The sequence below is a fragment of the Mytilus trossulus genome, chromosome 10 (genome assembly GCF_036588685.1).
Source record: "Mytilus trossulus isolate FHL-02 chromosome 10, PNRI_Mtr1.1.1.hap1, whole genome shotgun sequence".
Taxonomy (NCBI): Eukaryota; Metazoa; Mollusca; class Bivalvia; order Mytilida; family Mytilidae; genus Mytilus; species Mytilus trossulus.
Genome location: NC_086382.1, coordinates 57552128 through 57624216, shown reverse-complemented (window position 1 = coordinate 57624216; position 72089 = coordinate 57552128). Strand labels below are relative to the sequence as shown.

The window sequence follows — 72089 nt, the reverse complement described above, 5'->3', positions numbered from 1 at the left end:
TGGGAACAGTTTATCTAACAATATATATTTTCCTGGTAACAGTATATTTTTTTTCTTCTCAATTTTGATAGGTCAGTTAAAATAGCTGGAAGTTTCTTATATAAAAAAAAGATGTTGTATGATTGCCAATGAGACAACTATCCACAAGAGTCAAAAATGACCAAAACTTGGTAACGGTCAAGATCCCCACCCCTAAACCATATATATTTAAGTACAGACAATATAACAAATCATGAAATATAGGTGGAGTTCGTGGGGTCACTCTACCCCTATCTGTTTGAGAATTTATAATGGTCGAGATCCACAATCTTAAACAATATATATATATTCATGTATGGGACAATATTACAAATCAAATGAATTATAAGGGGGGTCCCTATGGCCACTGTACACCCTCCTGTTTGAGAACTTGGAAACATTCGAGATCATCACCCCTTAACCATATATACTCATGTATAAGACTTGATAACAAATCAAATGAAATATAGGGGAAGTCCCTGTTGTCACCCTACCCCTCATGTTGAAGAACTTTGAGAAAGTTGGGATCCCCACCTTAAAATTAAACCATATATATATTTATGTATGAGAACTAATCCAATGAAATATAGGGAGAGTCCTTAGGGTCACCCTACCCACTCCTGTCTGATTTGATAACTTAGAAACAGATGAGATCCCCACCCCTCAACCATATATATTCATGTATTGGACAGTATAACAAATCGAATGAAATACAGGGGAAGTGACTGGGGTCCCCAACCCCCTCCTGTTTGAAAACTTGATAACGGCCGAGATCCCCACCCATAAACCATATATATTCATATATGGGACAATATAAAAAATCAAATGAAAAATAGGGGTAGTCCATAGGGTCACCCCACACCCTCTTGTGTGTGTTTTGAGAACTTGTAAAAGATTGAGATACAAACGCCTAAACCATATTCATTCCTGTTTGTCATTTCAAAAAAGATTGAATGACATACAAGGTCAATGTCATATGCGACACATATGCATATCACTTTGCTAGACCCTAACACCCTCATTTTATTCCAAACTTTGACATCATGGACTTGGGGTGAAGGTGGGAGTCATTTACATTTACTATGGACAGGTCAGTCAGACCTCGCCCTTGATCCCTGTAGTAGTAAACATTTGTCTGATTTGTGTCTCATAACTTTTGTACTGTACAACACAAACTCAGTTTTCTTTCCAGGGAAGCAAGTCCATTTATACTTTTACAAGCTCGTACTAAAGTCATCTTGAACTACTAACAGTCAACTAATAGGAACAATTACGATCAACTAGAAGAACTGCAATCATTGCAAATTTGTACCACTGCTGACTCATGAAAGACTCATGACCATTCGTGGTCATGTGCGTTGCTATTGGAAACCTTGATAAAATATGAATTATTTGTCTTAATGATTAATTCATTAAATGAAATAAATGTACAATTATATATGAATGTTTAATGCTTGTTCTTTTAAATCTTAAAAAAAGTTGAAGCAGCTTTGCCACAGTTTTCATAATTATGTTTGCCTTGGTTTTTAATTAACTGCCTACAGTGCTTACAGCGCTTTGATTTTTTTTATCAAATCCTCAGATGAATATATCAAACAATTCATTGATCATATTATATAATTGCCAGGATTTATAATCAGTCAAATTTGAATTTTGTCTTTTTTCAGAATCGGGTAAACTATATTCCTTTGGTGCTAATTCAGAAGGCCAGCTTGGTATAGAAGATTGTTCTAGTAGTAATGAACCTAGAGAAATAACAGGAATATCTACACATAAATATAAACAATTGTCAGCAGGGGCAGATCACTCTGCTGCATTAACAGGTAAATTCATATGATGAAGAGGGGTTAACTGTTGTTCATATAGTTATAAGCAGATTTGAGTAAATATCAATTAATAGACAACTATTCAACAGCTCAAATTAGTTCTTTTTTGCAATATATTTATTTTATGTACAAGTTAGGCAATACTTTTTCTTTGGTAGAAGCTGAAGCTTTCACACAAAATAGAAACACCACATGTTTGTAAAATATTTTAGAAAATGTACTTCGAACACCTTTCATCATCAGGAAATTCATCTGGAAATTTTCCAAGTTTGTATACAAAGAAAAGTTTACATTTCTGTGTCTGTACAAGCTTTCTAGAAAGTGAAGGTTTTTGATATTCTTTCAGTAAAATTTTATTTATTTTCTATTAATTAAGCTCTTTATTGATATAAGCTGTAAACAATAGAATAGCTCAATGTTGTTTGTTTCTTTACAGAGGATGGTGAAGTGTATGTTTGGGGAGGTGGAAGTGAAGGACAGCTTGGTTTGGGGGATGAAACAGAATGTCCACAGCCACAACTGTTAGATATAGAAGGCAAAGTCACATGTCTGTCATGTGGTTATTACCATACAGCTTTCGTGACAGGTAAGAATAAAGTCACATGTTTGTCTGACTCTGTCATGTGGTTATTACCATACAGCTTTCGTGACAGGTAAGATTTAAGTCACATGTTTGTCATGTGGTTATTACCATACAGCTTTCGTGACAGGTAAGATTTAAGTCACATGTCTGTCATGTGGTTATTACCATACAGCTTTTGTGACAGGTAAGAATAAAGTCACATAAAATTGAGAAAGGAAATGGTGAATATGTCAAAGCGACAACCATCCGACCATAGAGCAAACAACAGCCGAAGGCAACCAATGGGTCTTCAATGTAGCGAGAATTCCCGCACCCGTAGGTGTCCTTCAGCTGGCCCCTAAAATATGCATAAAAGTACATTGATAATGGACGTCATACTAAACTCCGAATTATACACAAGAAACTAAAATTAAAATCATACAAGACTAACAAAGGCCAGAGGCTCCTGACTTGGGACAGGCGCAAAATTGCGGCGGGGTTAAACATGTTTATGAGATCTCAACCCTCCCCCTATACCTCTAGCCAATGTAGAAAAGTAAAAGAATAACAATACACATGTTTGTCTGACTCTGTCATGTGGTTATTATGGGGAAGAAGTCCCCACTAACAGTAGAAAATTCAATAAAATAAAAAATTCGGGAAAATTTACCCGGATTTTTCATTTTACTAATGAACTCAAAATCGTTCATTTTTTTTTATGTCATGTTTTGAAATCCTGGACCTGCGCAGAAATCTACAATGTACTTCCCTTTTCCGGTCTCTTTTGTATGAATCTTTGAGTAAAATATATATTTATCAGTCTAGTATAAACAGGAAGGAACGCAATACCAGTTTCATTTTTAATAATTCCTTGTGATATGAAAAAACGTTACCTGATGATAGCGTTTCTTTGTTTACATTGCTTATGACGTCATAACTAAAATCACTAACACCAGAAACAACATCGGAAACGTTACGGTATTTCCGTTTCTTTTCTTTTAAAAAAATATTTAAGTTACAAAAAAATAATTATACAGACTTCGTCCCCATTTACAGGTAATGCCTGCCTCATATTGCCATACAGTCGAAGTAATGGGTAATAATAAAGTCACATGTCTGTCATGTGGTTGTAACAGTTGTAGTGACTATATATGCATGCATTCCCTTTGAAGAACATTTTTTGTTACAAATGAAAGGTTGGTTTTAGTTTCTGTTATGAATTTTAAACTATTATTTTTCATTGTGAAAGCTATCCATAAGTGAGCGTTCTGTTATAAATAGTTTGTATTTGATCTATTAAGAATAAACTTTAGGCTAAAAATGAGCAACCACCATGCAAGCATGAATTGAAAAGATGCAAAAGTGTTTACTATTTGAACATTTGACTTGATTATTCATCTACAGCTATCTTTTTAAATTCCAGAATCTGGTGAATTATACACATTTGGTGAGAGTGATGGAGGCAAGTTAGGACTAGGAGATGCAGATATCAAAGCATTTGTACCTACAAAAGTGGAACTTCCAGAGAAGGCCAAACAAGTATCTTGTGGGAATACTCATACAGTTGTTTTATTAGGTAAAACTGTAGTGCTTGTTCTTGTTAAACAAATCATTTCAAATTTACACAAAAACCAAATTTTTAAGTTTTCCATTTCCACAGCGTGTACTTTTGTATATCCAAATTTGGGTTAACATGTTCCTATATGATATAGAATACAAATGTTAAGCAATTGCTCACTATTAAAAATCTGATGACATTGCAATTTAAGCTTTAATGTAGTTTCTTCTAGGTAGATAACAGATAAAAGAATTAGTTTCAGTCAAACAAATTAATGACAAATGTAAAATTACTACCAAAAACAAAATGTATGCCTTATTGTATGATGAACAAATCATCATTAAAGTGTGATGTAAAAGATATTCCTTTGACCTCTACAGTGTTAGTGATCTTTAAGACAGTTATAGTTAGGCCTAAAAAAAATGTATTGACCTATTGTGAACAAAGTAAACCAGACTTGCTGTTTTTGGCATGTTATGTGCTAAATTTATAGATTTTTTATGTCCCTACCAGGGTATTATATTATTCCGTCTGTGCATCCTTTCGTCTGTCCGTTCATCCCTCTTCAGGTTAAGGGTTTTGGTCAAGGTGGTTTTTGCTGAAATTGATGTACATTTCGTCCCTCTTTTTAAACTTAGTACACATGTTCCCTATGATATGATCTTTCTAATTTTATTGCCAAATAAGAGTTTTTACCCCAACTTCACACTACTGAACATAGAAAATGATAGTGCAAGTTGGGCATCCGTGTACTGACTACTGAGAACACATTCTTGTTTTTTACAAGATAAGTATATACAGAAAGTTACAAAGTATTATAAATATTTTCAGAATCTGGTAAAGCTTATTCCTTTGGTGATGGTAACAATGGTCAGTTAGGACATGGAAACAGAACTCTGGAAACTCCATCACCTAAACAAATATTCTGTAAAACAAAAATCAAACACGTCTCATGTGGAGATAGTCATACAGCACTTATATCAGGTAAAAATATATTTCTTATTATTTGGGGAATTTAATTTTCAAACGTTGCAAAATGATCACAAAATGTAAATAGAAAGATAAGTTTTACATTAGTATGTTTTTCAAAACGTATTAAGAATTTCAAATGTTTTAGTAAATGCTAGGAGATTTATATTTTACTATTTAATAGAAACAATGCTGAAATAGCCATTCCTGTTATTTCACTGATCTTTATGATAAAGGGGAGATGATTGAATCCTCCTGAAATAGAAGTATTATTTGTGGCTGTCCTTTGTCATTAGAATTGTCAATTTTGTGAACTTGTATTAAGTTGGTAATTCAAGTTTTCTTTTGTTTTAAATTCATATTTACAATAGTATAAACTGAAAAGAAAGCTGATGCTATGGCAATCCATATCCAACAAAAACTGGGACTAAAACAACAAACTAATTTGATTTTGAAGTAATGGAAATTGTTCTTTGATTGGTTTCACCTACCAAAAAAATCTTATCTTATTACAAGTTATTTTACAAATCCATTTGCATTTTGCATATCTTTTTCAGAAAAAGACCAGTTATACACATTTGGAGATGGAAGACATGGTAAACTAGGTCAAGGTCAAGAAAGCTACTGCAATATTTATGTTCCTACGCTAATCGAAAGATTTAAAAACTTTCATGTTACACAGGTACAAATATTGCTTATACATGTTTAATAGGAGATCAGACAATATCTACTTATCAGTACATTCACTTTAATATTTTGCTTAAATTTTGAATTTTATTAGTCCCATACCGACAAAGTCAAACAGGACTTAAAGTTTGCACTCCATCAGTCTGTCAAAGAAGTTTCCACACTTTTTTCTTTGTGCTTGAAGTGTTGATTTGATATTTGGTGTATTGTTTCATCATGACAAGTTACAAATCAAGTTCGAATTTTGTTCTGGTCTGACAATTTTGTGCAGAGTTATGTTCCTAGAATTTAGAAAATTCACTGTAACAATCAGTTTTCCTCACCATTTCCCATCATGCTTGAAGATATTGTCTTGATAAATTGTATATGGTTTAAGTTTTAATAGTGTCCCAGTCTGATGATTTTGTGCAGAGATATAGTCTTGGACTCACTCATATAATCAATTTTCCCTCAAAATTTGTTTCATCACACTTGAAGATATTGACTTGATATTTGTTAAATGGTTTATACCATGACAGTTTATAGATCAAGTAAGCACTTTTCTTCCAGTACAATGAATTTTTAAATGATAGGGGACTATGTATTGCCAGGCAATACACACAGAATGCTTGTTATACCTTTTTTTAACATCATTAGTTATCTGATATCATCAAATACACTGCATTTTGGTTTTATTGATATTGATGGTAGAAAATTGATGTTTTTTATATTTAATCTGTTATGAGTCTTTTAAGCTTATGGCTATGTTCATTTCTAAAATGCCTGTTCCTACAATCCTATATTGTTACTGTGGATTCATAAATATTCATTTGAAACTATTTTATGTGGATATCTCAGGTACAAAGGGAACCACAAATGTAAATGTTCAACAAATTACAATTAAAAAAAAAATGTTTGAAGATTTTGCATAAAACCATGAATTTAAATATCCACAAATATGCAAGTTTTGTTCTATCCACAAAAATTGGTACCCACGAAATAAATGAATCCACAGTATTTGAATTATAATGCTACAGAAACACAAAACAAATATTTGAAATTTACATATTTAATTACAGGTATCTTGTGGAGGTTGTCACATGTTGACAGTAGGACATAAGAGGTTACAAACCGAGATTGAGGAAAGTTCTGAAGAGGAGGCTGAGGAATCTCCCGAAATTGTCAACAAGAATCTACTAAACGCATCCCTGAAAGCTGACGGGTCGTTAGATCTCAATAACAGCTTTACAGCAAGAGAAAAACGTAGACAAAACACATTAAGTAAAGTAAGTAATGTTATGTAGGGTAGAAATCATACCTCTGCCCCTCTTTTAGTATGAAATCTTCACTTTGCTTTGCAATATATATACAGTTTTAAGAAATTTCACTCCTCTCAAAAATCCTGGATCCTCCCACATGTAAAAATTGTCCCACATGTAAAGATTATGGTTTTGGCTTGTTATTTATTGTTTGGCATGAAGAAATTTCTTGTACCACACTGCATGGAGTGTGATATGAGTGATACCAAAATCTGTGAATTTCATTGGTTATCCAGTATCATAAGACATTTATTATTATATTGAAATAAAATAACTCAATTTAATTCTCACTTGTTATGAAACCTATAATAATCATCATGACATTAATATCAATTATCATTTCAGAGTCCATCTATTATCAAGAGACAGTTACCAGAATTAAATAACAACAAGCCACCACCATTAAGTGCCACAATGCCACCTAATGAAACTCCTCTTGCTAAAGAAAGAATACATGGTGTACACAGTGAAAATAAAAGTAATTAATTGAGTTAAATAATATGATGATATCATGAAGTTATATACTGTACAGGCCTGGGGTAATGGTAATTTGTAATTGTAATGCATTGTAATATTACATTTTTTGGATGTAATGCAAAGTAATTTGTAATGCACATTTTCTGCATTACAATTACATGTAATGTAATGATTACTTTAGTTAAAAATTAATGTAATGCCTCCATTACAGTACATTACTTTTCATTACAAATTGGTAAAATAGATAAAATTGGAGAATATTGTATATAAAAATAAAATATTAACAAAAACTAAAGAAAGTATGGAATAAAATTTTTGTCACAGTTGATTACTGTATTAAATAAATTACATCAATTTTTAAAACACACATTAAGATAAGAAATATAAAATGGTAAAAAATATCAAGTCTTTGATCTTGGTTTCTGATATTTGTTTAATATGATATGGGAATATTTTGGTGTTTGGTGGTCTATGAAAAATCTTATAAAAAAATTATCAAACAAAACTATATAGATCAATGAAAAAAATATGAAGATGAAAATTTCATAATTCTATACACACCTTACATGTATTTCAATGAAATATTGAATATATCAAACAACATTTTTAATCAAACTGGTTTGGGTCCTGTCTGTGTTGTTATTTCACCTAATTTAATATCACAATGTTTTTATTGCAATCAAATCTTCTCAACTTGTGTTTGTCCTCACAGAACCCTTAGGCATTTCACAAGATAATCCTTTAATCACACATTTATTATATCCCTTTGAAATCCTTAATGATGTCTAATGATTAAGTGATTAATTTAAGAAACAAAATTATATGATAATTTATTTATTTTTTACCACCACCTAAGAAACTTGAAAGTGACTAGGTGTTTGAGAAAACTGAGCACTGAAAACGACTGCTTCTGCTTTCAGGAAATAGATCATGTTGCGGTTCCTTCCGTGCAATACATTATATGGTACTGAGAGTTTTAAAAATAAGGAATTTTGACGCTTGAACTTACCTTGTTACTTTTTCGTCACTTCAAAATTGCCACCCCATGTCAAACAAAGCAGACACCCCGCATGTGGCGTTCTACACGGTGGTACCTAACACTGTATACATATGTACATATACCTCTGTTTTTGAAATGCTTTTTGTTTTTATATATTGAAAAAGTAATGTGTAATGTAATGCATTACACAGGCAAAGTAATTGTAATGTAATGCATTACATGTGAGAAAAAATGTAATTGTAATTGTAATGGAAGAATCACAAAGTAATTGTAATGTAATGCATTACATTGCAATGTAATGGCCCCAGGCTGTAAGTGAAAACTCATTTCTCAATCAAAACACTGTTCTGTATTGTTCTGTTTTTAAAATTATTTATTGCAGTCATATCTTCTTGTGAATGAAATTGTATTTTACTAATAGTTGTACAACTAAACAGATATTTTGTTCACACCAATAAACATCAGCAACAATGAATATAAGTTATGAATTTAGGATTAAACTGTGCAAACACAATAAAATGTAGTAAAGTAGTTGTTTTTGGAGTGATTTGAGATTCCACTAATTGAACAACATTATCTTAGGTGAACCAAGCTGGTAATTTAAAAAAAATAAACAAAAAATAGTGCCAATTTTACTTGACAGCAACTATAGGTTATTGATTATATAGCAAGGACAAAAAAACACATATCTATATACTGTGGATTCATTTATTTTCGTGGGTACTATTTTTTGTATATAAAGGCAAACTTGTATGTTCATGAATATTTTATTTCGTGGTTTTGGGGAGGTATGCATACATGCCTTAAGAGAGTTTATCATTCATTGAACTTTTAATTATGTGGTTTACCTTACCCATGAAATCAACAAAAATTGGTATCCAACTAATAATAATGAATACAAAGTAACAACAAGCTTATAACTTTAAGGTGGTTATTGAAACTGATTCATTTTTTACAGTACTACACAACACAGTCGACCAAGGAGATAAATCTAAACATAAAAAAGAAGAGGACAGTGATGAGGAATCTGAAACAGAAGATGAGGAAGAGGAGGCTGATTCCAATGTCAATAAGCATATAGAGGTATGTATAACTATTGTTTTTAGAGGCTGATAGGACACTTTCTACTTTGTATTTTTCAGTGTGTAACAAAGGAAAAAAATATCTTTTCCAACAGTTTTATTGCAGTACAAAGTCTAAGAGTAAGAAAAGAACAAATTCAATCAATTAAAAATGAAAGAAAAATCTTTGAAGAAGTCTAGGCCATGATATTTTTTGGGTAAAACTTTGAGTGAATTTATAATTGCAGGCAGATAAATATCATTTCTTTCTTACATGATTAAGTATGCTGGTTCGGTTGTAGGTTGAAGAGCATAAACTTTTTTATAAATATTTATCAACAACATTTTGCATAAAGAGGATTAGAAGATGTATTTATATTGATATTTATGTTTGTTGTGTATTTGGAGATGGTTTTAGTCGTGCAACAATTCAAAACAAATGCTAATGAACTTTTTTACTGAAAATAATTGTACATTATGCCTATATAAACAGGAAGTAAAAACAAACAGGGTTCAGTCAGTACCACGCCCAATGCCCCGCCCCTCTACGCAGAAACCATTAGAAGATGTACAGGTATTTCTGCATGAATTAATGTTTATTACAATGCATGAATTGTTGGGTGTCTGATATTTACTCTAATATCACATTTGTGTGTTTGCATAGAAAAATTCTATTTTCATGGCATTATATACATTTCTAAATTATCTTTCATTTTTAACATTCTTTGCTGCAAAAAGGTCATAGTCATCAGCTCATGATGTTTCAATCAGTTTGTTCTAATTAAAACTGGCTGTTAAAAGTCAAAGTTTTTTACCTATATTTTTATATATATGATAATGTGGTTTGCAATTTTTATTATTATTGTAAAAACTATAGGAAACCTTGTTTCTTTTCAACTTTGGAAGGATATTAAATCAGATCTTGCAAAATTATCATATTTTGTGTTTAAGATTATACATGGAAATTCATTATTAATTTATGATTTAGAAAGAAACAATCCACTAAATTGTAGAATTTTGATACAAAGTATGACCAGATAACCCTATTAAAGTTACTGTCTCTATATTAAAGTTCATTGCTGGAATGTCTCATTGTATACAGAAATAAGTTTTAAATTGATTTTTTTTCTCGTTTGCATGTAAAGGAAATATTGTTAAGTCTACATCTTATTTGCTTCTGGTCAGATCATTTTGAGTTCTGACAAATCTGGTATATATGTGTTCCAGACCGTATGAGTATTTGGACCGTACGCGTACGGTCTGACTAATATTAAAAAGTTGGTCAAGTTTATTAGATACAAATGCATATATATATATAGCAGATCAACATAACTTAAATATCAAATTAATATAAAAAGTTCAATTGTAATTGAAATTTTTTTTTTATATTTTAACTATTTTTTAATCACGCTAATTAAATATGTTAATCTCTTGTATTGTGCATGGTAATCAGTAATACATTAATTGCATTGTGAATTGAAGATCTTGGAAGTAAACATAAAGCGTTTTAGAATATTTAGCGACTTAACCAAAAATGCAAATGCAAAAGAACATGACTGAACTGCATACATGAAAATGCTTAAAATATTACGTTACTTGAATTGTGTCACCTTAGGTGAGCGTACCAAAATAGGATTCAGATATACAATTAAACAAATACCTAATTTCAATTGTTCGTTTGTTCATTTTATCTATCTAATTGTAATAAACTATCAATAACAATTTGTAAAACTAAAAATAAAGATTGTTTCAATGATACCCATATGATCAAATAACATGTATGGTCAGCTCTTACTGGACCGTACGCATATACTCATACAGTCCAACTGTACGCGTATGGTAGGACCGTATGAGTATATGTATATGGTCCGGACAGTAGGCGTACGATCCAAATACTTATATGGTCTGGAACATATGCACTAGAGTATTTGCATGTTAAAGTTGATCTTTTCATGAGGTTTGCTGTATATGTATACTGTGAGCTTTGTCACAAAACTCTTCTAAAACCAAAATTTCTGGACTGAAGGTGTATGATATAAAAAAAGAAGATGTGGTATGATTGCAAATGAGACAACTCTTCTCAAGGGACCATCATGACACAGAAGTTAACAACTTTAAGTCAGCGATGGCCTTCAGCATTAATGAGATTACCTTGGTCATAACTGAGTTCTTCTTAAGCAATTTCATTTTCAACTATCATTATTTTATGTAATAAATAATTGCCAAAAAAATATGTATAGTAGAGAAAAGTCTATATTTTTGTAAATCTCTTAAACATTAACTTTTTGACTTTAAGTCAACATCCTGTTGTAATTCTTATACTTTCTTTGCTTTAATACTGAACAGAAAACATGCAGTTGAAATTTTATCACCAAAGTTGTTTTTTTTCTTCTCTCAAACAATAGCTTTTGTTTTTATTAGAGACTTGTGTTGATTCAAATCTTTTGTTTCAGCAATAAGTTCTAGAATTACTCTCAGAGCCTTCTGAAAACATTGAAGTTTGTAAAATCTCTTCCACTCTTTCAAATTTTAAATTTAATTTTACAGATTTTCTATGATACTATTTTGTAACAATCTTTAACCATTGTATATGACATTATATATGAAAGTTTAAGACTGATTATATAATTGAGAAAGTATCGGAAGAAAAAAAACTAAACTTGAATGAAACAATCTGATAAAAATAATCATCAGAATGAATGTGGATAAAACGAGAGATCTATTGAAATATTCCTCAATATAAATGACCAAATTGAATGCTAACAAACCAGAGTAGTGCAATAATTATGGTCCCAAATTTTTGTCAAGCTTCTGGTAAATAGTGCTGCTTTGTTAAAAGTGAGTATCTAGAAAAAAGATTTGTTACTGTTTTGATAAACATATGTGAAAAATTATTATTAACTTTAAAAATAGAAAAAAGAAGACAAGAAGGAAAAAGAAGATGAATCAGATGAAGAGTCAGAAGAAGAAGAAGATAAACCATCTCACATAGTATGTATTCCTATGTTTGTTAAAATAAAAGGATCAAAGGTATATTTCCTACAAATGGTTACAAGTGGTGCTAAATCGAAAACCATTTTATATGGACAAGTTTTTATACGTCTGTTTCTGAGTCGTATTATGGTACAACTCTGTCTGTCAGTCATGACCTTTGTTAATTTAATTTTTAATTCTTTTTATCTCTTTATAATGTTCAATGTTAATGATCTATGAGTGTTTTTTTCATAAAAAAACATCCACTTCCTTTTGCAATTGAAACAATTCTAAGCATTTTGTCATAATGAAATTCTTTAGTTTCGTATAACAAAATTGACTTGCATTCATAAATTGAAATGTATTTCACACACGTTTGTTCTGCAGGGTATAACTTTGAGAGTGTATATATTTTATTTTAGAAACAGTCTGAATCAAAATTATCCAAACCAACAGAATCAGAAGAAGATGAAGAAGACTCGGAGGAGGAGGAGTCAAAGTCTAAACCTACACCAACGGTAAGCTTAAACTCAGAGGAGGAGGAGTCAAAGTCTAAACCCACACCAAAGGTAAGCTTAAACTCAGAGGAGGAGGAGTCAAAGTCTAAACCTACACCAACGGTAAGCTTAAACTCAGAGGAGGAGGAGTCAAAGTCTAAACCTACACCATTGGTAAGTCTAAACCTACACCAACGGTAAGTCTAAACCTACACCAAAGGTAAGTCTAAACCTACACCAACGGTATGTCTAAACCTACACCAAAGGTAAGTCTAAACCTACACCAACGGTAAGTCTAAACCTACACCAACGGTAAGTCTAAACCTACACCAACGGTAAGTCTAAACCTACACCAACGGTAAGTCTAAACCTACACCAACGGTAAGTCTATACCTACACCAGCGGTAAGTCTAAACCTACACCAACGGTAAGTCTAAACCTACACCAACAGTAAGAGTTAACCTTAGATGTTGCAATTGGTTGATTGATTGGTGATTAACGCCATATTCTACACTATTGTGCTACTGTGGATTCATTTATTTTCGTGGGTATCAATATCGTGGTTTTGAGGAAAACTTACATATTCGTGGATATTTAATTTCATGGTTTTTGGCAAAGTCTACATTCATTCCTTAAGAAAATTTGTAATTTGTTAAACATTTTAATTTGTGGTTATCCTATACCGATGAAATCCACGAAAATTGGTATCCAACGAATATTAATGATTCCACAGTATTTCATGGCCTCATTGTTAATGAATGAGGAAGCCTGTGTGCCTGGAAAGAACCACTGACCTTGGTATGAATACTGACAATCCTAGTCAATTAAGATTGTAGTTAAGCGCACCTGCTTCATGTAGGATTCGAGCTCACAATTTTCAGTATTGATAGCCTAGTGATACAGTAGTTCAACTACTTAGACCATTCAGCCACCAAGCCACATGCCTCAATTGGAATATGTGGTTGTATTTACTTTTACTTACCCTTCAATATTTGCATTGTTTGGGTCGGTATAAATTATAGTTAAAGTTATATACCATACATATTTTTCATTCTTAAAAAATCTGTTATATATATTTTGTGTTTACAAATTCAATGCAACCATTATTCAAGTGAGAGGTTTAGTTAGCTATAATACCAGGTTTAATCCACCATTTTCTACATAAGGAAATGCCTGTATCAATTCAGAAATATGGCAGTTGTTTTCCATTCATTTGATGTGTATGAGCTATGAATTTTACTGTTTTATAAAGGACTTTGAATTTCCATTGCAATTCTTAAATTTTGCAAATGCATTTCTTACAACTAAAATCATTGTTTCTTTTCTATTTTACAGAAAAGATCTTTACCAAAGATGGGAGAAGACAAGCATGCAGAATCAGAGGAGGAAGAAGTTAAAGCATCAACATCATCAACATTAAGAGTAAATATTGTTTGTTCAAAAGGTTTATATAATGTCCGATAGCCATTTTAGTTTTAAAAAAAAGATCATCAATGTTATGTGAAACTGAAAGAGATAAAAATTAATGTAAAAGAACTGTGGATACATTATAATTTGTGGGGTCTGTGGGAAAAGGTGAACCTTCAAATTTTCAACAAAGTAAAATGTTCTTAAGGCACGTAAGCAGAAATTTGCAAAACTATGAAATCAAATATATACACAAAACACATTTTTTCCTGAATTCACAAAAATCGTACCAAATACATAATGAATCAATCCACAAAAAGTTTCATAAGACAAAAGTGTATATACATACAACATTCCTGTGATATTACAACAATGCCTTTTTAAACTATTGCATTTTGGGTAAATTGTTACATTACCATAGATATAGGAAGATGTGGTGTGAGTGCCAATGAGACAACTCTCCATCCAAGTAACAATTTAAAAATTAAACCATTATAGGTTAAAGTACGGCCTTCAACACGGAGCCTTGGCTCACACCAAACAACAAGCTATAAAGGGCCCCAAAATAACTAGTGTGAAAACCATTCAAACGGGAAAACCAACGGTCTAATACATGTATTTCATGAACCAAGCTGTAAATTAGGCATAGTACCCCATTGATTTTGGAATTGTCACATTGTACAAATTTAAAGATTTAATGTAAATGTCAAAAGACTAATAACTAGCACGATTAAATATAAATAAAAATTTGGTTTCTAAAGATGTAAATATCTTTAAGTCTTTAAGTTAATATATTAATAAAGAGTTGTAAAATGTATATTATTTAATAAGAGAATATTTCTACAGACCTTGCCAACAGTACCTGTTCCTCAGCCAAGAAAAGGTAAACATGAGAAAGATGAGGATGACGAAGAAACAGACGAAGAGAAAGATGATAAGAAAAAGAAAGGTAAGATCGATATTATTTACCATGTTTACAGTTTGGCCTGTACTGAAATTGCAGATAAATTGAGATTTAAATATTCAGTTCTGTTTCATATACAGTATTATAAAAATTTTAATTGCATTAAAAAAAGTTGTTACGGGTAATAAGAGTTGATTGTGTTAATGATTCTTTCATGCAATATATATTTGTATTCCCCTGCTGTAGGCAACAAGGGTAGTTACCCTTGACCTTCCTTTTGTCTTTCAATTTAAGTTTCTGCACTCTAACTAAAGTTTGTCTTATGCATTATTTTGTTATAGAAAAGAAGAAAGGAAAGAAATCCAAAACCAAGATTTTTGGTACAACAACTGGTTTGTCAGATGAAGATGAAGGAGATGATGAAGAAGAAGAAGATGAAGAAACAAAGAAAAAAGAAATGTCAGAGGAAGAAGAAAAGGATGGAAAGAAAAAGAAAGACAAAAAGAAAGGAAAAGATAAAGAAGACAAGAAGGGGAAAAAAGATAAAAAGAAAGGTAGCCATCTGAAACTTTGTTGGAAACAGTATTGTTGAGTGTTCTGGTTTTTTTGGTTGAATAGTTCTGTATTAAGTTAATTTAGAGGAGGAGGTATGGTATGGATTGAAATGTTAATTGATCCTTGAAATTGATGACACATAACTTACTGTTTTGAGAAGCTTATCAAAATTTACATTAAAATCTTAAAATTTCCAATTTACAAATTGTTTTGGGCCTATAGAGGTGTAATGCCACCATTGATTTCCCCTATTAGTCTTTGTTAAAGGAGTAGGTCCAGTACGACCCCTTTTTGGCCCCAAAATATAGCAATTTTATAAAATTGTTAAAATGTAAACTGAGTTATTTATTGGACAGTATAATGCTTCTGCTTCTGCTACATAAATATGGGCTGTTTTTGACAATACAATGCACACATATCGGGTACTAGCACCATTAAGTCATGCTAAATTACTGAAATCTACACAATTCTAGCATTTTAGTTAAATTTTAGACGGTTTTTGTGTAAAACGAAAGTGGCCACATTCGTGTTCATCCATAATATTGAAATGTAAGTTGTATTTTATAATAATACATAACATGTATAAAGGTTGAGGATGAACACGGATGCGGCCACTTTCATTTTTGACAAAAACATCTGAAAAGTGACATTTTTCGGCGTATTTGGTAGATTTTTCATATTTGAGCTTGAATTGGATCGTTTTTAATGACTAAATCAGTTAAAATCTTTCTTTTAAACTAATTGATTCAAATGAAATAGACACTTAAGTGTTTAAAAAGTGGTCAAAATCTTTCGTCAGATGAGCCTGAAATTTGAGGCCAAAATCGGTCCTTACCAGACCTACTCCTTTGCACTTTTTAAAATAATGTGCAGAAGTTATCTTTGTTTCAAATAAAGAAATACTTGGCATGAGTAAAGTTTTATCCTGTCCAGTACTAAATAGAAAAAAAAGTCACATAACATTTTATTGCATACAAGAAATATATTCATCACTGTAAGTTAACCAATCAAATTTCTCTCCTTATTTAGCCTGTGTACAAGGTTTAGGAACCATGAAACCTCAAGTTTACAAAATATTCCATTGAAACGCCAAATAAATAAATAATAGTGATTTGAAATACCCAAGACATATGTTTATAAAACATAATGTTTTACTGCAATAAAATGTAAGATTAATTACCTACAACTGTCAAATTCAAGGGAATATTTTTTTCAACCTATTTTCGTATACAACCGGATGTGTTGTACCGTGATTTGGTGATATTACACCTAAACAGCTTGAATCCTAACACAATTCTGTTAAAAACATTTGTTTACCCATTTTTAAAGGCAATCAAAATGTCTATGCTTTGTGTAAGTCATAAGTAGAAGCTATGCAAATAAATATAAGCCTATTTAGTATTTACTTTAAAGTAATCAAAATGTATTAATTAAAAATTTATTATTTAGTAAATTTAAGTTTATTTCTTCTTTTGAGGCTAAGTACTTTTTAGACAAATGATTTTTTTTTAGATAAGAAAAAGAAGAAAGGGAAGAAAGATGAAGATGAGGAAGAGGATGAAGACAAAGAAGAGGAGGAAGGAGTAAAATCTGAAAAAGAAGAAAAGGTATTTATTGTTCATAAAATAAAAGATTGATTCAATATGGCATGACATTTCTTCATTGTCTTAATCAGATAATGAAACCAATCTTTAAGTACATGTTTAATCTAAATTCATATTTATAAGTTAATAAAAAAAAATTTGCAAGATATTTATACATGTTATATGGGCATGCAAACTAACTTACCCAATGGTGGCCTTGGGCTGTTTTTTTTTTTTTTTTTTTTTTTTTTTTTATCTTTTGTCAAGTTTCTGTCTCTTTGACACATTCCCCATTTCAATTCTCAATTTCACTATTCAATTTTCATTTAAGTGCAAATTTAAGCTGTCACATCTTCTCACACCTAAAAGGCCAAGTGAGCTTTTCTCATCACTTGGCGTGCGTCGTCAGTTAACTTTTACAAAAATCTTGTCCTCTGAAACTACTGAGCCAAATTAAACCAAACTTTGCTACAATCATCATTGATGTATCTAGTTTAAAAAATGTGTTGCGTGACCCGTCCAACCAACCAAGATGGCCGCCATGGCTAAAAATAGAACATAGGGGTAAAATGCAGTTTTTGGCTTATAACTCAAAAACCAAAGTATTTAGAGCAAATCTGACATGGGGTAAAATTGTTTATCAGGTCAACATCTATCTGCCCTGAAATTTTCAGATGAATCCGCCAACCTGTTGTTTGTTGCTGCCCCTGAATTGGCAATTCTAGGAAAATTTTGCTGTTTTTGGTTATTATCTTGAATATTATTATAGATAGAGGTAAACTGTAAACAGCAATAATGTTCATCTAAATAAGACCTAAAAATAAGTCAACATGACCAAAATGGTAATCTGCAATAATGTTCAGCAAAGTAAGATTTATAAATAAGTTTGCATGACAAAAATGGTAAGTTGACCCCTTTAGGGGTTATTGCCCTTTATAGTCAATTTTTAACCATTTTTCATAAATCTTAGTAATCTTTTACAAAAATCTTCTCCTCTGAAACTGCTTGGCCAAATGAATACAAACTTGGCCACAATCATCTCTGGGGTATCTAGTTTAAAAAATGTGTGGGGTGACCCGGCCAACCAATCAAGATGGCTGCCATGGCTAAAAATAGAACATAGGGGTAAAATGCAGTTTTTGGCTTATAACTCAAAAACCAAAGCATTTAGACCAAATCTGTCGGGAATTAAATTGTTTATCAGGTCAAGATCTATCTGTCCTGAAATTTTCAGGTGAATCCAACAACCCGTTGTTATGTTGCTGTCCCTGAATTGGTAATGTTAAGGAAATTTTGTTGTTTTTGGTAATTATCTTAAATATTATTATAGATAGAGGTAAACTGTAAACAGCAATAATGTTCATCTAAATAAGACCTAAAAATAAGTCAACATGACCAAAATGGTCAACTTACCCCCTAAGGAGTTATTGTCCTTTATAGTCAATTTTTAACAATTTGTCATGAATCTTTCTGTGTCCTTTGTTTAATATTCACATAGACCAAGGTGAGCGACACAGGCTCTTTAGAGCCTCTAGTTTCTTGTAGCTAGTCATAGTTGTTAGTTATCATTATTTACAATAGTGTGAAGATTTTTGTTAAGCATTTATTTCATGAAAGATTTTTTTTTTAAGATGTAAAGCTGAATTTGCATCAACTTCAATAAATCTCAGTTGCATGCAGATATATGAGGTCTTGCCTAGTTTTCCAATGATGTGTTTTCATTACTTCATTGATAAGTGGGATGCTATGACATTAATATCCTTTAAATGTTCTATTATATATTAAATTAATTAATTTATCTTATACAGTTAAATAATTGTAAAATGTATATGGTTTCCTATTCTGTTGCTTAAAACTTTGCCTGGAATCAGTTTACTCACTTAGTTTTAAAATCATGTGACACAAGTCTCAATGACGCTTTACAATTATTTTATAAATATTATGAATTCTAGGGTAAAGACAAAAAAGGCAAGGACAAGAAGAAAGATAAAAAAGATAAAAAGAAAGACAAGAAAAAAGATAAGGATGAAGATGAAGATGAAAAAGATGATGAGGAAGAAGATGATGATGAGGTTAGTGGTGAAAGATTTAATTTAAATGCCCCTCTTAAAGGGATTATGTTTTTCCGTATGTGCTTCAGATCTTCCATTTGTTCGCCAGTCTGTCTTGCTTCAGGTCAAAGTTTTTGGTCAAGGTAGTTTTTGATGAAATTGGAAGTCCAAACAAGTTAGTACAAATGTTCCGTATGACATGATCTTTCTAATCTTTTAAATACCAAATAAGAGTTTTTATCCCAATTTCATGGAGCATGGGCCACTGAACATAGAAAATGATAGTGCGAGTGGGCTATCTATGTACATTGGACACATTCTTGTTTGTCTCACTTTGGATGAATTTCACAATATGCAACACACAAAAGATTGTTATCTCATCCTTTATACTTGTAAGAAGTTTAAAATTTCAAAAGGCTGAAGAATGCTTGAAGATCAATATCTTAGATCAAAACATATTTTTCAACATTATGCAGGAATCTGTCTTTACAACAGGTTAAACTCTTAATCGCTTCAGAAAAAGTTGCTCTTAAATTTTCACCTGTCACATATGCCTTATACTTGTCCTTGTTTTTGTAGTACGATGGCTACCTCATCTTCTCAGTTGCAATAAGGAACAGGTAAACTATATCATGTATGTTTTGGCTGGACTTTTTTTATGTGTTTAATTATTTGGATTACAGAACAAAGGCAAGAAAAAAGATAAGAAGAAAGAAAAGGACAAAAAGGATAAAAAGAAGGATAAAGACAAGAAAGGTGACAAAGAAGATGAAAAGGAAGATGGAAAGGAAAGTGAAAAGGAGGGAGAGAAGAAAGAAGACAAAAAAGAGGAACCAAAGGCCACAAATCAGAAAAAGGTATTTAAACAAGATAGTAAAATGATTAGATTTCTTTTTATGCCCCCTTATTGGCATTATGTTTTTGTCTCGCCTTGACGGAGACATAGGTATGCTGTTTCCGGTGACGGTGACGGCGTCAACAATGTATTTTTTTGTGATTAGCACAGTTTTATGGGGAACCACTAGTGGTATGTCAATGATAATTGGTATGCAGATGTATTACCATTGCCACATCTCATTGCCATGGAGATTATTTGGCTCCGCCCTCTCAGTCATGGTCTATTGACTTTGAATGGTTTGCTTACTTTACATGTATTAGTTTGTGATTAGGTCAGTTAATGGAGATCCACTTGTGGTACGTCAATGATAATTGGTATGCAGATGTATTACCATTGCCACATCTCATTGCCATGGAGATTATTTGGCTCCGCCCTCTCAGTCATGGTCTATTGACTTTGAATGGTTTACTTACTTTACATGTATTAGTTTGTGACTAGGTCAGTTTATGGAGATCCACTTGTGGTACATCAATGATAATTGGTATGCAGATGTATTATCATTGCCATATCTTATTGCCATGGAGATTTTTTGGCTCCACCTCCTCAGTCATGGTCTATTGACTTTGAATGGTTTGCTTACTTTACATGTATTACTTTGTGATTAGGTCAGTTTATGGAGATCCACTTGTGGTACATCAATGATAATTGGTATGCAGATGTATTAGCATTGTCACATCTCATTGCCATGGAGATTATTTGGCTCCGCCCCCTCAGTCATGGTCTATTGACTTTGATTGGTTTGCTTACATTACATGTATTAGTTTGTGATTAGGTCAATTTATGGGGATCCACTTGTGGTAGGTCATTGATATTTGGTTTTGCAAATTCATTGCCAAAATTACAAAAAGGCGAGACATATCTCTGTGATAACAGTTTATTTAGTTTGTGCGTCCATTTGTCTGTTCTGTTCATCCATCTGTTTGTCCCGCTTTGGGTTAAAGTTTTTGGTCAAGGTAGTTGTTGTGAAGTTAAAATCCAATCAAATTATGTTTTCTGGTCTGTGCGTCTGTTTGTCCGTTCGTTTGTCCGTCTGTCCTGTTTCAGGTTAAAGTTTTGGATAAAGTTTTGGGTTGAGATAGTTTTTGATGAAGTTGAAGTCCCATCAACTTGAAACTTAGTACACATGTTCCCTATGATTTGATCTTTCCAATTTTAATGCCAAATTTGAGTATTGACCCCAATTTCAAGGTTCACTGAACATAGAAAATGATAGTGTGATGGGGTATCAATGTTCTACTGTGGATTCTTTTATCTTCGTGGGTATCAATGTGGAATGCTGAAGACTTGCATATTCGTCGATATTTGATTTCATGTATTTGCCAATCTCTGTATACAAGGCCTATTGAAGAATTGTTTTTCGTTAAACATTTGAATTCCTGCTTCACCTGTTTTCATGAAACCCACGAAAATTGGTATCCAACGAATATTAATCAATCTACAGTATGTACACGTTCTTGTAAGTAATTGATCCTGCAAAGAAAAATTGAAGGATAAATTTTCAAAAGAAAATCAATATATAATAGGATTCACTTAGATCTTGAAGATGTTTAAGTATCACATAGCATTGTGAAAATAGATCCTTGCATGGCTATACAAGCATATGAAAAATAGTTGTTTCATAGATTGAGATTTAACATCAAACACTTTAAATTGAGTAACTTAAGTTGTCAGTATTCTGCATATGAACTATATTTGATAATTGTCTGTTATATAATAACATAAATAAGATATGTGTCGTATACACAACAATGAGACAAAAACACAACAATACAAATAAGTAAAGACATTCAGAGGTCAACCCATGGTTTTTAACAACAAGCAGGGATCTGTACAACAAGTAAAAAAGTTTTGAATAAATTTAACAAACAGATATAAGAAGATGTGGTATGAGTGCCAATGAGACATCTCTCCATACAAGTCAACGCCAACAAAGATCTGCTTAGTTCCCAAATTTGAAAAAAAAAGAAAAAAAAGACAATAAAAAAAAACCAGTAACAAAATCAGGAATAAGACAAGGGACATGAACATATAATGATATTAAACTAGTTCTTTTTCAGAGACCAACCCCTTCCTCTTTTTAATGATTTATATTATATGAAAATGTTAATGATGTGTACAGATATGAATGTTTTCAAAATAAAAGAGTAAAAAAATAATTTTACATATGAATCAATAAAATGTATATATATTTTTCAGTCATTTTCATGTACGATATTATGATACAAGGAGAGAATGTGTTGCAAATGAAGAACGGTTGCCGCTCTCCAGAGACTTAAGGATAACTACCAAGGAGAAGAGACTAGAAATCCTTTATAAAACTATGGCAGCCTATTTATCTGTGATTAATTGTTTGTTGTTAGTGCTTGTTGTTTTCCGTCCAGATTTTAGTATATTGTTAAATATTTATAATCTGTTACCTTGGTTACTGTTTATTCCATGTGATATTTATGTTTTGTAATTGTAAGGTCAATATTTAGTGCATAGTTTAGTGTCAAATGTGATTATAATTAGGATCAGTATTCTGTAATCATGCTTTAAAAGTAGATGGGTTTATATCCTAGTATTTACACCTTATTGTAAGAAGAAATATTCTTCTCAGTGAAATATAGACCTTATATCAAAATGGATAATGAAGGTTTTGTGATAGTTATAATTTCCATGTTTTCTGAATGATTAAATATTATACATTTTTAAATGCACCATTTAAAAGTATAAGACTCACACATGTAGTGGTCATATCATCCCTCAAATGATTGTTATAGATATTTACAAAAATAATCCTTTTTGCAGTAAACTAGGTATAAATGAATGTTTTTGATGGGAATGTTATAGTATTTTGCATGGGATTTGATTTAAAAGTTTATTCTTACTGGTGGATATTGTATTATTTTATCCCCAATTTATTTTTAACTTGTATAGAAAACTTTGTATGTTGCAATATTGAAAAAAAAAATCTACAAATTGCTTTATATGTGAAGATGTGTTTATTTCATTTTATCTTTATCAGCCTATTTAAATTTGTAGCAAGAAAATTATCACTTTGACATATTTTAGTTAAAATTCTATGCCATGGTAATAGTATGCTCATGCAGACCATCTGTCATTCTAAACCAAACTGACTCTGATTTAAAGCAAATATTCTTTCTACCCTGCAGATATAAAATAGAATTTAAAAAAATAGATAATTTGGAGTTAAATTATCAAATAACCTATTTAAAATTATGGAGTCCTTTAATTATTTGGTGAAATTCATTTGTCCCATCAAATTTGATTGATTTTATCGAAATCTATATTTCACTTTTGAGGTCATAGTATACATATTTTTGCTTTTAAAGATACCCAGGGACATTTGTTTTTCTTCAAAATTTGAAAAGTTTTATAAGATAAAGTTGTATTTTGCAAAAATGGAAGTAACATTATGCAGTTCGTTTTGCATACACATACCGGTACTCAATTTTTATGTTCTTCACACTAATTCAATTAAAACATAATATACTTTAACAATAGAAGAAACTATGTCTATGTAAAATTAAATACAACACTTATAGCTCTGTACATGATGTTGATAATGCATTTAGTCATTATTTTGTATTCAGGTATTAAGACATGCAGGGTGCAAATTATGTGTGTTTTTTTATCAATGTCTGAAATAATTAATAGAAAATTTGTCATGTTGCATACGATTATCAAACTTCAAAAGAAAGTTATTAAAATGTAGTGTAGTCTTTTTTCCATTAGAAATTTAAAAGCACACTTACCAGTTTTTTTTTAACATTAAACGTTTTGTAGATCATCATTATCTATTATCTAATATTTACTACTTAAGTTTTGTCTATTCAAATAGACCAACAAGGCAAATTCATATCACTAAAATTATATGTAATAGTTCTTATCAGTGATTTTTCATTTCAACTTGGCAATTATTTCATTTGAATTTTTGCAATTTTATACCCCCTTTTGATATTAACTTGTCTGTGTGTCTGTCTATTCATTAATCTGTCCCTTCATCTGTCCTTTATCAGGTTAATGTTTTGGTTTAATGTTGATGAGGATGAAGTTGTGGTAATGTTAACATCAAATTTGAATCATTTACACAAGTTCATTTTGATGTTAACATTTTCATATTTTTGACAAATTTTAACTACTGTGGATTCAGTAATATTCGTGGGATACTAATTTACGTGGAATTCGTGGGTACAGGGAACCACAAATTTAAATGTTCAATGAATTACAAATCTTCTAAAGGATTGTATGCAATCTTTACCAATATCACGAAATTAAAAATCCATGATTATGCAAGTTCTCCTCAATCCACGAAAATTGGTACCCACGAAAATAAAAGGATTCACAGTATCATTATTTGAAAACACAATTTATTCTCTTTTCATGTTAAAATACAACCTAAAAATTTGTATGTTACTATAAATGTTTGGCATAGTTTAGATATTATAATCCTGTTCTTTTGATAACTAATTAGATAGCCTCTTAAATTTATTCACAGTTGTTGAGGTATATTTAACAATTTGTTCTTTAGTGGAGTTATTTAGATTATTTATTAATGTTTTTAAATAAATGATATTTATAAATCAAGTAAAGTTAGATTGTATAAATTAAAAGGGAGGAAAAGGATCAGTAGTACATGTAGGTATGAATGAAATGTAAATAATTGTACAAATGTGTAATATGTAGATTATGTACAGTACATTAAAATGCTATCTTTTATAATAAATTATAAGCAAACTTATAACTTTTTATTCATGTTATGCTTAAAGCCTTTATAAAATCAAAATGAGGAAAGTAGGATAGAAAGTTATAGATTCAATTATCTAGGAAATGGTCTGCAATTGAAATTTGATTCTTGATATTGAAATTTTTATAATTGTTACTACATTGATGTGGCTCTTTTAAATTATCTGGTTAGCAGGGTTCACACTACCATGTGACTGGGCTAGGATTTTCTTAAAAGTACTTTGCTTAAATTTGATAAATTATGCCTTTTTATGCCCAGCTTAAGGGCATTTTACTTTTTGTTCTGTGCATCCCTTCATTTGTCCTTCCATTGGTTTGTTTGGTCGTTCTTCAGTATGACCAGGCTAACGTACATAAATACACTGTATTATCTTGGAGAAAATTAACAGCTTCAATCATCTCATCATACCTCCAGTAATATATCAAGCGTATTTACCATTCTCATAAGGGAAGAAAATGAGTTGCAGCCCATGTAGTTGCATTCAGATTTTACAAACGACCATTTAATTGAATGGGAAAACTTTTGCTTGATAATATATTGGGAAGTGAAGTGTGGAGAGTTGAAAAGTCAAATCTGTTGGCAGAATCAAAAGGACCATCAAATTTTTTACACTCAAAAAATTTTTTCGTTGTATATTGCTATCACGTTGGCGTAGTCGTCTGCGTCCTCGTCGTCCAAATACTTTTAGTTTTCGCACTCTAACTTTAGTAAAAGTGAATAGAAATCTATGAAATTTTAACACAAGGTTTATGACCACAAAAGGAAGGTTGGGATTGATTTTGGGAGTTTTGGTCCCAACATTTTAGGAATTAGGGGCCAAAAAGGGCCCAAATAAGCATTTTCTTGGTTTTCACACTTTAACTTTAGTTTAAGTAAATAGAAATCAATGAAATTTGAACACAATGTTTATGACCACAAAAGGAAGGTTGATAGTACTTTTGGGAGTTAATGTCCCAACAGTTTAGGAATTAGGGGCCAAAAAGGGACCCAAATAAGCATTTTTCTTGGTTTTTCGCACCATAACTTTAGTAATTATAAATAGAAATCTATGAAATTTAAACATAAGGTTTATGACCATAAAAGAAAGGTTGGTATTGATTTTGGGAGTTTTGGTCCCAACAGTTTAGGAAAAAGGGCCCAAAGGGTCCAAAATTAAACTTTGTTTGATTTCATCAAAAATTGCATAATTGGGGTTCTTTGATATGACGAATCTAACTGTGTATGTAGATTCTTAATTTTTGGTCCCGTTTCAAATTGGTCTACATTAAGGTTCAAAGGGTCCAAATTTAAACTTAGTTTGATTTTATCAAAAATTGAATCCTTGGGGTTCTTCGATATGCTGAACCTAAAAATGTACTTAGATTTTTTATTATTGGCCCAGTTTTCAAGTTGGCCCAAGTCGGGGTCCAAAATTAAACTTTGTTTGATTTCATCAAAAATTGAATAATTGGGGTTGGGGTTCTTTGATATGTCAAATCTAACTGTGTATGTAGATTCTTAATTTTGGTCCCGTTTTAAAATTGGTCTACATTAAAGTCCAAAGGGTCCAAAATTAAACTAAGTTTGATTTAAAAAAAATTGAATTCTTGGGCCTCTTTGATATGCTGAATCTAAACATGTACTTAGATTTTTGATTATGGGCCCAGTTTTCAAGTTGGTTCAAATTAGGATCCAAAATTATTATATTAAGTATTGTGCAATAGCAAGAAATTTTCAATTGCACAGTTATAAATTCAGCAAAAGCAAGAAATCTTCAATTGCACATTATTGTGCAATAGCAAGAAATCTTCAATTGCACAGTATTGTGCAATAGCAAATATTTTCAATTGCACAGTATTGCATAATAGCAAGAAATATCTAATTGCACAATATTGTGCAATAACAAGAAATTCCAATTGGATTTCAATTGGAGTTATCTTTCTTTGTCCAGAATAGTAGTTGAATCAACTTAAATCATTGTTTTATACAATATACAATGTATATTCACTTTAACTACCAACTGTCAGTGATAACAAGCACTTTTTTTTACATTTTAATATTTTATGATGTATTTAAATGAGTAGTTATTGTTGCTGGGTCTTCCAAGTGCTCAATACATAAATTTTATCAGCAATCTAAGCCGGCCCTAAAAAATACTAGGAAACTGCCCATTAAAGAAGTGGCGTGAATCGGATGTGGATACTTAAAAATGTCTTTTAGGGTACATATAATCTAAGAGTCTTTCATCTTGCAATATTATTAAAACTATTTGACTTTTCTATACTTTACACTAGTATTCCCTATTCCGAACTTAAAGACAAATTGAAAGAATAGGTATTGCTTTGTTTCATAGAAATGAATGGCCGTAGAAACACATAGCTTGTATAAGGGAGGGATACATCCTACTTTGTAAAGAATAATTCTTGATTCAAACACATGTGCCTATCCGGGTAAGGATTCGGTCCCAGTACTTAAAATCTTTCAATCCTTTATGGACGGATTTGACATATATAATAATATCGTATTATAAATAAGCAATGCATGTTAAACTTGATATATGCCTTTTGTGCTTCTTTGTTACATATTTGTTTGTTTTTAAAGTGATAAAGATTAAAACACAATATTGACTGCTGTACCCCTATTTTTGACATTTTTCCTATTATGTCTGTTTATGTTTGTTATGTGTTTTTTGTTCACGCATCGTTGTCAATCTAATGGAATTATGATGCGACTGTCATACAAGTGAGAGGTTTAGCTAGTTATAAAACCAGGTTCAATCCACCATTTTCTACATCAGAAAATGTCTATTCTAAGTCAGGAATATGACAGTTGTTGTCCATTCGTTTGATGTGTTTGAACTATTGATTTTGACATTTGATTAGGGACTTTCCGTTTTGAATTTCCCTCGGAGTTCAGTATTTTTGTGATTTTACTTTTTCTGAAACTGACATTATCAAAATGCTGGATTACTTGATTGACAACGTATTTTTTTACGTTTGGAGGGCGTGTTTATCAACAAACTATCGGCGTTTCCATGGAAACCAATTGTACCCATCTTCCTGTCGACCTGTTCCTTTATTCTTTTGAGCCTCACTTCATGCAGGAATTTCTTAGGACTAAAGGAAGAAGTTAGCAATACCCTTTAACTTTTAACATCCGCTATATAGATGATGTTCTCTCACTAAATAATTCAAAATCTGGTGACATTGTTAAACGTATCTATTCCATCGACGTAGAGTTGAGGGATACATCAGATAAGTTTAGTCTGCCTGATACATTGATTTGCATCTAGTAAATGACGTAATTGACAATGAGGTTCGATTGAAAACTAATCTTTGCTACAAGAGATGATTTCAGGTTTCTTAATTTGAACATTTTCCATTTCTATTTAGCAACATTTTAGCCACACCTGTATACGGAGTATATTTATCTCAATTGTTGCGATATTTCCGGCCTTGTATTTTCTATCATGATATAACCATGATATAACAGTGGTCAACATTGAAAGAGGGTTGCTGCTCACAAGAAAACTATTAAACCAAGAGTTCCAAATGGTGAAGTTGAAAACATCCTTTCGTAAATTTAACAGACGCCATCACTGGTTGGTTGACCGTTATGGAATATCCGTTTCACAGATAATATCGGATATGTTCGAATTCCGTTTGTTGTTACTACAATCCTGTTCCTTTTTCACGAATGTGACCTATCGAATAAGACTATTTACCGGGTTTGTAATAATATGAGGAACACGACGGGTGTAACACGTGGAGCAGTATCTGCTTACCCTTCCGGTGCAACTGAGATCACTCCTAATGGAGTGACAATCAATGAAACGAGAAAATAAAAAATCGATGGAGTAACAATCAAGGAAACGAGCAGGGGACTGGTTACGACAAGTTAAATATACTTGACGTAATTTGTGGTGCAGATGTTTTAAAATAAGGGAAACGCACGTCCTGGAAAATCACATCAAAATGATGTAAACTCTGGTGGAATGTTACATCAAAATGAGGAATAGTTCACATTAGGAAAATTGAAAGGTACTGTATTGCACAATCTATTCTCGTTGTCAATTGTTTTAGTTTTGAGTCGAGACAGTAAATGGATACTACTTGTTCCTTGTTGTATTCTTGGCAACTGAATAGATATATCGTCACCTTTTTTTGGCTAATTCATTGAGAAGATACCAACAATGAAGAATGTGAAAAGCTAGCTTGTTTTCATTGAAAGATCCTGTATGTATGAATTATGGAATACGTAAACATGAAGACAAAAAAGAGGATCACAATTTGTTTCCGTAGAGTGACGGTTATCTGTTTAAAAAACTTGATTCAAGATATTGGTATGGATATCGATGGAATCTAACAACTGCACATAACATATTACAGTAACATAATCACAAATTACGATAGTTGCACGGCAAACAATTATAGGACTAATACCTGCTGCGTTTGCTCCTAGTTACAATTGTTGTATACTTATCATTATACACTTGACTTACATTTATAACAGGATAAAATTATTATGGAGAAAAGTAAACGAATAAGCTTTAAATTCTATAACACTTCGTCTTTCTAGTACAAAATAACGATATAGGTAGAAATTTATTGGGATCACTATCCTTTATATGACAAAAAAATAGAAACAACAACAGGTCTCTGTAAGACCTTCAATCTAATGAAATATTATCAAATGAATATGTATACATGATTAAACAGATGAAAAAACGACTTTCACTTAACAAGTTTGTTATCACAGATATCGCTACATCAATAGTTTACTACACGTATAAACTTGTCCGTCAATAAACATTTCAACCAGTAACTGTTTGTGTTACATTAAGTCCCGGAACAATCGGTTTTGTTTTCAGAATGTTATCTGCTTTCCAGAATTTTCCACCTGGTACTACAGGCACTGGTAAAACTTTTGAGGCCATATAACCCGGATGTTCATATAACATTTCATGTCCTTCAACACAAATGTTAAGGATTTCATAATTTCCAGATGGATCTGTTAAATATCGTACACATTCACAACCCGAGAACGAGATTTCAGCATTAGGAATGGGTTCACCGAGTTCATTTATTACTCGTCCAAACACTTGTGCACCTGGACATGCGCACACTTTACAACACGTTGGAACAGGTTCCACAAAATTTGTACTACATACTGTAAAGAAGCAGGTAAATTAGATTAAGTATACAGGAACGTTTATATTCAAACATAGTGATTATCCATCGGAACAAAAATAGTTCAAATATGACCATACGTATTTGTTGTTTGAATATGAAAAATTCATTGACAAAAATCGTTTGATATATAACTTCTACCAACATTTTTTATCAGTACTTTTGTGTTCTCATTAATTTGATAGACATTTTGCTATTATTACCGTAGACATCCATATACATGGAAAAAAATCTAGTTTGCAGAAATATCATGTCAGATGAAAATCTGCTCAACAGCATTAATTATTAAGTGTTTTGTTTCATTTCTTTTAGCATTTTGTGTCCTCACTTAAAAGACTGTTTTTATTGTTACCGCAGACATTCATTGACAGATTGTTGACTTACAGATTTGGTTTATTTAATTTCATTTTACTAGTATTCATACGTGTTATTATTTTCTTTAAAACTGTCTCTTTTCAATAATGAATTATATGATTTGCCAAATTTCAAATCATTTTTGGATTTTATCAGCACATATTGTGTTACATCTATGTATTTTAGTATAGTTTGTTGTGTCAGTATTGTGATTGATATCATGTTACACAAAGACAGAGCAATACTTTGAAATAACATCAAAAAACTGTTTACCTTTTGGACCAGATGATGACAAACTTAATGTTGGAAGTGTTGGTGATGGTGTTGGTTGTTCTTTTGAGTAATCTGGGTTTATTGGTGATAGCGTGGGTTTCTTTGGTTCCGGTGTTGTTGGTTCAGGTGTAGACGGTCTAGTAGGTTCAGGAGTAGACGAGTTAGATGGTGCAGGTGTTGATGGTCTAGTAGGTTCAGGAGTAGATGGTCTAGTAGGTTCAGGAGTAGATGCATTTGTTGGTTCAGGTGTAGATGGTCTAGTAGGTTCAGGAGTAGATGCATTAGTTGGTTCAGGTGTAGATGGTCTAGTAGGTTCAGGAGTAGATGCATTTGTTGGTTCAGGTGAAGATGGTTTTGTTGGTTCTGGTGTCGATGGTTTTGTTGGTTCTGGTGTAGATGGTCGGGTAGGTTCAGGTGTAGATGAATTGGTTGGTTCTGGTGTTGGTGGTTTTGTTGGTTCTGGTGTTGATGGTTTTGTTGGTTCTGGTGTTGATGGTTTCGTTGGTTCTGGTGTAGATGGTCGGGTAGGTTCAGGTGTAGATGAATTGGTTGGTTCTGGTGTTGATGGTTTTGTTGGTTCTGGTGTAGACGGTCTAGTAGGTTCAGGAGTAGATGAATTAGTTGGTGCAAGTGTAGATGGTTTTGTAGGTTCTGGTGTTGATGGTTTTATTGGTTCAGGTGTTGATGGTTTTGTTGGTTCTGGTGTTGATGGTCTGGTAGGTTCAGGAGTAGATGTATTAGCTGGTTCAGGTGTAGACGGTTTTGTTGGTTCCGGTGTTGATGGTCTAGTAGGTTCAGGAGTAGATGCATTAGTCTGTTCAGGTGTAGATGGTTTTGTTGGTTCTGGTGTTGATGGTCTAGTAGGTTCAGGAGTAGATGCATTAGTTGGTTCTGGTGTAGATGGTCTAGTAGGTTCAGGAGTAGATGCATTAGTCGGTTCAGGTGTGGATGGTTTTGTTGGTTCCGGTGTTGATGGTCTAGTAGGTTCAGGAGTAGATGCATTGGTTGGTTCAGGTGTAGATGGTTTTGTTGGTTCTGGTGTTGATGGTTTAGTTGGTTCTTGTGTGGATGGTTTCGTTGGTTCTGGTGTGGATTGTCTAGTAGGTTCAGGGGTAGATGCATTCATTGGTTCAGGTGTGGATGGTTTTGTTGGTTCTGGTGTTGATTGTCTAGTAGGTTCAGGAGTAGATGCTTTCATTGGTTCAGGTGTAGATGGTATAGTAGGTTCAGGAGTAGATGAATTGGTTGGTTCAGGCGTAGATGGTTTTGGTGGTTCCGGCGTTGATGGTTTTGTTGGTTCTGGTGTTGATGGTTTCGTTGGTTCTGGTGTTGATGGTCTAGTAGGTTCAGGAGTAGATGCATTGGTTTGTTCAGATGTAGATGGCATTGTGGGTTCTGGTGTAGTTACTGATAACATGGTAGGTTTTGTTGGTTCTGGTGTTGATGGTTTGGATGGCTCTAATGTTGATGGTTTAGTGGGCTCTGGTGTCGATGGTATAAATGATTCTTCGGTTGATAGTATGGCAGGTTCTTGTGTAGAAGGTTCTATAGAAGTTTGTGTATCTTGTTCTGGAGTAGTTTGTTCAGATGTAAAGGATTGTGTTTGTTCTGGTGTTGAAGGTTTTTTTGGTTCTAGTGTGGATGATTGTGTTGGCAACATTGTTGATAGTTTTGTTGGTTCTGGTGTAGATTGTTTAGTAGGTTCTGGAGTAGTTAATGTAGTTGGTACTGGTGTGGTTAGTTTTGTTGGTTCTGGTGTGGATTGTTTAGTAGGTTCTGGAGTAGTTAATGTAGTTGGTACTGGCGTGGTTAGTTTTGTTGGTTCTGGTGTGGATTGTTTAGTAGGTTCTGGAGTAGTTAATGTAGTTGGTACTGGCGTGGTTAGTTTTGTTGGTTCTGGTGTGGATTGTTTAGTAGGTTCTGGAGTAGTTAATGTAGTTGGTACTGGCGTGGTAAGTTTTGTTGGTTCTGGTGTGGATTGTATTGTAGGTTCTGGAGTAGTTGCTTTAGTTGGTACTGGCGTGGTTAGTTTTGTAGGTTCTGGTGTGGATTGTATGGTAGGTTCTAGTGTAGTTAATTTAGTTGGCACTGCAGTTGTTAGTTTAGTTGGTTCTGGTGTTGATGGTTTAGTAGGTTCTGAAGTTGACAACTTAGTAGGTTCTTGTGTAGTTAGTTTTGTTGGTTCTGGTGTCGATGGCTTAGTCGGTGCTGCCGTTGATGTTTTAATTATTTCCTGTGTAGATGATTGGGTTTGTTCTGTTGTAGATGGTGTGGTCGTTATTGGTGTGGGTAACTTAGAAGGCTCTGGTGTAGATATTTTTGTTGGTACTTGTGTAGATGTTTTGGTTGGTTCTGGTGTTTTTTGTTCAGTTATAGTTACTTTCGTTGGTTCACTGGTTAGTTCTGGTGTTGGGGGATTGGTTGGTGGATTTGTTCTCAGTGTTGTTGTTTGAACAGATGACGAAGCTGACGTAGAAAGCTTGGTTGGGATTCTCATTGTGGTAGATAGAGTGGTCGATTCAGTCGTTGAAATAGATTTTGTAACAGCTTGAGTGGAAACAGTCGTAGATTGGCTGGTTGGCACTTGTGTTATCATGGTTGTTGCTAACGTTGTTGAAATAACTGGCTGTGGGGTCTTCGGTTGCATTGTAGTTAGTAATTCTGATACAGTTGAAGTTTGAATGGAGGTAGTCGGTTCTTCTGTTGTATAGCTAGTTGTCTTTTCTAAAAAAAAAATACATATCTTAATATAGACATTTGTGTTTTGTGTTAATAAACATCGCATATACCATGCCTAAGTTCGTCTAGTGTCATTTCTTAGGCGCTCTCTGTTCCATTTTAAATCACATGTGCGACATAAACTCATATCTACATTCATTACCAAAACGATATTTAAACCATTTTCAGACTAATCATTTCCCTGAATATTCTTTTTTTTGCAAGAAACTAATTTAAAAAAAAACAAATCGATACTACAACATATAATATGTGCTGAAGCTTTACAGAAACATCTAGCCCTATCCCTCCTTGTAGATTACATTGAATTGTAAATCATGTTCAGTGCGTACTAATAGTATTTGCTGGAAATAAAAGCATAATATATATTTACCATAAAAAAGTGTTCGTCAGACGCGCGTTTTGTTTACAAAAGATGAAACAGTGACGATTGTCGAAAAAAGAGTACGAATTTAAAGATCACCGAGGACCCAAAACTATAAAAAAAAAAATTGGCCAAATACATTTATGGTAATTTATTCATGGGATAAAAAATACTTTGTATTTAGAAAAAAATAACATTTTGTAAAAATTCAATTTGTGATTATGACCATATCAATGATTATTCATGTTTACACAAAAGTGTTGGTTGCTGATCGGTGAAAAAAATCGGAGAGGAAATGTCGACCAGCAATAGATAAAAAAATGTATACACCAGACGCACGTTTGGTGTTTGACTATTTAAGGTTAACTTACATCTGAACCTTCATTCAGGTCGGTCAGTAAGGATATTTATTTATTAAACTGAAACTCAATGAGCTTGATTTTGAGACAAATTAGAAGCTCAAAGAGCAAACAAATCTTACACCCTGATGTTATGCTCACAACGGACACTTTGTTATTTACCAAATTAATCCAAATATATATTTATGTCAAATGTTGATGTCTTATGCAGTGATCAATTAAATGCTTGCAAACTATATCACGCCAACAGATATTAGTTTGATAGTATGTGTTCATATCGAACCATAACTTCTTCAGGGCTAATATTAAATATGTCAACTTGTCGATGTTGATTGGATACTGACTATTAGTGACATTTTGTTTGGGTCGATCTTTTTCTCATTAATTAACAGTCAATAAGATATAATTATCTCAGTAACTTTCTAGTGATTTTACTGTTGACCAGTGGACAAAAGACATTATAACGTGGTAAAAACGTACAAACAGTCATTTCTAACGTCAGATCGAAGGTGTCTTTTGATATTCCGTTTACATATGCAAGTGAAAACACATTCTGTTTCTAGTGCTGCAATTTTATTTCGTATCAACAAAGTTATTTTATAAATACGATATAATGGATGCTCTATATTGTATAGAAATGCATTTTGTTAAAAAAAAGATGCTTTTTCGAACCTAATCAATTTTATTTAAAACAAATAAAATAAGCTTTCACTTAACAATGATTTTGACCAATTGAGAGAATATGTTTGTTAAATGTTAGTATAATAGTATAATTACAGTACATGCATATCATTTGATATGTTTGACCTAGTGAGTTTGCAATTAAATAGGGGATATTCCTATATTAATTTCCCTTGCAGTTTTGTATTGTTGATATATTTCAATTTTAATCCACGAACTGATGTGTATTAAAAAAATAGCGGTAGGCTTGTTTTGGTCTTCGCGGTTAAAACTCGAGTTGATCCAAAGAATATAAGCGTAAACATACCTTAGTGCGAATCTAGGTAAATTTCTGACAATTGATAAAAATATTATTACTTGAAGAATAGTACATTATAAAATGTAGCTGCTTGAAATTCTAAATGTCGATGAAATGAATTTGTTATGTGTGTTAAACGATTAAAAATAAACTCATCATAGAAACCAGGATTGAAATTTTGTATTTGTGTCAGAAGCGCATTTCGTCTACAAAAAACTCATCAGTGACGATCGAATAAAGTAAAGGTTAAAAAAGCCAAATAAAGTACGAAGTTCGAAGAAAATTGAGGACCAAAAATTTCTAAAAGTTTTGCTAAATTAGCTTAATAGGTGATATATTCCTGAGGTAGAAAACCCTTAGTATTTCTAAAAGTAAAACAATAAAGACGCTTAGTAAAAGCGTCTCTACTGTTTCATGGAACATACGTTTTGTAGTGTGATTATCAATTTATGCAGGTTGAGATTAAAAGCGTCTCTATTGTTTCATGAAAAATAAGTAAAGGGTAGCCCCGAATATTAGTATCATATTGTTGGTAAATAAACTAACCGAAGAAACAAGGTTTAAAATTTGCACATCAGACGTGTTTTGTTTACAAAATATTCGTTAGAGGAACAGAAAATTTAAGTTTTTTGATATATGAAACACAAATTATCTATTGAACGTGTGACAATTTTTAAATTATTACATGTAATATCGGTATTTTTTCCCTTTAATCAAATCAAATGACAAAATCAAACTCAACTTTTTTAATGACTAACGGCATTGTATATAACATGTTTATCAATATAAACATAATCATTCATATCCATTAAGATATTGGACATATTTCTGTTGTATAAACGGTTGAGTATTATATCTAAAATAGTTTCTTCCACGGGATTATAAATAGACGTTACACGTTGATTTACACTTCCTTTTAACATTTCTCCATATCCAACTGAAGATTGTATCCATGGCAATACGATATCATACGCTGACCTGTCTCGACTGAAAACTAAGAATTTTGACTGTATTTCATCAAAAGTATCCATACATGTTTCCTCTTCCAAATATGTTATAACATTGCGTCGGACATCTTGATTAGTAATTCGTACATTTTCATAGTTCTTAGCAGCTTGGATTCCATATTTCTGTGCAGATTTTACAACATTACTTAAATACACTGGTTGGAAACGAATATAGGGATCCGCCCAAATAACGGTCTGAAATTCCTCGAGTGAAAGTCCTATCATCAGGGGCTTTAACGCATAATGAATAGTCAGATTTCCAAATTTTTCAAAAGGAAATTGTCTGATCTCACAGAAGGAACATCTCATTGCAAGATAATCAATGTGGTCCTTTGACAATCCAAAGTCGTAAATCACTAGTCTCTGTATGTCTTGCAAAGGATATATTTTACGTACTACGTTCTTCAAAAATGCTTTCCCCTCGCTAATGTTTTCATCAGACATGGCAGTGACAATAGCTGGTGATGACGGTTTATTCTGTTGTTTTCCATAGTCCGGTTTGTGGGCAGATTTGCCAATTTTATGGATGATATACAGGAAACTTTTAACCTCGTTTTGGATCAGTTTTGGTAAATGTGTTTTGTCCTCTTCGTTCGATTCGTTTTTAGATAATGTAGAATTTAGTTCCAATTTAGTATTAGTTTTATTTTCAAACATATCTAGAAAATGAAAATGGGAATCCCTTACATTTAACACTTTTGTAATTTTGTTTGACATATTTCTAGCGTATCCATGAATAATACTCAAGTTTTCTTCAAATGTTTTATTCGTCACGCTTTGACATTTAAAATGTTGATCAACTTTTACCTCGTGGTTAGTATTGAAAAAATGGTTAAACTGGCACTTCCATTTATCTGGAATTTCAAGTTGTCCACATGACTTTTCTGTACGTTCGTTGACCATATAAATAAAAAATGTCATTGTTCCAGTGATTAGTATGAACTGTACAAGACCAAGTATCAAATGTTTTTTGGAACATTTTTTCTTGTCTGGCTTTTCGTCGTTTTCAATGACATCCTTTTCGCAGATAGTTTTAATCTCGATATCTTTTTTGGAGCGCCTCCTTCTTCGAATGCACAAAATGCCCTTCCATATTGCAAGTATGGAAAGATACAAACACAGCATATCTCTTTTTCATTTATCTTCTAGATTCTTAGTTCTGAAACAAGATCGAATACTTATTATATAGATGTAAATAAGAGGCCATTCATACTTTAGTGATGATTATTGTTTATTTGTACTATTACTATAATAATTCTTCTGATTATTTTATTTTAAATACTTTTTGATTATTTTATTTTAAATACTTTTTGATTATTTTATTTTAAATACTTTTTGATTATTTTATTTTAAATACATTTTGATTATTTTATCCTAAATACTTTGATAACAATTATATTTTTATCATTTGTTTATCAAAAATACTATATAAAAAAGAAATTTCATTTTTATCATTATTATTTTTTTAAATACTTTCATAGTATTATTATTATTATTATTATTATTATTATTATTATTATTATTATTGTTGTTATTATAAAAAATAATATTTTTTATAACAAGTAAATAAATTAACAGAGGTATACATGAATAAGAGTAAAAGTAAAATAAATTATAATGAAAAATCTAGAATATCTTACCATTTTTATTTTAAAGGATGCTACTATTTCTTTCCATGTCACCTGCGACTCCGTACGTTTTCGGTAGAAGTGATACGATTAAGGCCTTAAGGTAACGGATGGCATTCCTAGGACATGTACTTCCTCTTTATCAACCCCCAGAATGACAAAATTGTTACAACGGAGTATCACGTCTCGATTAAACATGATATATATATATATATATATATATATACCTAAGATACATAATTCGTTGTAATTTTTATGAATGAATATTTCTTTATAACGTAAAGAAATTACACAAACAAATTGAACTAAACCAAAATATACATATACATATACATAAATAATGTTTTTATTTGTATATATGAAGATATTTGCTGCTAGATTCAAGATAACAACATTTTAATAAAGGAAATATCTTTTCAAAAGAAAATGTATAACAGATAAAAATTATAGGAAAAGACAGCAGGTCCATATACTTATAATCACCATTTAACAATATAATTTTTGTTGAGAAAGACTAGTCTCTTTTGTCCACCTTTCAGAAAAAAAGAGGGAATTAGAACCATCATCAAAATGTTCTTTCAGATAAATGATTTAGAAGTAAGCTTGTAAGATATTTTATCATTCAGTCTTAAACGTTGTTGCTTAAGAGAACCCAATTGTAGAAAACTTAAAATTAAATATAAACATTTTAGGGGTACATTTTTTAGCATACTTTGAAAATATCAAAATGAAAATACTACCTGAACAAAGTCCACAGAATTTACGACAGGATGTTTCGGCTATGCATTTATATTCTTCAGCTGTACATAAAGTGTTTGGTAGATTGTCACACTTCACGAAATCTTTACATATCAGCTCATCTGAAATTGATTTAAAATATTTCATAATTGTAACAGTAGTATGATAAGTCTGCTCAAATGTTCTAAATCTTCAATCAATTGTAAAAATGACAAAAACATATGTTTTAATTGAATATGTAAAGCCCAAAAAGATGCAAGTCTTCCGAAAAATATATTAACATTTCAACTTTCAAAATAATAAAAGCATTTCCCCCATTTTTCCCCCGTTTAAATTTCATTTCTTTTTATATATATAATACCAATACCAATACCAAATTGTTTATTATAGTGACATGTGTTTTAATATAATCAGTTAAAAAAACCATTATGATGTATTACTAAAGTTTTCAAATGTGTAAGCTTACTTGTGCAGTATCCACATCTGCGGGCACAGTTGGTCATTGCCCATGTTGTAAAAACCCCACCACAGGCCTCGTCGTCATAGTTTGCACAATCATCTCTAGTATCTTTACATGCTGTTTTAATATAAAAAATGCAAATATGAGAACATTGTGATAATATATAAGTGTTAATGAATTATTTCGCTAGAACAGATTGGTGTTAAACGTCCATTGATAAATAAAGGCAACAGTAGTATACCGCTGTTTAAAAGAAATAAATCGATTCAGAGATAACAAATATGGGTTACAAACCAAAGCCAAGGAAAACACATCAACTATATTAGGAAAATAACGAAACAACAGAACGATGATGTGCAAAAAAAAAACCAAAAAAAAAACAACAACAATGAAACATACATAGAAACGAACTATTAGATAACAACTTTCATATTCCTGACTTAGTACAAGACATTTTGAGATAAATTGTGGGTTGAACCTGCCAACATATAGATTATCACTAGACATGAATGCATGCGGTGTTTCATACTGAACTGTTCTTATATACTTATTCTCAACGTAACAGTCCACGGGAAGACATGCACACTACACGGACGCATTATTAGGATCCCCGACCAAACTATACCTAAATGCAACATGTTAAGCGGAGGAACAGAAATACAAGTATCGCTTTAGCCAAGTGTTGCAAATGGTTTCAAAACATGATCGATAAGCCCGAAATATTTACAACATGTTTTTTTGTAACTCTCAAGCAACTCATACTACCCGCCTCCAAAGTCAGTACATATGTTTATAATAATTTTTCTTTACATAAGTTATTCATTGAAATTAATTATAATAGAATATTATAGTGTATGCCTACCATCACCAGTAGGAAGCACCGATGGCGTTGTGGTATTAAGTTTACTTGGCTCCTCTGTGTGGACTGTTGGTGGTGTAATATGTTTTGTTGTTAAAAGTGTCATCGTGGTAGCATTTCTGGTTCCCTGTGTAGTCATTCCCGTTGTTGTTGCCACTGTCGACTGTGTTATGTTAGCATGGTATGGTACTACAATTCAAAGGTATGGAATAGAAAGTCTAACCTATGATATAATTATAATTGACTGGCGTTTAGGTTAAAAAAAAACGTCGAATCAAATCAAATAAACTCAAAGTCGTCTAGATAAATAACAGTCGAATATAAATCCTCGTAGTTTCAAATGTTATACATGACCCTCCCTTTATCAGAATTATCTCTTATCTTGATCAACATACCTTCACATTTATTACAGTATTTCCTACAGTTCATCCTAGACCAGCCAGCATAAAATGAGTCAGTACAAACATTGTCTCCATACTCGTCACAATTAGCAAGCTTGTCTACACATGGTGGTGTATCTAAAACAGAGAGAGAGCAGGTTTTGTTCAAGGAACCAACATATTTTCAATGAATTGATGCTGCACTGAAGACAGGTACCACTTTACATAAATCTTATACCTTCTTATTGTGACATTCTTGATGTAGCATGACATCGAAATTACTGTCCTGATGGTCATTGGCGCCTTTCGCGAAAAAAACGTGCATCAAACGATTACACATTAAAAGGTAAAAATCTGATCGTCAAGCAAATCATGGATGATGATTATAAATTTGTCACAAAATACTTAACATTGGATATTGATTCAATCGAAAATGAGATCTTGCGATCGTTTAATAATAATTTAGAATATTTAGAGTATGTGTACCATGTATTGATATAAATATATAAAACTCATATTAAAGTTATGAATGTGCACATACTAGGACAATATCCGCATCTATATGGACAGTTAGCTTTGGCCCAAGGGGAATAGATTCCCAAGCATTTCTCGTCACCATAGTTCCAACAGTTATCTTTTAGGTCTCTACACCCTGAAATATGATTATAATAAATAAAAAAACCCACATGTATTCAGGCAAAGGCAATATAAATAAATTATAACATGACATTTTTCATATCAGACCCCCTATCGGCCCTAGGCCATGATATCAATATGAGAGCCAATAGTCTCGAGGAATGATTTTGAACATGGGCTGCTAAGGGGTCTGATATGAAAAATGACATGTAATGTTCTTTTTATCATAAAATTAAGCAGAAGAAATATAGACAAAAGCTATGTTAAAAATTTTACAAAAACTTGGTGTGTTGTAATATTTGTTTTGCATTGTTAATAATATATTTTCAAGATTCCAATTTTGTTTTCCAACTTTGTTTTGTTTTTCACAAAATATCGTACCATTGAGGTGTATTTTCCAAAATTCCCTGAATGACGTCTATATACGACAAATTTGCAGAAAAGCATGCGATAATAACTGGACGCAGTTGATATAAAACGGAAGCAGTTGACAACGAAGGGCAATTCACACGGCTGAAGCAATCTTTTAATGAGATGAATAAATATATGCACAAACAGTTTTATCATAGGGTACAATTATACCATTATTTTCTATAAGTATAAATACAATTACATAATACAAGCTTTAAATATATCAATGGTTGTTACTTAGGTACCACTAATGCCTTAACCCAAGGATGACCCATGAAAGCAAACAAGCTTATTTCTAATGGGGTCCTTATAGTCTTGACAATAAAATGTACTTTGTCGTTTGTTTATGTAATATATACGTGTTTCTCGTTTCTCGTTTTGTTTATATAGATTAGACCGTTGGTGTTCCCGTTTGAATGGTTTTACACTAGTAATTTTGAGGCCTTTATAGCTTGTTGTTCGGTGCGAGCCACGGCTCCGTGTTGAAGGCCGTACTTTAACCTATAATGGTTTACTTTTTAAATTGTTATTTGGATGGAGAGTTGGCACTCACACCACATCTTCCTATATCTATTTGTTTATAATATAATATATCCTAGAATATAAAGGTAATTTTCTTACTAATGATTTGTTTTCTATTTTGTTTTATTGATTTCCTTCGTTTATTCTTATTTAGGTACTGTGGATTCATTATTATTTGTTGAATACGAATTTTTATTGTATCTGTGATTACCCGGTATCCACAAATTTCAATGTCCAACAAATGACAATTTACTATATGAATTTAAGCAGACTCTGATAAAACCATGAATCAAATATCCACAAAAATGCCAGGATTCCTCAATCCACGAAAATTGGTACCAACGCAAATAAATGAATCCACAGTATGTACGAAATCACATCGGGAATCCCGATAAAAAATTCGCAAAGGGATCCGAATTATGAGGAACAATGAATGAACAATTTGAAAGGTGGATAGGTAAAATCTGGATCTGAATCCAACAATCTTCCGTGGGATCAGATCCAGATTTAAACTTCCCCAGCGTTACACACTTTTCATTAATTGCTTCTCTGGATATGAATAACACCGCGGTCACGGGCCGGAACACCCGCTGTGAAAATGTTCTTTTGAAAACAAAATTGATATTTAACTGTGACAAGAATAGGTACAATACTTTTTCCGTCAATTTCTTCTCGTTTCAGTGGTTTTATTTCAGCTGCCTTTAGTAACTCAACTAGTGTTAGTTTATGCATTACATCTTTGAACTGACTTTTATTACATTGTAGTATTACTATACCTGTTTCGTTAGTCTGTACTACTGGTGGCTTAGTCTCGTTTGGCTTTGTTGGCACCAATGCTGTAACGATTAAAGTTAAAGTCTAATGATTCTGTTCCGGACCATACAAATTGCATAAAAGCCGTTTTAGTGTCTTTAATTGAGAGTCATTTTATGGAGTTTTGACTAAGATAATTATTTGGTAATCTTTAATACGTGATTAATCAAACATAAAATAAATTTTACGCACTTAGAAAAATGATTGCAGAAGCACTTTTGCATTTTCATTAGTTTAATTAGTTTAGATATATTTATTTATAGTGGATTGGGAAACAAGTGTATTGTCATTAGTGATTTGTTTGTACGAAACACAATATGTCGACTCCGAAAAAACTACAGGAATCGTTGACAAAGCTAGAAATATCAATGGGAAACAACACTGGCAACAACACTATAAAAAGATACTTAGAAAGTGTTTGATTGTGTGAATTTTGCCATGTTCTATGTCGGCAAACTCATCATAAATCAGAAATGTTATTGCATCAAGATACTCCGTCAGCCTTTTTTACATGCATGTATTATAAGCTATACTTTTCAATTGTATTGTGTATGTGATAATCAAAACTATGGAATATGCTACATTGATCTTGAATAATACAAACCTGTTGTTTGAACTGCTGTTGTGTTTGGGGTTACATAATTCAAGGCAGGAACTGAAAAAAATATATGACAATGCAATTACAAATATGGAGATGTGGTCATGATTAGTAAATCAGTGAAAATTGTTAACAAAAGAAAATTCCGATAAAATTGAATTATAGAAGAATAATTACGTTAGATGTATGTTTCATTATATATCGTTGTTCTGATTGGCTACACTTCAATCTCGCGTCATTCCTTAAGCAACTTCATTAAACAATAAAATTTATCATCCATGATGACACGAGGTCCCACATAAAAGTGCACAGGAAAATTAAACAATATTTGATAAAAATCGTGTTTTCATGATCCTAATAGAAATTGTAATTAGAAGTATTGAATGATTCTTTTTGTAACTTCAAAGGGTTGTAAAAGAGTTGACCGTGCGCACATTTTAAGAATGAATCACTTCCGCGCTTCATGAAATGTACTTCTGTTTACGCTTTTACACCCCAATGAAGTTACAAAAAGAAGCATTAAATTCTTAATTAACAGCAAAAGCGACAGTAACCATACTATAACCGCAAAGAACAATACAAATGATATACTGTAGCGTACTCTTAGTCAGAATAAAAAAGACAATATTTGAATACTAAGTAAATTTACCAGAAGAGACGATAATCACATATTTTAATCTTGAAAAAAAGAAAACGAACTACAGTGCAATGTATCAAATCAAAATCATGTTGGGTAACTTATGATTTTACCTGGTTTTTTTTAATGAATTAATTCTTTTTAGACATGCCGTATTTGTATGTTTGCAACTAGGAGTAGACAAAAAATGTATATCAAAAATGTTTGTTTAAAGACGATAAATGATCATATTCAATATAGATATTTTCTCAATATACACCCACCTTATATTTGTGTTATCGTAAGTAGGGTGTTGTCCTATACCTGGTACCTCGACCTACCTGTGCATTTATCACAAGTCTTTCTACAATTAAGACGGACAAATCCAGCATACTGGTTATCGGTACAGGCATCACTTCCGAGCTGTTGACAGTAATCTATTTTGTCTTCACAAGGTGGATAATGTCCTGCAAAAAATAAATTAAGTGACGTAAGACTTCAGAAACTCATGCTCTGTCTTTTTTTGACAATTACACAGTTTAAAGCGATTACTAAGCACTATAAAGTTTTTTGTTGTATAAAACATTTAATAGTCTAAATGGTATTTTAAGAGGAGACAAGGAAGAAGAATAAGTATAACTAAACTAGTGTATATATAATGTAACTCTTATCTGCATTCATTTTCATCACGAAAAGATTACTGTTATTGAATAAAAAAATCACAATAGTCATAAGTCTTATACTCCATTTGTCAGCCTTCTTTTCAACTTTTGCATTTTGTTCATTTAATTAAAGTAGTATGTGAAATATCAAACAAACTATTTCTTTTCAAATTTTTAATGCATACCTGGGCAATAACCACATCTATAAGCACAATTATCTTTGGCCCATGGTGCATATCTTCCTATACATTGTTCGTCACCATAGTTAAAACAGTTATCACGTTTATCACCACATTCTAAAAAAAAAGAATGGTGTACATTTTTATTATTCAAGCAATTAGCAATCAACATGCTTCATAACTAAATAAAATAAGAATATCGTGTTTCAATAGATTATACAATCAGTTGGCAGATGCAAGAATGACGTGTTTTATGGAAGTGAAAAAGCAACATAACAGGAATTATACGACATCAATACTCCATGTGTAATGGTTGAACGAGGTTATTCGGATAAATCTCTGGTGCAATTTTGAGCAAATTCTACTCCATACTAAAAAGTTTAAACACTTCTATACTGTTCAATTTCCTTTTATAAAATAGTTCTAGCCTGCCGTTTGTCTGTTTTCTCCTTTCATTATCCCTATTTTATGAGTAACATATTTAGTACTGTATAAGGCAATGTGGTATGATTGCTAATGAAACAACCTCCCAAAAGAGACCTGCGTAACTAAAGTAACCGAAATGCATACCAGGTGTTCCCACTGTAGTCTGTTCCACTAATGTTTCATTCATGGTTTCATTCGTTAGAATTACTGTGGGCTTGATCCCTGTTGGCTTTGTAGGAACCAGATCTACAATAAGTAATATATGTACATGTATGCTGCTTGCGTGTGAATGGCTGTAACAAAGTCCTACATTTAGAATCAGTCAATTCAAATATTCTAATTTATTCATACCAATTTACAATTCAATCAAAATACATCAATAGTAATAACTGAAAATAAATGAATAAATACTTCTACGTTTTGTAGTAAAAAATATTACTTGTTTTCTGAGACAAAAAAAATGCATTGACAGTTGCATTTAGTTTAACAACAAAAATTTACACAAAAATCATTTGCGACTATATGGAAAATAATACAACTTGACAAAAACAAAGACTAGCTGATTTCAACCAAAATAGTTTATTATGAAATAAATTATGTGCACTTCCAGCTCTTCGGAAAGTTTAAGCACTTCAACAGATGTAGCTTAAATACTGCAGTTTTTGTCATGCTACGGTTTCTCGAATTTTTCCATTAAAGCTTTTCTAAGTCATCTGTCATTTGATAGCCAATTTCTAAGTATCTTTATCAAACCAACCTGTTGGTAAAACATCAGTATCGTTTCCAGGCACGTAGGTTAAAGCAGGAACTAAAAGATAATTACAAAATATGTTCATTATAAATGTTGACAACAATGGTATATCAGAAACACTGCACTCTCTTTAGTATACTTAAATTTGCTATAAAGTGTGACTCTCCGAAGACGTAATATGAAATTCAAGTGCCAAGACAATTCATGTTGATATTTTTTTTTATCATTAGTTTGTTACAGTTGATTATGTTATGTTTTGCTTTTCGTTATACATGTACATATACCATGTAATTTGACATGAATTAGCTTTAAAATAAGATGAAATTCCAAAAAAAAAAAGATCTTCTAAATGATTTAAATCTATATTTCTACATCAGCTTTGATGCCATGTTGTGAAATAGATATATTCTGCAGGTATACCAGGGTATAATTTATACAAATTGTCCTTCCGCAATATTGTGTGATTTAATTTTATTTGTTTCAGCGAACGAGAAGTTTTCGCATTGTATCGCCGATTTTTGCTGTACATAACAGTTGAAGATGTGATTTTTTTCTATATGAAACGTTATTCTTACATGTAGTACCGTCGGTATGTCAGACTTACTTTCACATTTATTACAAGTTTCCCTGCAGTTCAGACGAACGTATCCAGCATACTCCTTCTGGTTACAAACTTCACTGCCAAGTTCTTTACAATAGGTTATCTGATCTTGGCACGGTGGATAGTTGCCTGTATTTTAAGAATAAACATTATGTTATTGACAGTATCCATTACATTATTGTACTTGGCACTTACAAAAACTTTACATGTATAAAGAGCAGTGTAGCATGGTGCGATTAAATTGTATTATCCTCGCAATAATAAGTTTTGCTGAGTCCTGAAACTTCAAAGAGCATGATATTATGTTGAGACATAAGACAAGCTTCTCCTATAATAGATAATAGATGTAGGTATTAACTTGGTTACAAGTCCGGAATAGCTTAATTGTAGCATTAACAATACATTGCGATGTTTTTTGCAACAAAAATGTCATGCTATTTATAGCAATAAACAACAAGAGAGTTCAGACATCATTTGAGCACAATCACCACAGCCACTTGTTTCTGTCAATATGTGGTTTACTATCAATACCCGTACGAAAAATCACGGGTATTGATAGCAAACCCCATATTGACAGAAACAAGTGCCTGTGATTTACCCCCATCAGTAACGCTCGTGACCAAAACTTTTGATAGGCATATATATAAACGACGGAGAACACAAACAAAAGCATAGAAGCATGATATTATGTATGAGCTGCATATTAACATACAAACTGTATTTTTTAAATCAATTAAATACCGAAACATTGACTATTTACTGGATGGTAACCTCAGGGGGACAAAAGAGAAAAATGCAAATAAGTTTAGCTGGAATTTTCATTGGCTAATTACTTTATATATTTATAAGGAATAAGAACTAGAAGACCAATATTTGTTTTACAATTATATCGCTCAGAACAAATATTTTTCTTTCATATATCTTCATACCTTGACAATAACCACATCTGTAAGCACAGTTTTCTCTGGCCCATGGTGCATATCTTCCTACACAAGATCCGTCGCTAAAATCAAAGCAGCTATCTAGTTTGTCGCTGCAATCTAAAGATAAAAAACATACTAGTATATAATCTTATAGCACCTTTTGAAAAGTTGAACACATAGTACGAATAAAACATGCTGTCAAAATCATCTTCACCAAATTGACTCAAACTGTCTTATTTGATTTATAATCTAATAAAACACGTTTCCAAATTATGATAAGTTTAAATAATCGGGTTAACAATGCATATATAAGATAAAACATATCAGAATTTCGTGTGTGTTTTCGTCTAGACGCTATCTAATTAACTATTGAGATGACCTTCGAAAACTACAGACGGTCACATAACACGAGATAAACATAAACATAAAAATAAATAGATAGCAACCTTGTGCAATTGGATGTCTCTGTCTGTTTGATTTCATGTTATTGATTAAATTTCAATTTTACTTGTATAAGAATTGTTTGGTGAATATAATCATTCAATCATATGATTTATCTTTATTTCCCTTTCAAATTTGACATTCTTTTCTTTTAATAACTGAACACGCATAAATTATGCGCAATCCATCTCTTGCTAAGGGGATAAATGAATGTTCAAATGAATACAGATTCAATGAGCTCGAATTATTCGAATAGTTCATCATCGATATTTCTTAGCTTATTTTGATCAAATTGAAACATAGTGGATGATAAAAGCGCATTATTATTCCACTTTTTCACTTTCATAAATGAATGAACAAAAAAAAATCACGATTTAGATTTTTCATATATCTCGTAGCTTTAATAGATTGAACACACACAGGTCTGAAGGTGCATGTTTACCTGCTTCCAGGTTTACAATCTTATGTTTTACTAAAATATTTACAGTATCAAAGATCCATGGCGAAATTCATGCATCCGAAGGCAGATGAATACCACAATATTTTGCAGATTTTAAGTATATAAGAAAATATTCGTTACCAAATTAAAAAATCTACTCAAAGTAAAACTATATACTGTGAAAGCACTTTTATTCGTGGGGTACCAATTTTCGTGGTATTCGTGGATGACTTTATCCACGAATTTAAGTGTTTAACGAAATAAAACAACCATTGTCCAAATTAAGTCATGGAAAGATCGGTAGGTTTGACTATTGGTATAACCTAGAGAAATATTGATTAACGCCAAATCTGAGAATAATTTAATAGCAGTCGAAGAATTACAACCGCATGCAGGATTATACCTATTTAATCTTTAATAACCTAAACTGTACAACTTTTGATTTTTTTATTCTAATAAAAAATATGTTTGATCAACGAAAGTTTGATTTCCGGTATTGATATGCCATGCCAGTATGATAAAGTGTTCATTTTATATCCTCATAGTTCTCGTACATTTGGGAAATAATAATTTCATGCTGGGCTTGATTTTGATAAGAATTATTTGACAGTTCAAGATACGTTAAAAGCCTTTGTTTATGTTACTGTTTTCAGGTGACATGTTTATGGGCTAATTAACACATTTGATGGTCTTTAATCTGTTGATCACTATATCATGGGTAAATAAGTGTTATCATTACGATTTACACTGGGGCAATGTTTACTTTGCAATTTTCTTCAATCAAGACTATTTGTAACATTCGTTTCTAAAGGCTTTAAATTTTCAATTATTTTTTTTATTAGAAAACTAAAATCCACGAATTTAAAAACCCACGAACATGTTAAAATTGATCAAACCACGAAAATTGATACCCACGAATTAAAGGACTTTCACAGTATACTACATTGTATATATTATGTCTTAGGAAATAGTTTAATTTGTTTTGAGTCGAGAGGTCCGTCGTTGCAAAATTTTACCAAAATATTTGAGCTAAATAACAGGACTATTTGATTGAACTATTTAAAACGACGAATGTATGTTAATTAAATTATATTGACCCTCGATATTTCAATCCAGTTCAGGTTTCCCAATTAAAGTAGTACTTCATTTAATCACTAAGACTTATGTTTCAAAGGCAATGATGTAAAAATTTGTAAAAACGTTGAGAGCTATATGACAAAAAAGTGGCCTATGTATAATAGTCAAAATGTAAGGTTATCTATGCCCGAGGTAGATGAAACTTTAGTTTAACTTTTCTAAACATTTTCTCAAGTTATCGACAGGAGATTTCGACTTTGGGAGTTCATTCTGTGAAATTACAAGTTATGTATTTGTCTTTGTAAGCCAAAAAATATAGTAAAACAACATAATTTGGCCGCATGGCTTCCATGAACGGTCACGCTATAGAATCATATCCATACAAACCTGGCATAGTACTAGCATGCATTTCAGTAGTAGCATCCGAAACACCTATAGTAGCTCCATTAACTAACGTTACCGCTGCAAGCAATACTAAAATAATCGAAAACATTTTAAACCATGAACCAAGAGCTGCTTACAGAGACCTTATATTGGAAGAACTGCACTGTTCTGTGTTGGGATCATGAACTGTATTAATGTGAAAGATAGTGCATCGATCTTTTATAACCAATAAAACAAAGATTAAAGAAAATAGTGACCATAAGGGTCTGCGTGCATGCATTCACGTTACTGCTGTCTTAAAAAAGTTATATATCGAAGTTAGAAGTAAATTAATTTCATTCAATTATAAACTAATGGGTTTTATGTTTAGCATCGACTAATCGGACAGTACTTAACCTAGTTAACCCCCATTTAAGGCCTCTACTTCAATCTACTGCGTTTGGTATGGAACTGTGGTGGAATTAGTACAAGTCATATTTTGATAAAATTTGTAACTGAAGTACCCTCACCGAGCAAGATCACCTATGACAAACACGACCTATGTGTCAATCCGTCCATTTTAACGTACGAATTTCACCGTTGTCTGAATGATTATTGGAGAAGAGGTGTGACATTGAATTGTTATCAATTATGCCCTAATTTTACCTTTATTGAACTCAAGACATATTGACATATATTGTAAAGTTTGTTTGTATAACAAAAGGTCTGGTCGTGAACACTATACAGGTACATGTAGGAGTCCAATATTCTGACGTACTTTGTGATGGGAACTGTTGATATACGTAGATCCATACAATAATAAGCAGCAAGTACAGAAACATATTCTGAACTGTACTTAATCGAACTGTCTGTGTTCTTGACAATTATACCGAACTCCAATTGTTCCTGTGACCTTAATTATATCTTATGACCATTACTAAGGTATTTGTACAAAACCTAAAAGGTTAACAATTGTCACATTTTTTCATTGAAAATTAAGTGTCATGTTATAAATATATTTCTTAAAGTTCCTAGTAAGAAATTTTGTAGTTTTTTAAGAAACTGAGAGGCAAAGTTAATCATATATGATTTCGTTTATTATTTTTAGTTTCCTATTGGTCTTTACGCTCTTTTGTTTTATAAAGTGTCATTTGTATTTATTTATTTGGTATGAAATTTATGGACTTTCGTATACCTTTTCATGAAATTGAATATAATGAGAAACAATGTGAAGTCTTACAATAAAAGATGTGTGGTAGTTTCTATGCTATATTCTAGTTCTCTTTTGTCTAGAATTAAATCACAATATAGAGTTTGACATTTGATGTTGACCCATTGAGATATCTCATAGTACTGTAATCGGCTTGAATTTTGGGGTCGTGAGTTCGAACCAAAGACGGGAATTTTCTTCTGCTCCTCCGCTTTGCACATGTCATATAAGAATAGAACAAAAGATTGGTCGACACACTCAGACCATTCATATTCCTAGAAATGCATAGCAGGTAAGATAAGAACATATATTGACCAATGATGCGAAATGCATGCTCTTTGATTGTCTGAGTATGCAGTTCTGAGAATTCAAAACTTCCCTCTCTACGTCTTCATCAAATACAGCATAATAAGTCGCGATTTCCAAAAGTGATGCAGACCAATTGCGCACTTGTTGCCATACATCGTCATGTAAAGCCCTCAGTACTAAATAATGGCAATAAGAAGGTAATACTAGTTTAAAAACAAATTATAACATGTTGTCATTACATTGAACATAAAAATATAATATAACGTTGTGTTTTTGTTTGTTTTGTTCACAGAAACATGTAAACATAAATTTTAAATCTAATCTAACTATGAAAAAAACCAAGAGCCATAATAAAGTCAAAACAAAGCAATTATTTATATGTATATATCTCAAGAAACAAATTAAGATATCACAGATTTATATTTTACATAGAAGACCGTTACATTTTCAGCATTATGCAAGTTTGTCTATTTTTTTTTACATGGCATACCGTGACAAATTTTGGTATCACATGCATTAACGACATAATCCAACTTATCTTTTAAATAACGTAAAACAAAACTACAAATATTCAATATAATTGTTTCTTTCATTATGTTTTAGCTGTCGCATATTATTATCAATAACAAAGTATGGTTGTCTTTCCTTACCTACAGAATTGCAGACATTTTCAGACACACCAGACGACGAGACCTTGATGGCAGCACAGGTTGCTGAATGAGTAAATACTTATTAATAAAGGTAAGTGCTGCTTAATATTTTATTATACAACGTTTTATTCTACTTCTGAAATGTTTTCTGTAGTGTATAAATTGTCAGATAATTATGAAAAGTACTGAAATAAATTTACAGGATTGAAAGCTACAGTGAGTTTTGCATCGATTTTACGCGATTCGATACTATTACAATGCTATACGTTTGTATGTAAATCATAACATGTTTTTAAATACAAATATTCCATCATAAACACAATACAAAAAAAGGATGAAACATGATTGTTAACTGAACATTACATGGCCTTTTACGAATGAACATTTTTGTATAAGTACACAATAAAGAGCCATACGTGTATAACAGTATAACACTACATATTTTTTGAGTCTCAAATTTATAAACAAAATCAGATAAGTACCGATAAAAAATGTCAAAGATCCTAAAACAGTGCCAACCACCGTTGTAGCTACTCGCCTAGAATGCACAATGAAGAAGTCTTTGGTTCGATTGCCGGTCAAGAAACATCATTGACGTGCTTATATGTATTTGTTGCTACTCTTCTTGGCATGTGGCATTAAAAAAGTAAGACCAAAGATTGGTCGGTCCAAATGCAGTAAAGCGGTCAGGATAGGGTGACAGGTTACCCTAAAAATATTACTGTGTGAACAATTTGATATCAGATTAACAGTTTAAATTTAGAATGAAATGGGGAATATGATAAACAGATAACAATCCAACCAAAGAGCAGACAACGTGTTCTTGTCTTTATATGCCTGAAATAGTTGTCACTGGACGTTAAACACCCATTCATCATCGTAATCATACTACATTGTTAGGTTTATTTGTTATGTTGAGCGTTCTCTAAAATGTGTAAATCCGCAATACGTTCTTGTCCTTTATGTTAGTGGAATGCAATTCTTGTTCGCTGTTAATCATATTTGTTTTCTTTTTTTTTGTTTTATACATAAATCAGTTCGTTCTTGTGGGTCAATTTTCACAACATACATGTATTAAGATAATTCTAGATAATACACATATCATTAAGGTAGATAGAAGTGTTATCAAATTCACCAACTAAATGGTAGGGGAGGGGGAGGAGACCCAGGTTCTGCCATCAATTGTAATTAATGAAAAAAAAACAAGTCTGTTATTCTATTAGCGCTATTGCTACCTAGGAAAACCAAGAACCTGTTGATGAAATAAAATGCCGAAAAGTAACAAGATTGAGTCAGCAGAAAATATACTTTTTCTATTTTCAAGAAATTTCACAACTATACAAAACAATCATAACCTTGAATAAATGATCCTCAACACACTCCATAACTCTGAAGTCAGTATTAGTGTAAACATTATTTTATTATGAATAATAAAAGTATAATTATAAACACATTCACAAGCAACAAGTGCTTATATTAATCTGTCTCCTTGATAAATTAAATACAATAAACACAAACAAACCAGAACCTGCTCTGATACATAATAAAAATATTGATAATGTTATTTGAGTTACATAAAGTCAGTACTGCCCTTTGTATTGACGTAGTCTACTGATAATGTTGTCCTTTAATGGGTACTGCAAATCCTTATCATAACAAGGTAACTGTTATGAACTTTCAGGATAGATTTATACAACTGAGACGACAATCAATGATAAAACTGTGTGCCTTTTACATTTTGTTTCAGATATCTTTTTAAAATAATTGTACAAACTTTTAAAACAAGAACAAAACGTAGAACACTTTTTTTATTTATTATTCTTAAAATCTATTTTAGAATAGAATCCAGAATGTTCAGCATGGAAACAGAAGAAAATCATACACTAATGGCCTGGAACAATATATCACAACTTGACAACAGAACCGTCATCTTCAGAAACTGGACAAACCCTGTGATTGGCTGCTTCACCTGGAAGTCACCCAATCATTTTCTTTTTCAGTTGGCAAACTGCGTTCTATTACTAGCTCTGTTTGCTCCAGATGGAAAGAAAGGGATACTTTTCATGCATGGGTTCTTTGTTTTGGGTATTATCCCTATTGTTATCTTCTTTTAGAATATTGCTCGCAAAAAATATAGTACTGAGCTGATGGTACATTGTAAACTAATGTAATACAGAAATCTTGCACGAACTGTCTTTTTCATGTAAGAATTTTTAATAATGTTACATTCTTTTTAAAAATTTAAGACAAATTATTCAAAACTGATATTCAAATTATTAATGTATTTTGAGAAAATGCCCAAAATATATATCTTTTACAGGATTTTTACTGTTATCGGTGTGGTCATGGGTTGTACTTTGTGCTCCTGATTTCTTTTCCTGGAATTTTTCTTTTATGGTGCTGAATGCGATTCAGACATTATTCCTGATGTACCACATTAGACCAGTTAAGTTTTGTGACGAATTGGAACAAGTTTATGTGGCTCTCTTTCAACCGATGAAAATTCCAAGGTATGTACCAAACAAGCTTTTGATCATTGAAAATTGAAGACGAGTTCAGATTTAATCTGCTAAAATGCCATCATTGTATAGACGGCATACTTTTAGATATATTTCTTAAATAGATATAGGAAGATGTGGTGTGAGTAAGTTATAATATTTTGTAATAAAAAAGAACTTGTCTGAAATAATAATAAAAATATAATCACACGAAAATAGTTTCACTCATATTCTTTTCCAACTGATAACAAGTATACGTTTTGCGCAGACAAAAGAGTAGAAGATCTTATTTTCAAAATGGAAGATATTCTTTATCGGTCTTCCCTATACCTGTACAACCTTGTACAGCTCCACGCATTTGTTGCTATATCAATTGTTTATCCTGGCCTTTATAACTTAAGACCTTGACTTATCACCACCCATGTCATAATGTTTGACTTCCACTTCATACCATGTTAAACTATTGTTACGACTTATACAATCCGGTCAATCATTATCACACTGCCCTTGTGTATATATTGCAAGATACCAGCTGTTCTACATTGTATGAAGAGTTGCAATTGGAATTAAAAGGATCTGAAACTACCCCGTAAATTGGGAACTGTTTCCGAGTATTAAATAAAGGTAACGGTGGTATACCGCTGTTCAAAAGTCATGAAAGTTTTAAAGTATTGGTGGCATGGTTATTTAGAACTTTAAAATAAGTCGGCATACACTGAGGAAATATATCCTCATTTGTGAAAAAGTTAAAGGGTGCAAGCGTTCACAAACATGTTATTTCCGTCACATTATGTTCGTACATGGACAACAAATTGTCAATCGATCAGTTTTAAAGTTATCAGTGATATAGATACAATGGATAAGCGTTGATTCTTGAAAAAGAAACCATGAGCCCGCAGGGCGAATGGTTTGTTTTTCATGAATCAACGCTTATCCATTGTATCTATAACTTAAACTATTGTGATAATATCTATTCAAAATTACAGCCTATTCTTAATTAGAAGGTATTGTTAGTGAGTTTAAATAACAAATTTTATCGTGACAAACGATGCATAGCAACAAATAATATATTACAATTAAATAGTTAAAACAATACAAATACATGTTGAACACACGGGCACAGGACGTTTGTGATTTTTTACCCGTAAAACGACAGGACATTTGCGCTACAAATACTATGGACATTTGCGCTTTTAATTTTGATTCACCTGTATTAAATTGACCGGACATTTGTGCTTTTTACCTATAGTCGTCTACCAGTGATGTTTTTATGTCTTTCTTATAACTTTTAATCACATACCAATGTGCTATGAAATGATTTTTAAACTTTTAACCATAAAGAAAAATATGATTTTAACTCTGCCAGGCCAAACATGCGGGTCCCAAGACCGTATAAAAGAGGAGGATAGTCATAAAAACCAAATATTGCAAAAGCGCAAGAGTCCAATGTAAAAAGCGCAAATGTCCTATGATTTGAAGCGCAAGTGTCTAAAGACATAAGCGCAAATGTCCTATGAAAAAGCGCGCAAACGTCCCGCGCCGGAACACACCACGTTTGCCCTTAAAGATTTTCATTTATCAGGCATCTGAACATTTTTGACTAAATGTGACATATTATATCTTATTTCTAATAAGATTGAGGATGAAAATGGGGAATATGTCAAAACCGGGAACAACAACTTGACAAGAAACATATGTATAGCATATATTTAAAGCATGTGTCCGAAATTTCTAGCAAAAAGTCTTATTCTAGGCATATCACGATTTTCTAGCATAGAAATTTGCGAATAAACAAATGAAATCATACTATATTGATTTTTATACAAAAATGAACACCTAGAATGTAAACATTTTCATTTCAAACATGTGGAATAGCTAACAATGATCCGATTATAAACGCAGAAACTCGCTTTTATTCAACAAAATATCCACAATATTTAAACTTAAAAAAATCATGAAACCGAATACAGGAAAACTAAAGAATAGAGGCAATAAAAAAAATACAAGGATTCGAACCTAAACCGCCAAGTTCTAACTCATTAAGATTAACCATGAAACCTCGCGGCTACCAAACTCATACACTACGAATGCATATTATTGTATATTAAAGGTAAAATCCATGTGTGTCCGTTGTACCGATTTATATCAAATATTCATTTATATATATATAAGTTAGACATTTAAATCGTAACCAATTAGTAGCCGAGAGGTTTTATCGATATGTTGATGTTGGTAACACCTAAGAGAATTCATGGATGGGTTCGATTCCCAGTGCAAGCATATAGAAATTACAAAAAATAAAGGTAAGTTTTTAAAATAATTCCATTAGTGAACAGAAATCAGTAAATTGGCCAATTCAAACTTAATGAAATTAGACACACAAAGAACACAATTGAATATAATTTGGTGAGTCCATTTCAGCGACGGATTTAGGAAGCGTTGATTCTAGAAAAAGAATCCACGGTAAATGAATAGGTTGACGTCACCACAATGGTTTAAGTGGTAATATTGATCTTTTAACTTTTACAAATACGGCCTTGTTCTCGCTCGAGTGGAGTCAAGCAATATCAACAGACATAGGAAGATGTGGTATGAGTGCCAATGAGACAACCCTCCATCCAAATAACAATTTATAAAAGTAAACAATTATAGGTCAATGTACGGCCTTCAACACGGAGCCTTGACCTACACCGAACAACAAGCTATAAAGGGCCCCAAAATTACTTGTGTAAAACCATTCAAACGAGAAAACTAACCGTCTGATCTGTATAAAAAACGAGAAACGAGAAACACGTAAAAATTAAATAAACAAACAACAACTACTGTACATCAGATTTCTGACTAAGGATTTGCAGCGGGATTAAACGTTTTAATGATCTTTCTTTTTCTGAAAAAATAGTATAACATCACAACATAGAAAAACAAACGATAAAATATGTCCACCACCTTTTCATATGATTATCACGGAAATTTGTAACATGTTCTCGCAAATAATATGAATGTAATATTTGCCACTAGACATTGAATGACTTCTGATCAATTAATTCATATTTCAGACATTTGTTCAAGAAACTTGTTTCTACGGATTATTGTACACTGACATCGCTCCATGAAGGCGAGGCTTATGCTACACAAGGGATCAGTAAGACGGACAGACTTGGTCTTTTGATGACTGGAAAGTAAGTTATCATTTAGGAAATGAAATATCTATGGCAGAAAGGACGTGTGCACATTAATTTGATGGATCTTTTACAAAAATTAACCTTAACATATCAAATTGACTTTCAATTAGGTATGACTTTAATATCATTAAAGAACAGGTTTTGTCAAAGTAAATTTTGTGTCGTTGGTTTAAAAAAAAAAATACGTATGCTACTACATGTAAGCTCTTTGGTACACTTCAAGGGATTTATGCGGTGCGATTTATAGCTATTTATCTGTACGCACTTCTGTATCTTTTATTATATGAAAGAGTTTGTCCATTACTTCCAACATGTTGGTCATTTACCTGTAGGCACTGCATTAGTTATGTAATAAAGCTTTTTTCTGTTATTATCATGAACTTTTGTGTTTGTACTTTACTTATGCTGTAGTTTCCTCGACTTTGTGAGTTTGTCTTTTACTGACCGAAAACTTGCCCACTTCTTGATTACACACCCAGCTTTTTTGGTGCCATAAAATAACTTGTCGTTGCTGGACAAAAGTAAGTTACTTTACAGAATAGACCCAAGTTTCCTTGTTTTGTCAAATCGCTTGTCAGCTACCAAATAAAGTTTGATGGTCTGTCCTAAGCATATCAATTACTAGTATCTTATTCACCATACTATTTTAAAAACACATGATATTAAACAAACGCATATATCTTTGTGTTGACGAAGCATTTTTAAAAGCAAGCCCGACGTCTTTTTTCATTGTTAGCAAGAAATTCAGGTTTCATTTTTAGCTCACCGGTGCCCGAAGGGCCCCATGTGAGTTTATGCCATCACTTGGCGTCCGTCGTCGCCCGTCGTCTGTCGTCGCAAACTATTTTAAAAATCTTCCCCTCTGAAACTACTGGGCCAAATACCTTCAAATTTTAACTATATATTTCTTAGGGTATCTTTTTTATACGTTGTATCCAAAGTTTTGATCCATCGACAAACATGGCGACTATGGCTCAAAATAGAACATAGGGGTTAAATGCAGTTTTTGGCTTATATCTCAAAAACTAAAGCTAGAGTAAATCTGACTGGGTGAAATAGTTGAATTGGACAAGATTTATCAGCCCTGAAATTTTCAGACGAATCGAACAACCCATTGTTGTGTTGGTGCCGCTAAATTTGTAGTTTGAAGGAAATTTTGCAGTTTTTTTGTTATTATCTTAAATATTATAATAGATAGATAGAAACTGTAAACAACAATAATGTTCAGCAAAGTAAGATCTACAAAAGACAAATTAACACAATTTGTTCTTCAAGTTTGCTAACGTTTAAAGATCTTCTCCTCTGAAACTACTGGGCCAATTACCTTCAAACTTTAAATAAATGTTCCTTAGGGTATCGTGTTTAAAAAATGTCTCCGAAGTGTTGATCCATTGACAAACATGGCCGCCATGGCTTAAAATAGAACATATTGGTCAAATGCAGTTTTGTGGCTTATATCTCAAAACTAAAGCTTTTAGAGCTTTGACTCCGTCAAACTTTTCAATTGGTCAAGAACTATCGGCCCTGAAATTATTAGACAAATCGAACAACGCATTGTTGGGTTGCTGCCACCGAATTTGTAGTTTAACAAAACTTTGCAGTTTTTTTCTTATCATCTTGAATAGTATTATAGATAGATATAAATTAGGAGCAGCAATAATGTTCAGCAAAGTAAGATCTTCAAAAAGTTTCATGACCAAAATTTTAAATTGACCCCTTAATGAGTTGTCCTTTAAAGACAATTTTATACATTTTGTTCATCAAGTTTGCTTACATTTAAAAATCTTCTCCTCTGAAATACAGGTGAGCGATTCAGGCTCTTGAGAGACTCTTTTTTATTACAGAATGAATGTTTACAGTCATAACAACCTTCTCCACCAAATACACGAAAAGGAATTTATTGACTCACCTGAATTTGAATCTGGTGTTGGTGGCGACGAGAAATACCAGGTAGTAATCAATTCATTTAATAATACTAGTATTATAAATCTTAGAAATGATTAGAAATGTCTTAGAAATGACAACATGATAATTAAAAATTAGCAAAATTTAGTGTTTCCTGTTCATAGTTGGGCGTTTTTCAATAAAAACGTATTTTCTTGTCCCAGCCACTTTAAAAGAATCTTTGAAAGTAATTTTTTGTGCAGTCAGTACATTGAATTATATTTAACATTGTTAAGCGAAGAAACAGTTTATTTTTTAGAGGAATTGATAAGATATTGACTCCTGAATGGTCCAAAACAACCAAAATGGCATGACCCTAGACCGCTTGTTCACCATATATACTCTAAAATATCGTAAAAAAATGAAGAAATAAATGCCTTTTTTTACTTTACATAATTTTTTTAATAATTCAAAAGTATGTTCAGAACCAAGATATTTTAATAAACAGCTTTCAATATAGGTTTTTTAATTTCAGAAGGTGTGTCCCTAACAAAATGTCCACTACGAAACGAAGTCATTAAAATTTGCAAATAAACAGTTTTATAAAATCAATGTAAGTTTTGTTTGCAAGAGATATAGACATTAGGGTCTAACAAAAGAAGTGATGCTTTTATAACGGCAATTAAATTGTTGGTAAGAAAAATTGACCACATCAAATGGACCAGAGTGATACCGTATTTTTGATTATGTCCACTACGAAACGGGTCAAATCTCCTTCAGTATCTGGTTTTAAAATTATGAAAAATATATCATTGTACAGCTTGATAAATGCTTTGATGAATACAATCAGTCTTGTTACTATTGCAATATAGGGATTGTGGGGAAAAAATAAAACATGCGAATACGTCCCTTACGAAACGGTCCCCTACGAAACAAGTATGGGAGAAAAACGTTTCGTAGTGGACACTACCACTGCCATGCAGTCTTTTTTTTAAATCTTTTTTCAATTATATTCGTGCAAAACAAATAACAAGGGTTAGTTTCATGTAATTTTTTTTAATGTTTTTATTAACATATAATAGGGTTGATGTCAACTACGAAACTTTTGTCCACTACGAAACGGTTTTGTCCACTACGAAACGCATCAAAATGTCCACTACGTAACATGAGTTGAACCTTCATGTGTGAAGTACTGTCTAATCTTTATCGATAAAAATGGTTTTCCAATTCAGAAAAAAATGATATTTGTCTAGTATTTAAGTAAACAAACTAGAATGTCTATCGGAAACATTTAAAACTGCAAAAAATATGTGTGTTTAGAAGAAGTTTCGTAGGGGACAAAAGTCCCCTACGAAACAGTACACAAATTATGAAAATAATATCCTTTTAAAGAATATTTAAGATTGCACTTTTTGTTTACAAACAGGTCTATTATAGAGGTATTCAAAATAACTCTTGAAATTAAATTTAAGACAAGTTTATTTTCCATTTTTATTAGGTCTGAAAGTTACGCTTTTATTGAAAAACGCCCAGTTATTCATAGTTGAACCTCTCAAAACATCATATAGTTTACCAAATTTGAAAAAAAGTTACAGTTGTGTATGTTACATGTTGCTTATAATCGATGGTAGTTTTCAACAGTTCTGAGACGAGATTTGCGCTTTAAAAATAAAAGTATAACCAAAGAAATAGTAAAAAATCGCAAGGGAAAAAAAAGACAGAAACACTACAGCAGAAATAAAAGAAAAAACAAGTAAAACGCAATTCAAAAAGTCTGACAATTAAGTCTCCAAAAAGAAGGGGCGGGTCTTTTGTAATTTTATTTCATATTTTATGTTTCACACAGACGCGTCCCGCTTAGTAGGTAATCTATTATAGTCCGCAGGTACGTATACACATTCTTAAGACATGGATTGATCGTCTAGCCTTTATCAGTCAATTTGTATATTGAAATAATTTTACTCTTTAAACATCATAACATTTAAAACAAATATGACCACGGAAACACATCACCAACAACCCATTTTATATATTTTAGAAACTTTATGTTTATATGATTGAATGAAACATTTCGCTTTGTAGGTATCAATCTTTGCCGGTTCAATGTGTCGATATATATTTTGGTCAAGACATAGTTTGGAGTATTTGTTAATTAAGGAATCGTACCTTGCTAACGTATTCAACATTATCCTAGGTCGAGATATTACCAACAAACTGTATGCTTTAAATGAAAAGGTAATAGTAACAATTTTGAAATTTTCAAGATTTTGTATTTTTGCCATTTAGACAACTCTCCACCAAAGACTAGAAGTTAGCAACTATTGGATGGTTGTTTATTTTTATTTAAGTATTTTGGCTATTGAAATCATAATGAAAGAAAAGTTTGATTTACTCGAAATAGATAAAACTATTATCGTAGCATACGTTTGATGTTTTTGTATTTGAATTTGAAAAAAGAGATATGTGTTTTGACACAGACATAACTATTGCAAACGTCTTGTCAGTTAGAGTTCATACTTTGAATATCAGTTAGGTTTTAAACTTGGAAGAATAGTCCATTAGCAGTTGGGCCAAACATAAAGTGATACACTATAAGGTGCTGACTCTACGCACGTTTGTATTGAACTTGAACAGATATATTTTTCTCCTCTATTTTTCTAATGCTTTACACCAAAGAAACAAATAAAAAAACAATACTGAAATCTATACTATTAAACGAGAAGACCTCATTTTGGGTGTCGCTTCTCCTCCTTCCACAATAAATTGATCATTGTGACTGTATGTCCTATAGGTACCATGCATAGTCGCATTTGTCATCCATTCTTATGATTATTCAGTTTCGGTTATTTTGGGAGAAAAACGGAAAAAAAAAGAAGTCCGGATATGTGTCCGTCATCACCCTGGCTTTTTTTCATAGACAACTTCCTCTTCCGTTTATATTTCCAGAAGTATCTATAATAGAGACTCTCTGTTTTCTGTCTACTGTTTTTTTTTAAATGTTTACTATTTAAGGGGTCATACCAGTTGCATTTATATTAGAAAAAAGTAAAACATGTGACACAAGTACAACCAATCGTAGAGAGTTCTCCCTATCATGGTGTTTAGATCGCAAAAATCACAACTATTATACTTCCTTAGATAGGACAAATAATTTTCGCGTTTATCTACATGTAAACTACGATTATACTACTTTAATATATAGAGACTCTCTGTATTCTGTCAGGGAATTTCTATGTTAGTATAGAAAGTCCCTGATTCTGTTTACTGTTTTCTTTGAAATGTTTACTATTTAAGGGTCATACCACTTGTATATATATTAAAATAAATAAAACATGCTCAACTTCATCTAAAACTACCTCGACCAAAAACTTTTACCTTAAGTGGGACAGACGGACGAGACGGACGGACGACCGAACAACGAAAACGAACGCACGGATGCACAGACTAGAAAACATAATGCCAATAATTGGGGCATAAAAATGTATTGTTAAAAGGGAAAATAGTGATTTGGCAAAAATGAAATTAAGGTAGAGATTAGAGGGAGGCTGGACCTTTTTCGGGGCGTCGGGACCGGTTGTTTTTAAGCTCGGGATTTGGGGATTGATCCTTACGAGATCTAGGAATGCATTTTTCGATTGCGGGAAATTAATTTCTCTAAATTCTGAATCTCGGGATTTTATGGCTTTAAGCCCGGGATTTCGGGATCAGGACCCCTCCGATCGACAACCCCTCAAATTAGCCTTAGTCGGTATTAGTCATTTATACATGATACAAATCCTACCATTGGCATGTTAATAAGGCTCTCAAAAAAAATTTACTGATAAATTGTCATAGAAGCATTTTTTAGACTAATAAGGGTATATATATATCTAAGCAGTTACATTTATTTCATGTTTGAAACGGTGCAATTTTTTAATTTGATTTGACTTTTACCAAAAGAAGCATTGTTGCAAAGGAGAAGAATTGTGGTCGTAGGCCAGAAACACGAATATAATTGAATTAAACAGAAAGGAAACAAATATCGGACTTTGGAAAAAGGGAGATACCTTTTATGTAATTCTCCATACATAATATCTTTTACAAAAAAATCATCCTACAAGAGTTCACAAGCTGTATATGCCCGCGATTTCGCGGGTGTGTTCTAGTAGTCTTTTCAATTTTGAGTTAGTGATTTAAATGTTAGCCATTGTTTAGTAATCAGTATCAAAAGTTGTTATAATCTATAATTCTGCAGGTAGCTTTAAGAAAAGGATCACGTGTTGACATTAGACTACCGAGTGTTTCATCATCTCTAAAGGCGAAACAAGATTTACGTAAAACCGTAGCTGGTGTAGGAGATGAGAGTCCGTCTCATGCTCCACAAACCATTATTGATGACACAGGAGACGATGACGTGTATATAGATGGTATGTGTCCATTATTACAAAACAAGATAGATGTTTAAGCTTAACAATATAATATAGCATTTAAACACAAATTGATAAAAATTGTAAGCCATAAATTCTGGATGTTTCAAGACTACCATACGTTTTATTTTGCAATTCGAGACCACAATTTCCTGTGAAAATTTTGATTAATTAACGTACAGTGACGTTAGATTATTTTTGACGTTGATAAGGTTTAAAGGGGCACTAGCTGTCTAATTTCGTGATCACCGGTTTGACTCATATTTTATTCATAACCATGACAAACATTTATCCAAATTTAAAAAAGACTTAAATAGACAATTTACATTACATGGGCTTGATAATATGTAGCTTTGATTAGTGTGTATTTTAGTCTTGACGCCATCTGATTAACTATAGAGTTGACCTCTAAATGCCTTCGATGGTCAAATACGCGATATCAAATGTTTCACCATTGTTTCAATTTAAATGTTGACATTATTTTCCTTTAAAAAAAAACCACGCATAATGCATGCATGTTAAACCGCGCCACATTATTTATGTATGTGCCTGTCCCAAGTCAGGAACCTTTAATTCAGTGGTTGTCGTTTGTTTATGTGTTACATCTTTGTTTTCGTTCATTTTTTAACATAAAAAAGGCCGAAAGTTTTCTCGTTTGAATTGTTTTACATTGTCTTATTGGGGCCTTTTAAGGCTGACTATGCGGTTTGGGCTTTCCTCATTGTTGAAGGCCGTACGGTGACCTATAGTTTTTAATGTTTGTGTCATTTTGGTCTCTTTGTGGGTAATTGTCTCATTGGCAATCATACCACATCTTCTTTTTTAAATTATTCATCTCTAAGTGATGAGTTAAATTGAAGTTCATATGATCAAGGATTCAATGATATCAAACTATTCACTTGCAAGTGAGTAATTCATCATCAATGTTTCTTAGCCCAATTTGACAGCATTGAACAATACTTGCTGCTAAAAGCGAACAATATTTCACTATTTCACTTTCATTAATGATTGAACAAACAAATCATACTTTAATTTATCTCGTACCTAGTGCCCCTTTGAAAGCTGTTAAAATGAGAGTACAGTCAAAAAATGTATCGGACGAATGAAATTCATATAACGTGTCGTTTTCGTTTTTTTTTTAAATGAATTGTTCACGAAAATGAATACATATTCTCTCGTGATTTTTATTTTAATTTTGTGTTCTTAATACTTTATTATAAATATATGGGCAACAGTACACTCAGTAATATGAGGGCACAAACCAAGAAGGTTAAGTAATGAAGTGACCCAAAACTTCAGAAATTAAGTTAATATTATTTTTTAAAAGTACCATCGATAAGAAATGTTGATAGCGATGCGGTATTACAAAGTACATGCACAATATAACCTTAATCAAACTTTGACACACAATTGAAATGAATTTAATATTTCAGTCATCACTAGAACAACTGATAGGACCTTGGACCTTGTCATGTTACTAGAACAAAAACTGAATTGTTTAAGATTAGTTTTGACACAATTCTGCATTTTGCATTTGACACGTTTTAATTTGCAGTCTCAAAGTGTAACGTCAATTTATCAAATAAAAGATGTACGAATCCTTTTATTTTGATTATCCTTTATCTTGTATATATTTGACAAGATGTAACTTGTATTTACACTCCTGTACTAACATAAAAATCTGTTGAAGCACTTTTAAAGTAATTGTAAAAAAATGTTAAAATTGCTTTTAAAACGAAAGTTGTTTTATATGATAAAAAGACGGACCCCGGCGAAGAAATTTTGTTGGGCGTTGTCATTAGACCATAATTTGATCTTTTTCTTGTTTATCTCTTAATGTTTTCGCTGCAAAAGAATTCAAAATGACATATACTTGTTATGTTTTTAGAGAGTGTTGAAGATCAGGAAAAAGAAGGGCTATTGAACGGCCATCTTAGACAACCATATTTTCGGGGTCCAAGTCTATCGACTTGTAGTGAATTTTCTCGTGGAGAGTCACCAAGATGTTCCATTAATTCTCATTCAAGCAATTCTGGCATTCATATCAAAATGTAACTACAAAGCTGTTTAAGTACCGTTGGATGATCATTTTAATCATTACCTAATGTGAGTTTATTTGATAACTTGTCAGAGGAAATGAGAAGTGTTTGTATGTGAACACATATGCCAAGGTAACATTTTTAGATCTACCATTGTTGGGATACATTAAAGACGAGACATATATAAATTAACGTGTAGGCTGTATATAACCAAGGGTTATCGATTGCGAAAGTCTGTCGTAAAGTTGTTGATATTTAGACTATATTATATCATAAATCTTTTAATTCTAACATACACACACGTTTTTCTTGTGTCGTTTCACATCTTGAGATCTACAGTGTCAGTAAGATTATATTGGACTCCTAAAAACTATTTCATTAGTTTTTTTTCTACCAATATAAGGATTGACCCAGTTCGTAATTCAATGTTGTAGAAGCATTCTATCCCAAATGTTAACAAAAAATGTATCAAAAAACCTAAACTCCAATATTCATCAAATGATTGAGAATTCAATAACACCAGATAAAACGACAATATTCACAAACCAAGCAGCATGAAAACAGATGTCATATTCCTGACTTTGTATCCGCATTTCCCCATATAATTAAAAATCTATCTCTCATCGCTCCCGTTTTCTGATCAGTCGCGTTTGAGATCTACAGAAACCTGCGTTGAGGTCACATATGAGTTACCTCGTAGATGTGTATTTTTCGACCAATGAAAATGAGTCTTTCACGATCTTGAAAGTTTATCGTGAGGTAAAGGGATGTAACCCATTTATTTACGGCTTATTAATAGGTCGTCAAGTCATTTGCATATCATTATAAATTCATAACTTCCAGTTCACTCATATGTGACCTCAAAACGGGTTTCGTGAGATCTCCCACGCGACGTATCAAACGTGAGCGATGACAGATCGATTTTTAATTAGATTGCGCATTTCCGATCATAATGGTCGGTTAAACCTGGTTTTAATGCTAGCTTTTATTACTTGTATGACAGTTGTTAATAGTTCCGTTGTATGATACTTATATAGCGTAAGCAATCTAAACAGACATTGTTGGTTGACTGACAGTATTAATGGAACCCAGCAGCCAAAACTCCTTTAACATACATCATAGGTTACCAACACATCTGACATAGAAAAAAAGCATATTGATAATGTCTGTTTCAAAGAAGTTTTGTTTAAATCAAATATTTATATTTTTACAAAGTACGATTTATCCGTCCCTTCGACACAATGTATGTTAGTTAGTTTAAACAACTTCAATCCCGTCCACACTTTAAACTCCTGTTTGATAGTAGAATCTTTGCAATTGTAATATATTTTATTTTTCTCCTGCCAACTTCTGAACAGAACAAATTATGTGATCTTTTTCGTTTTTTGATTTAATTCACACCCTCTGATAACAATATATACCGCTAAATATAAAGCTTAGCACACCAGTTGACATTTGAACAAGTGGATGTAATAATTAGGTCTTTCCACTTTTCTGTGGAAAGACCTATTGTTTTTCTTCTGATTATTAGGTCTTTCCACTTTTCTGTGGAAAGACCTATTGTTTTTCTTCTGATTATTTTTTTTTTTCTTCCGCCAAATTTTGTTCTTGCGATAAACATTTGTTTCGCAATATGTCGCTTAGATATTAAGTATATGATATCGAACAGTTTATGCGCTTTTGAAATTTACCCTGCGTAAACGAATACTTTTCTTTGTAGGAGTTATCTCCCCAAACACTGTTTTCCTTGTGAGCGCAACTCCTTCACAACCGTAAAATATTATGACAAATTTATTTTACAAAATTGCTCGTTATATCCTTCGCATGATTTGTCCTATTTTGACCAAAGTGATATGAACGCTCCATATGAGAGTTATTTCCCCTTATGCATTTGATATAAGTGATATGCATTTCTATCTTGTAAACCATAAGTGCTAGAGACCAAGGATCTTTTGATTTGAGGTCCTTGGTCTAAAAAAATAAAAAATAGGTCAAGGTCAAAGGTCAAGGTCATATTCTAATTTTTGAATTTGGCTTATTTCCACTAATTTCAAGAAACCGTAAAAGATATCGACAAATTATTTTTTCTAAATTGTTAGTTGCGACATGTCGTAACACGTAAATTTTGATTGCAAGGGTACGTTGAACGTAAAGTGAATTTTCTCCCCTCTTGTATTTAAAAATACGCCTATGGTGATATAACTGATTAACCAAATATAATTAAGACCTATGGTCTTTTGATTTGAGGTCCTTGGTTTATGACCTTGAAATTCATTCCAAGGTCATAGATTAATTTGACGTTCTAGTTTTTGACCTTTGCTTTCAGCTCATATGTATACATGATATAGCCATGAGACTTTTGGCGAAAGGTATCAAACCATTTAACCTTGAAAAAAACAACCGGAAGTGACCTTGTGTAAACCGGAAGAAGCTATTTTTTGTACTTTATTAATAAAAAAGTAGATAGAACTAGATCTTTTTAGAATCAGTGTCAATTAAATATTTAAATATTATCGGAAGAAACATTTTTCAAACCGGAAGTAACACATTATCTCCCTTATTTAAAAGATATTGTATAGAAACGATATATTTCTGGAATCAGCGTACAATAATCTATCTGTTGACGATTGAAATGACATTTCAAACTTAATTTTACAACTTTCATATTAAAATACATTGTTTTCAGTGGAAAGACCTTCAATTGTTCTCTGAACAATTAGTTTTTAATTGCATTATATTTTCCTTTTTAAAAGGCACTATTTATCTATATAACAAGTGTTGTTTTAGATCAATTTGTTATAGCGATATCTTTATTTCTTTGTACTAATAGTACGGTGACCGAGTAAGGAAAAGTTGCTCATTTAATAAGTTTAATCGTCATTCGGACTATATGGCTATAAATCACAGTATTGGTAGTTCAAAGGTTAAACTTAACATTTTGACTTGTCATAAAATCGTACGGTGCAATTTTTGTAAAATGGGCTTTTATGTAAGTTAATTTACTTGAAAGAAAAATCGACTTTGAAAAGTTTTGAGGTTCACATTGTAAAAGAACATCCGTGATATGGTTTCTGTTAATATATACTTTGTTGTTACACCTTATTTTAACGATTTCAAACACATTTTAGCAAAATTAATCCGTTATTAAAGAGTTTTTGTATAAGTTTGACACTACGAATATTGGACATTTACTAGAGTACATTTCAACTCAATTTCATCATCTGTTTTTAAGCAAAATGTAAAATAATCAACATTTATATGATATTTCATACCTTTAATAATCAATAATATCAAATTCATTTATCTCAGAAGCATTATTTCAGCAATTCAAGCTATGAAAAGTCCTAACGCTCATATGAAGGAGCTATTCGAAGCCCATATACAGCCTCTTATAGATTCATTTAAGCCATTTGATTGTGTTGTATCACTTATATTCGAATACTGAAATCTGTTCCTTGATGCAGTAAATGGTTTGATGTCAAATTTTAGAGCAGAATAAAGGCAACAGTAGTATACCGATGTTTAAAACTCATAAATCGATAGAAAAAAACCAAATCCGGGTCACAAACCAAAACCGAAGGAAACGCATTAAATATAAGAGAATGACGACACAATATTAAAATGTAACAAGACGGAAACGAACTTAGTATTAGACAAAATCTGATGAGAATAACAAATTTAACGAGAGGGTAACTGGTCACTTGTTTGAGATCGTCATTTCCAATGTTACCGTACCAATAACTGAAGGTGTATGCCAGTTTACATACTCGATAAGCTTCACCTTTCTGAGAATATTGAGAACCTTTTATAGATGGTGACTTTGCTATTAGACAGACTCCTACACATTTCAACTATATATGAACCGACATGGCAACAAAAAGACCGTTATAATAGCCTCAATGGGATCCGGTGGCAATGTATAGGCATAACAAATCAAAAGTGCGCTTGTTAGATTGACCCGTACTAGACATTTCCTAAAATCCCTAAGTCGTGTAAGGCTGGAAAGATGCAAATTCACACGAGGAAACAAAACCAACAGCAATGAAGGGAGATGAAGATAGATATAGGACGATGTGGTCCGAGTGCTAATGAGGCAACTCTCTATTCAAGTAACAATTAAAAGTAAAGCATTATAGGTCAAGGTATGGACGTTAACACGGAGCCTTGGGTCACACCGAACAGCAAGTTACAAAGGCCCACAATAATTACTAGTGTAAAACCATTCAAACGGGAAGACCAACGGTCTTATCTATATACAAACGAGAAACGAGAAATACTCATGAACCACACGAACAGACGGCAACCACTGAACATCAGATTCCTGACTTAGGACAGGTGCAAATAGTTGCAGCGGGATTTAACGTTTTAATGGTACTAAACCGTCTTTCTTTTCAGAAAAAAACCATGTTACTAGTATTGCCATTTTAAACCATTTGAATGAATAATGACTTATCCCTTTGAAGTGGTGTCCCATTCTCCATGTCTTATAAATATTTCTTTCGGAATGCATGCTGCAATAGACATTCAAGATTTTTTGCTCACAGCTTGCGCACTTTCATGACCTTCTTTGGTACCATCACTAAAACTTACCCCAGAGATGGTATGGAATTGGTTCATTGTATTGATGTTGAGAAAAGTAAAACATTCGGTGACCTTGCAGCTGACAATAACAAAAACATGTCCCAAACCTTTTCTATAGCGCACACAGTAGCAGATATTTTTGACCGCTACGACACGAACAACTCTATAAAGTCTGCTGAAAGGAAACTACGAACAAAGACCACAGCTTCCACCAAAGTGTATCAGATTACTAGTATTTAAGGGAGAAGTATGCCTGATTGGAAGAAGTTTCTTTCTGTGACCTTTACTAAACCGGAACGTTTGTTAGTCCCGAAATTGTCAAAGATATTTAAATTAATACTTTTAATAACTGTCGAAACTTGTTTAGCACCCAAGAGGAGGACGATTCGCGTATGGTACTCAATGTCTTTAACTTTGACAAGAAGTTTTTGGAATAGGAAAATGCGGAAGAAGAATCATACGAACGAATGTGATTGTTGTGTGCGTTCACTACTACAAACATATGACACATACACACGAGCTATGGGCGCAGATCGGGATCATAAGCAGAGTAAAGGGCGGGGGGAATATTTTTTCTCGTTTATCAACTAAGTGACTTTCATGCACTTACCAAATGCCACACAGCTTCGTCTCTGTTTTGAGGAGGTAAACAAACTGTCTACAAGTACGACTTTATCAGTGGTTTTGTAGAGCTTTGTTAATATTGACAGAAATGAAGCCTTTGTTTGGGCTTGAAAGTTAATTTCAAAGCTTTATTTTAGGATAAAAACTCTTTAAATCATTCCATTATGATATTTATACAATTATCCGTCAAACTTACAACCAGTGAAGATGTAAGTTTAGTCAGGTAAACTCCCTGTGGAGCGGAACTGAAACAGCATGTGATTCGTTTCAAACTAATATTTGGACCGCATTACACTTTGCGGATCACCCTATTCCGTCACGCTTAGAATATATACGATCGGCGCGAGTTATATGATTCATTACAACCCGTGTATTTTAAAAGGCTGGTATCAGCAGAATTCTTGCAGAATCTTGTGTTTTCATGTGAGGGAAAATCTTTATGTAAAATTCATTAGTTGATTCACAACAAAACCTTATATGTTCAGAGTTTCGCTCCTGTAATGAATTAGGATAATGTAGAAATAATTTCCAATCATGTTATTTGAAAGACGAACCAGGGCATACTACGGCTTGATTTTGTTGTGTGGATCTCTTTGATTGGATTTTTAAATTGTAACTTTTTTCGAGGTATTGAGTGGTTTTTAGCTTGAATGAACTACATTAATGAGCTTTGCAAAATACACCTTCATGATAGTAGGCTTCAGGTAAAAATATTTATTATCTTTTGCTGATGTTGAATATCAGCAAGCAAGACCACAACTTTAACTTTAATAGAATATGTGTTGATCTTTTATATTAAAACAAGTGTTTGAAAAACGCCAATTTTCAGAATAAATCAACGTCCTTTTTTCTTTATTTTTACATTTTCG

General features: G+C 32.2%; 4 protein-coding genes across 5 annotated transcripts in view; 2 read left to right on the top strand and 2 right to left on the bottom strand.

Annotated features, from left to right (window-relative positions):
• LOC134688238 (X-linked retinitis pigmentosa GTPase regulator-like) overlaps positions 1–25071 on the top strand; it is a 30795-nt gene extending 5724 nt beyond the window's left edge. The window contains exons 5-22 of one of the 2 annotated variants that reach the window (XM_063548736.1): positions 1686–1841; positions 2281–2430; positions 3830–3982; positions 4796–4948; positions 5491–5615; positions 6679–6885; positions 7264–7396; positions 9354–9478; positions 9950–10030; positions 12370–12447; positions 12852–12947; positions 14262–14348; positions 15180–15282; positions 15579–15791; positions 17305–17399; positions 19328–19447; positions 20110–20283; positions 22521–25071. In XM_063548736.1, coding sequence (XP_063404806.1) covers positions 1686–1841; positions 2281–2430; positions 3830–3982; positions 4796–4948; positions 5491–5615; positions 6679–6885; positions 7264–7396; positions 9354–9478; positions 9950–10030; positions 12370–12447; positions 12852–12947; positions 14262–14348; positions 15180–15282; positions 15579–15791; positions 17305–17399; positions 19328–19447; positions 20110–20283; positions 22521–22544 — 2273 coding nt within the window. In that variant the 3' untranslated portion in view covers positions 22545–25071. The remainder of the gene's footprint in view (positions 1–1685; positions 1842–2280; positions 2431–3829; positions 3983–4795; positions 4949–5490; positions 5616–6678; positions 6886–7263; positions 7397–9353; positions 9479–9949; positions 10031–12369; positions 12448–12851; positions 12948–14261; positions 14349–15179; positions 15283–15578; positions 15792–17304; positions 17400–19327; positions 19448–20109; positions 20284–22520) is intronic. The other variant, XM_063548738.1, reaches the window with a different exon arrangement.
• A 4573-nt stretch (positions 25072–29644) lies between these two features.
• LOC134688234 (mucin-2-like) lies at positions 29645–50034 on the bottom strand. Its single transcript, XM_063548733.1, has 16 exons — positions 49862–50034; positions 47524–47634; positions 46598–46723; positions 46000–46050; positions 45387–45488; positions 44823–44933; positions 44317–44442; positions 43366–43416; positions 42725–42784; positions 40921–41031; positions 40395–40517; positions 40003–40188; positions 39147–39257; positions 38683–38802; positions 30870–33593; positions 29645–30222 (listed from the first exon to the last, which is right to left on the bottom strand). The coding sequence occupies exons 1-16, from the start codon at positions 49965–49967 to the stop codon at positions 29867–29869; spliced, it is 4575 nt and encodes a 1524-aa protein (XP_063404803.1). The 5' UTR covers positions 49968–50034; the 3' UTR covers positions 29645–29866.
• Positions 35999–38113, bottom strand: LOC134688236 (uncharacterized). Its single transcript, XM_063548734.1, has 2 exons — positions 37955–38113; positions 35999–37473 (listed from the first exon to the last, which is right to left on the bottom strand). Exon 2 carries the CDS (start codon positions 37437–37439, stop codon positions 36054–36056), a length of 1386 nt encoding a protein of 461 aa, XP_063404804.1. The 5' UTR covers positions 37440–37473; positions 37955–38113; the 3' UTR covers positions 35999–36053.
• LOC134688237 (popeye domain-containing protein 3-like) lies at positions 40476–66248 on the top strand. The gene is made up of 9 exons (XM_063548735.1): positions 40476–40592; positions 52013–52097; positions 53844–54091; positions 54327–54516; positions 57561–57683; positions 59531–59636; positions 61653–61805; positions 63805–63976; positions 65865–66248. Exons 3-9 carry the CDS (start codon positions 53857–53859, stop codon positions 66029–66031), a joined length of 1146 nt encoding a protein of 381 aa, XP_063404805.1. The 5' UTR covers positions 40476–40592; positions 52013–52097; positions 53844–53856; the 3' UTR covers positions 66032–66248.
• Positions 66249–72089: the final 5841 nt, after the last annotated feature.

Bases quoted from the DNA above. Each gene is read 5' to 3' on its own strand.
- LOC134688236 (XM_063548734.1), bottom strand. From the start codon at position 37,439: ATGCTGTGTTTGTATCTTTCCATACTTGCAATATGGAAGGGCATTTTG.
- LOC134688234 (XM_063548733.1), bottom strand. From the start codon at position 49,967: ATGTTTTCGATTATTTTAGTATTGCTTGCAGCGGTAACGTTAGTTAAT. The intron at 44,443-44,822 runs GTATGCATTAAA...TATTTTTTGCAG, and splicing joins TAGATGTGGTTATTGCCCAG to GACATTATCCACCTTGTGAA. The intron at 40,518-40,920 runs GTATGTGCACAT...TCTCTGTTTTAG, and splicing joins TAGATGCGGATATTGTCCTA to ATACACCACCATGTGTAGAC.
- LOC134688237 (XM_063548735.1), top strand. From the start codon at position 53,857: ATGTTCAGCATGGAAACAGAAGAAAATCATACACTAATGGCCTGGAAC. The intron at 57,684-59,530 runs GTAAGTTATCAT...TTTTTATTACAG, and splicing joins GGTCTTTTGATGACTGGAAA to AATGAATGTTTACAGTCATA. The intron at 61,806-63,804 runs GTAATAGTAACA...ATAATTCTGCAG, and splicing joins TGTATGCTTTAAATGAAAAG to GTAGCTTTAAGAAAAGGATC.